The sequence below is a fragment of the Saccostrea echinata genome, unplaced genomic scaffold, assembly GCF_033153115.1.
Source record: "Saccostrea echinata isolate AGI-Se365-2 ecotype Australia unplaced genomic scaffold, CSIRO_AGI_Sech_v1 ptg000036l, whole genome shotgun sequence".
In the NCBI taxonomy this organism is placed as follows: Eukaryota; Metazoa; Mollusca; class Bivalvia; order Ostreida; family Ostreidae; genus Saccostrea; species Saccostrea echinata.
In genome coordinates this window covers 8,862,725-8,934,813 of record NW_026889785.1, presented here as the reverse complement: position 1 = coordinate 8,934,813, position 72,089 = coordinate 8,862,725, and the positions used below count along the sequence as shown (strand labels likewise).

The 72,089-nt window shown below is 35.1% G+C and overlaps 1 pseudogene; it reads left to right on the top strand.

Moving 5' to 3' along the window:
* Positions 1–44,634: 44,634 nt before the first annotated feature.
* LOC133199750 (uncharacterized) lies at positions 44,635–49,227 on the top strand (annotated as a pseudogene).
* Positions 49,228–72,089: the final 22,862 nt, after the last annotated feature.

The window sequence follows — 72,089 nt, the reverse complement described above, 5'->3', positions numbered from 1 at the left end:
ATTAACGTCTTTTTCAAGTAAAATATCCAAATATGAAACAGATGTGTCAGACTCTGTGGTATCTTTTATCTCAAGCTCACCAGGATATATCGTATCGACATAAGAATGAAAATAGCCATTGTTAATTGACAATACATCGTCGATATATCTAAATGTCGAGTTGAAGGCCACAGCAAGTGTTTTCTTCTTTTCACGTACAAGATTTTGGACAAATTCTGCAATAGATCATAATCCTCAGCCTCTCCATCAGTGTCCGAATTGTCATCGTTTATTAACGTTGTTGTACTGTCAATGTCATCTGAACCTGGTTGAAACGAATTCAAATTTAGCGTTCTGTTGATATTTTCCTCCTCGACACAACATGTGCTCATCATTTAATAGGTGTTATTTCGTAAGATTATGTCGATTTAAATGATTTATTTTGTCGAATGTTGCAGCGAAAAGGCATCACGCAAACTGTCAAATCCATGTTCAGAATACGCTTTTCACTGTGCATTTCTGAACATTGCTTGAACGGAGTTAACCAAGAAAATTTTAGCACGTTCCAGCAGACGATCAAAACAAACAAGGATCAAAGAAATGGAGAAAGAGTACTTAGCAGTAAGTATCACTATATTTATTTACATTCAATACATTGACTAACGTTTGTGGATACAATGTTTAGTTTTAGAGCAATAAAGTATCTATGCTTGTTTCTTTAATGTGTAAGGGCAATAACCCAAACAAAAGGTGAGGAATGGATCTCGGAAAAAACAGGAAATCATAAATAAATAATTCGTAAACTTTCGATTAAAATTTGGTCATTACGGTGCATGTGATATTTATTAAAAGGACTCTTAAGATGATCTCTTCGAAATTTCACAAGTGGGGCCTCTCCAGAATCTACCAGATTCTCCGCAAACTGTGCAAGCTGTTCCCGAATCACCCCCCATTACCCGCCACTGTCGAGATCCGCCCACAGGACAAAATTATGGCAATGTTGTCAGAAATATGTAAGAAATTTTTTATTAAATTATTGTTATTTTTTTTTCTTTACGCCATTTTCACAGTATTTGTGCTAATTGTGTTGCACTTGGACCAAAAAATAAAAAGTCAAACAGCACATTATTGACATGTTTTCTAGAAAGTACAATACCTATGCAAATGAGTCCCAAGTTTTTTTTTTATATAAGCATTCTTACGAAAAAAGTTATGCGAAGTCAAATTTTGGGCGAGACCTTGTGTTGTGGACACTACATTACACCTGTTACATCTAAAATAAAATATTAAAGAAATTAATTTATTCCAAACTTCTTGCGGGTTTCGATTATGTACCTAATTGCAGTGAACTAAAAGAAAAATCTTATGGTTCTCTTTGAAAACAAAAATTTTATTCACATTAATGACTTGCTAATTTTTTTGCCTAATTTATCTCCCTTCCTTAGGTTTATCTACCTTTACAATCACACATAAGACCTATATAATTATCATGTGAAAATTAAATTGAATACTTCTAAATTTCAAATACATTTGTCATAACACCCAGGATATCTTCGTTTGTATTTTGTCTAGCTTTGAAAATGCATAGCATTTTTGTTTCGGACACTACAAGTAACCATAAGAATAATCTTTTGTCATTTTTATAAAAATAATTGTTGATAAATGTTCATTTCTAGGCTGAATTATATACCACAGGATCAACTCTTGAAAATGTATCATATAAAAAGATGCAAAATATGGTTTATTGAAATGAAAATAACCACATAACAACGACCATTAATTATTTCTTGATGTATAATTGTTTTGCAGTTTTAAAAAATGATATTACTTATTTTAATACAATAAAAGAAGTTATAACAAATAGTTTTATAGATAAATTCAATGAATTAAAGAATTTACTGAGGCATCCATAATTTTTTTTTCAGTATTGAAATTGTTGCGGACTCTACAATATATTGAAATATTGCTATATGACACCATATTTGGTTTTAAAGGGGTAAACTGAAAATCTTAATCTCTAACTAGTTCTATATGTAAAAAGTAAATGGTGTTATATTATAGGGAAATAAAAAAGGCTAGTCAAAAATGGCTTTCCGGCCTGGAAAATAAAACCCATATATATACCAGTAAGTTTGAAGTGTTATCTTGTACAAAATTCACCATTTGTTATCTTAATCCAGTTAACTAATTGTATTATAAAAGGAGCAAAATATCGGAGAAATGTTTTACATTTCAAAAATATTTAATGAAATAAAAAGTGAAAATAATAAATGAATGTGGTATATAGTTATTATTGTAGTGTCCGCAACACAACTGTATTAATTAGAACTAGACTTATTAATTAACGATTAACATCTTGATATATTCTTTAGTTTCCACTTAGTTTTAAATACCACATGAAAATTAACTTTCAATATATAACATAAGACTGACAATTGAAAGATTTTGAATATTATATACAAACAAGTCGTTATGGGTGTTATTCAGAGTATGAAGTTATAGTTCCACTACGTTTTGTAACCTTGCATATTTGTATTGAATATTTGGACAATTATAGTGATGATCAATTGAAATCATGTTACATTTCTTTGAAGAAACTGTGAATTTAAAAAGCTGTTGCGCACTCTACAGCGTTGCGGACTCTACAAAACACAAAACAGAATTCCAAGCAACACTGAGCTAAAGTCTGATATTTTTTGGTAGATAGATTAGTAGCTGTACTGGCCTCTTACATGTAAAAGAAAAGACATATAATTCATAATGCATTCCAGAATAAGCACATGTTGCGGACACTAAAGAATTTTTGGACATTTTTATGCCAGTAAGAAGAAAATGGTCATTTTCTAAAGTTTCAAACAATCCACTCAAACTTTTCTTTATTGTTTCATTTATCATTCAACTTTAATTTTAAAATGAACCTTAAGTAAGAGTAATGCATTAACATTAATTTTTTTAAACTGCAAGTTCAAACAGTAGAATTATATTAAATTCCATAACGTATCTGCATTTTCACATATTAAAACATTATTTCGTTAATATTTTGTTGATTTACATACAGTAAATTGCATATAAAAGAGGGATAATTTCACAATGATTTGACATCTTTAACTAAGAGTTTCTATTGTAAATCTCCTGAAACAAAAACTGGAAAACAAAGCCATGTTGCAGAACGCAAAATATACCCCATATTTTAGGTAGTAAATTTTTAATATTTTTATTGTATAGAACATGGGAGTGATATCATTCAACTTGTTAGGGGTACCATTTTGTCATAATTTGTTCATAATTGTTAAGGGTTTAATCATATATTTTGATGCAGAGTGCATTATAACATAAGTGAGTATGAAAAAACACAAATACTGTGAAAATGGCGTTAGTTATCACATTTCTTTAATTCCACGGTAAAAAAAAAAAATCTTCCATTTTTTGGAAAGATTGTCTTAAGTAGCTCATAATGGTAACCTACATTCAATCAATCTATGTTGATGTTCCTGTGCTGTGTAGACAGTTTCCTACCACAGTTGGTGATAAAGGCCTTTCTGCCCAGGATATTAAAAGTAATCTCATCCAACATTAATTGTAAGCATTAAATTAATCGCATTATTTTTTAAAGAAAAAAGGTGAATCATTTTAAAATGAAAATAACATTATTTTCGAAAATAATTGATTATCAAAATCTATATCAAAGACATTTCAACCTTGAATAACAATAATGAAATGTCACATAGATGATTTGAAGAAAGTTAAAAGATAAAAATAAGAAGAGAGTAAAAGATTATGTGAAGAATAAGTGTGACATTAACATTCCGATAGTCACTTCTCTGCAAGTCACTTCATTCAAATTTTCTGCACCGACACACTCCGTTCACTTTTTATTTTTCATGTAACCTTCTTTTCACTTGTTTTCGTGCATAACTTTTTTTTCTGTGATTGTCTCATTCATGAGGCCATCCGACGGATCTTGAAAACCATTGGCCTTACAACAGCAATGTACATTATCTAAAATAGAGAAATCATGAATTATTGATATCATATGGGTTGTCATTTTGAATTTAAAAAAACTTGTTGACTTTCTTAAAAATATTAGTTGAGATTGACAAGTCTGCTCTATCAGCACTACAGAAGTCTCAAATTTACAACCAATATGATATAAGATTATTTTATCTTATAACCTTTCAATATAGACACCTTATCTTTATCCAATGTAGGCCTCAGGTCTCCCTTTTTTCCTAGAATGTCTTGGCCCCGTGATTGTACTATCTCCTCTGTTGTAAAGAGTCCTGGCATCAGTTTCATTGTCAATGTGTACGATGGTTTTGAAGACCTTTTGCTGAGCCTGCTTGCTGATGCCAGGATTCCTCTTGGTATTTTGACATTCCTGTTTTCTGGTAGCGTACTAAGCGGTAAATTATGATTTTAAAAGAGCTGATAAATGAATTTCTTTTATTTACTTTTTTAAATGAGTAAAACAGAAATTTCTGAAGAAAGAAACAAAATATAGAGGAAATAAACTAACATATAATATGTATGTAACTGCTAAATATAAGCAATGAAAAATGACATTAATGTTAAACCCACCTTTTCATGTTCCTTTGAATAATCAATATCTTGAACTTTCTTACGTGGAAAAATCCTTCGAGTTGGGGTCATGGAATTAGATGATGCATCATTGTTGTGTGCTTCACACGAGTTCGGCTGATGTGACTGCAGACTGTTGTCTTGTGTGCGTGACTGCTGATAAGTTGAAGGAGCTGGCGACTGTTGATAAGTTGATGGAGCTGGCGACTGTTGATAAGTTGAAGAAGCTCATGTTGCTGTACCAGTCTGTTTCCTGGGAGATTTTTTCCTTGGTGAAGACATTCACGGGGTTGTATTGCTGTACCCTGTTCTGCATCATAACAGGTTGGCTTTTTTTTTAATATTGTTTGGTGTTGGGAATGGAATTTGCTTCAATGAAATAAGCGGAGAAAAGTTGTAAGCAAATGATACAAAATTCTCATTTACATTGGTGTCAGAATCATCCATATTGTGATAGATTGGCTCCTGGGGTCCGGTTTCCTAGAAAAGTGAAATCATCATAGTATTCTTATTCTCAACATTACATTGAAACGAAGTACACGTATATGCTTGTTTGAATTATAAATATCACAGCGTACTACATAGACAAATTAAAAGATTAATAAGAAAAAAAAATTAAGTAAAAGGTGAAGCAGCTGGCTTTCATTTTACCCTCCATCAAAATATCACAGAAGGTTATATATCATTATAAAAAGAAAATCGAGTATAACGCAAAAAATGAAAATTCTAAAAATTAAAAATACCCGGATTGGTTGTTTTGTATTAGCACCAAACCGTTCCACTTTTTTTTTTCATATAACCGATTAAGAACTGGGTCCAACATAAAAGAAAACATCTGTAAAAATTTTGAATCTGTGAAAGTATCATTAAATTTTATTCAGTGGTATAAGAGGAGTTGTGGATAAGGGATGGGTGCCCCAAAGCGTAACAGACGGACGTACAGACAGAGGGACGGACGTACAGGCAGACATCGCGATCATTATATACTCTCCCACTTTTTAAGCGGGGGGGGGGGGGGGTATTGATTGTCTGTTGTTTAATGTCCCTCTCGAGAATTTTTCACTCATATGGAGACGCCACCACTTGCCGTAGGAGAGCTGCAACTTTTGTCCTATGCTCGGCACTTACGGCCATTGAGCAGTGAGGGATCTTTTTCGTGGTGCCAACACCTACTGCGACACGGGTCCTTGGTTTTATACGGTCTCATCCGAAGGACCGGTCTCCACGTCCTATAGTAGGATTCGAACCCGCGACGTAAGGATCAACTCCTTACCTCGCGACTGTAGAGCAGACGCTCTAACCACTGTGCCACGCGGGCGATAGCGGGGGAGGGGGGTTGTAAAAAAAAAATAATAGTCTTGTTTCCTGTTACCACCCTGAAAAAATAGGTAGGTAGGAAAATCATTTTATTTTTCATCTTACTGAGAATGTCTCCATAAATAGGCACTGTCGTCTCTCCGGGCTGCTCAGTGCCTGGAAATTCTCCCTGAACGAGATCAACTCTTACTCCATAAAACCGATCAGACAGAGTGCTGAGCAGCACATTCCTCCCAAAACCAAGGATATCGGTAAAATTTTGGATTTTCTTTTACATAAAATGGAAACACATACATAACAAATGTTTATGAAAACAGTGGATATAAAAAATTTTTGATTGACGACACTATTGAAGCAATCACTAATTATTAAAAAAGGGTGATTCGACTTAGTGCGGACCTCCCTGAAAACAGCTTGAAATCATTATTGTTGTACCAGGTAACTTTTTTATCCATTTAGATTTTGCTAAAATCAGGGAATATACATATGCTGTTTCATCAGAAAAATGTGATAATATTGCAAAATGTAATTGTTTAAAAAAAAAAGTATCCACATCTGAGTTGCACCACTTCTCATATATATACTGTTCACTGCTGTAAATTATTTTAGTGAGGAGAAAAAAATACGTAGAACATTTACTGGAACCCGCTTTGTATCTTTTTAATATTAAAAATATTAAACACCGATACATATTTTTGAAGAATTTCCTCCTTATAATTTTTTTTAAATGACAAGATGGCCTTGGATGGTAAAGTTTCAAAAGGAGTTTCCAAGTTCTTTCTGTTCCTTTTTAAAAAGTGTTCATCCTTTTTATTCTTCATAAATATAACAGACTTTTTTCAGCAAACTAGTTATGGTGTCTTTATGAATGGTATCGAGTTTTACGCAGTGTGCAGATTTAATCTGACGACATAGAGAAGAAAATTTACTTGGTTGTCATTCCTATCTGCTGACAACCTTATACGAGTATGAACCAAACCAAGATGTTAATAAATCTCATGTTCTTTTTGTCCATGAAAAATTAGAAATTATCCTGCACAATGAACACCCTCACATTTATCTGATAATCAGATTTCATTTTTCAATTTCCGCAAAAGGCTAACAGTTACAACAGAGGATAACTGGCACAGTTAATCCAATCCAAAATCTATGATAGGAAGAAATCATTGAACAATTAGAAATCATATTTATATGGTCATAGGCGGAAACCGGAGTGTAGTGCAAGAAAAACTTGCTACGAGGTGCATGTGAGCCCTAACATGATCTAACATATGTATTTCAGAATCCAATACAAAAGCTCCCTCGTCATGTTCCTGGTGACACAAAAAAAGTATTTCTAGCATTTAAAGAGACAACTTTAGGGGGACAAAATCATGTAGTAAAACTTGCCAAATTGACTTCCCAAAAATACGAAGAAGGAAAAGAAGTTGAAAATATACTGATTGTCGAGAATTTTTCACTCATATGGAGACGCCACCACTTGCCGGTGGAGGGCTACAAATTCTGACCTATGCTCGGCACTTACAGCCATTGAGGAGTGAGGGATCTTTTTCGAGTCAGCACCTACTGCGACAAGGGACCTCAATTTTTTACGGTCTTATCCGAAGGACCGGTCTCCAGGTCGAACCAGCGGCGTAAGGATCAACACCTTACTTTGCGACTCTAGAGCAGACGCTCTAACCACGGCGCAACGCGGGCGACAAATATATTGGATCTTGCTAATGTTTTATTAACATCGTAAGTTTGTTACTCCAGACGTTATACCCAATGCTTTCTGTTTTGATTACTCTGTAATATTATTGTTGTTAGAGTTCCAAGAAAAAAATAACAAGCAGAACGTATTATGTTCATCGCATTTATAATGTCAGTGTACATTTAACATTTACTAGAAAGAGCACGTTTATTAAATTGGGTATCCATCATCCCGAACCCAAAAAAAATATCTGGAATTTTACGAAGATTTTCCTAGTCGCCCGCGTGGCGCAGTGGTTAGAGCATCTCCTCTAGAGTCGCGGCATAAGGAGTTGATCCTTACGTAGCGGGTTCGAATCCCACTGTGGGACGTGGAGACCGGTCCTTCGGATGAGACCGTATAAACCGAGGTCCCGTGTCACAGTAGGTGTTGGCACGAAAAAGATCCCTCACTGCTCAATGGCCGTAAGTGCCGAGTATAGGACAAAATTTGCAGATCTCCACCGGCGAGTGGTGGCGTCTCCATGTGAGTGAAAAATTCACGAGAGGGACGTTAAACAACATACAAACAAAAAACGAAGATTTTCTAAACAATGCAAAGAACAGGCGGTATAAATTTGTAATTGATAATGCTGTTAAACGATACATCTTTGAAACTTAAAAAATGCCAACAAAAACAATGTGTATGCAGAATTCCACAATTAGTAAATATACCAATTACAAGCACGTAAAGGTACCGTACTTACAATGCAGCTGATTAGAAATTACCCTGCACTTATACAGAATCAGACTACCCTTTCCTAAGAGAAGACGTCTGGTGAAGTATAAACAGGTAGAAGATGGGATTTCATAAAGGACCTGAAGACGAAGACAACAGAAGTCGTGGGCCACACCTGCAGCTGCGTCACTTCTTCTTTGAAACCAGAGACGACGAATTCAGGAGATCTGGGAGAGATGTGTGAAGATGTATGCAGAAGGTCAGCTCCATCCTTCCTCTGAAAGGCCTTAAAAACTACAAAGATGGGAAAATGATGTACATCTACTGTTGAGGGTAAATAATCTATGAAATGATTCATTTAAAACATATAAAACTTGATGTATGAGAACATGAATGCCCCCAGTAATGAAATTTGAAAATAAATGAAAGTCCAAGGATACAATGTTTAACTACTATAGCCATTTGTGAACCCATCCTTCACCCGGGGTCACGAGGTACCCACGAATTCCATGGAGGTTGAGCCCAACGAAATGTATGATTTTATAGTAAATTTCATATGTTTTAGCGCAGTGGTTCGTGAAAAAATGTTGAAATATGCCATTAAAGTTCAATTATTCCGAATAACATGTATGTCCCTTTTGAAGCAGACGAGGCTTTTCATTCGAACTTGATTCCACTGAATCCAAAGATGTATGTAACAAGTTCGGTTGATATTGGCTTCGCCACTAGCATAAAAACCATACCACAGATATGTGAACAAGTGGGACAAACTGACAGACAGACAGACTCAGAGGAATCCTGTAGTCCCCTCCGGTTTCACCGGTAGGGGACTAAAAAACACAAATAGAAAACATTCTTTTGGTCCAAATTAATATTCAAATATTTTAAAACGAGTTATAAACTTCACCTGCACAGTAAATAGTTTCGATGAGGATTTCACAGTTCAAACCCTCCCTTTTACAATTAACGTCTTGTAACATTCATGGCCTTCAGGGAAAAGTGGTAAACCTCACGTGTTATCCTTCCGGTCCCTGTCCAGTGAACAACACATTGGAATGGAAAGCCTCTCCATGCAGTAAACGACTCTCCTCTTGCCACAATTGTGGTAATGGTCGACGAATTACCTGACTAATCCCTCCAGATTGGGTCTAAATTGACAGGTTATGTCTAGCAGACGTCTGGCAAGATGGATGTCAGGATATCTATGTTATTGTAGATAGGCCGTACACGGATGAGTCGGGCTGTGGTACCACACTCCTCCCCTCCATGTAGAACCAAGGATATTCATTGGCGAATTTAACCAACATCAGTAATTATATGTGCAATTTCCAACCCCCAAATATTGTACAAAACTACTTGAATGTAAACTCGTACACCAACATGGAAAAATACAATTACTAGCAAATCATGCGATTACTTTTCAACAAAGTACTGGTGAGAGACATAATCCCTTCAATCATACAAGTTGTAAGAAAAGAGTTACCATTTTACTCTTACATTAAAAATATACATGCCCTTGTACACTTGCAAGAAAAAAAGTTGCATTTCTTAGGTAAATATATGCACGTGTAGGAAATATACTAGTAGAGGGAAAAAAAACAAACAAACAAAACTAAGAACTGCTAGCGTTGTTATAGCGTTGTTATTGCATGTCTTCAGGATGATGCTGGCGTCAAGCATTTGTCCAGTTCGCCCAATAAAAAAAAAAGAATAAATTGTTAAGGCCAATAATAACGGTTTATCATTTCTCTTGACTAAGTTACATTTAGATTGAACCTTGCAGCAGTAAAAATAATTTTAAAAATCTGTCTAGCTGTATTTTATTTACAACAAAAACATAAATAAATGTCTGAAAAGCCCCCACCCCCCACCTCCTTTTCTACCAAAAACAAAAAATTAAAAAAAAAATCTATACCTCGGGAATGGGGGCAGGGTGGGGTTAATCACTTATGAATGAACCACTTCCTTTGATATTTATAAATAACGCTTCTTAACGTTTTACAAGGGATCCTTTTTTTTTTTTTTTTTTTTTTACAAATGCCTCTTACCAATTTATGTGGAGTAAGTGCTTTTACATGGTTCCTGGAAGGGGTGGAGTAAGTCCTGGTCATTGGTTACTGTACTATATTCATTTTTTAAATAAAATGAAAACCGTAGGAATAAGCCAATGACAGATTATTTATTTTCAACATTTTCAAGGACTAAGCCTTGGAAATTATGTTTACATTACACACCATAAGGTGTGCCATTCCATCAAGCTTACCAACCAACTCAAATTTAGCAACCAACATAAATTCAAGAAAGCACAAAATCAGATTATCCGAACAGGTCCAGCAGATTTTTACAACAGATTATTATTGATTAAATTTTTGGGGAAAAGCAGATCTATTATGTATAAACCCATGCATATTTGGATTGAAATATTCATCATCAATGTCTCTAAATTTTCAAGTTTTTAAGAATAATATTGCAAAGTAAAATGGATTTAGGCTTTTTCTGTCAACTTCTCTGAAAAAAAGGTCACAGGAAAACACATTTTGACTGTTACTGGAAAAGTGCGGAGTGTTGAATAGGGTCAAAAATGTACATTTTAGAACAAAGACTTACTCTACAAAAACAATAAAAGCGTTTTTACATGCCTGTAGCACAATTCTCTACGTACAAATCACTCAATATGGTAAGTGTGTAGGCTTTCAATATTTTGAATTGGCTACATTTTTATCAATAAATGACCTTCAAAAAACATTCCCATAGCATTTTCACATTATGCATCAAGCTAAAGGTGAGAATGTAATTTATTTACCAGTTTCAGTATAAAACAGGATACGCTTTCACAATATCCAAGTATAAATGCAATATAAACAAGCTAATTCAGAGAATCTGGGTCCCCTGCTTAAGGAAAAAAGAATAGCATTTACGGAACTAGAGGGGTGGTGGGGGGACGGGACACTTTAAGAGGAGCGGGCGGGACCATAGGAATTTTGATATAAAATTTCATTGCAAAAGCTTAAAAGCTTCTTCAGATATCGCTCAAAAATGAAAGTTTTACACACAAACAGAATGTATAAATTTTTGACATTGACATTTGACCTTTTGACCTCGAAATCAATAGGGGTCTTCTTTAGTTCATAGGGAGTTGTCATCAGACATTACAGAACACAGAAGTAACTCGGTACCACCAAATGTCTCTGTTCCTGTGCAGCAATCAGACATTACAGAACACAGGTTACCAATGATGGAGACAACACGGTATCCCAACTCATTAAACATTTTTTCTGAAACTGGACAATAAAGATTAATTGAACAGGAGCAGAGGATGACTAGCACAGTACATTCTTTTGGCAGAATACAGTATGTCAGAGAGAGAAGATGCACCTAGTCAGGTTGAAGACAATAATTTGCAACAACTCTTTACAACAGTTTCTGATGTTGTAGGAATGGTTAAAAATTATTGTAAAGATAAAAATATTGTGGACCAATTCGACATCTTGAAAATTTTTCAAAAACATATTGTCACAGGTAGAACACTAGATTCAGTGATTCCGAGACTATAGAGGGCGTGAGAAATTTAATAGTCGATAGACAGAACAATTTAAACACAGCAGTATAAGAAATTCAATCTTTAGAAGATTTGTCACCATGTTTGGAAATCCATTTTTATGGAGAGGTATAAAAATATATGCTACCTTTGTTTAGGTGACTTCAAGCATTTATAATTATAGTTTCATAACCAGTGCAGATCTTTTACTCAAGCCCTAGACAGGGCTAGAGGGGCTGAGTTATCTAAAACGATAGGTCATCAATCTACTCAGTTTAAAAACACGAAAATATACCGTTTTTGTATTTAAAGACATTTCTAGAAACAAAAATGAAGTTTATCTTCAAATCGTCTGTATATTCAAAATCTATATAAAGTGTTAAATGTCGGATTCTATTCTGTGACGAAGGAATGTGCACCTTTTCGAGAACAGTTTATTTTCAAAAGTCTTGCACCCCCGCCTTCTTAAGAATAAAATGGTCCTTCCCTAATAGACACATCGGCAAGACTTGCAGAGAAAGCAGATGCATATGCTATTTGCAAAAGACAGGAAAAGGGAGCGGGAAATGCCAAAGTGAAATAGTTACTTTTATTTATTTGTTTTCTTCAATTTATACTTTTTTTTTACTTAAGCAGAATCTGTTTCGCCCTATTATACATTGTGACAAATCACTTCCAAGTCAGCCAGTAAACATTGTAATTATACAAATACACATATATCACATGAAATAGCAATACAGTAACATGTATCCTAATTTCTGGACAAGGAAGGGGCAATGTAATCAATTGTCTTTCATACACTTTAAATTTTTTTTGGCCTTTCCGCTGCCCTGTAATTAACATAAGGTGTATTTAAGTTTTAATTACGAATCGTACTTTCTACATTCTTAATTTTTTTATATTCACCCTCGCATACTGTTTTCGTTTTTAGTAGTCGTTACAGCTACGGTAATTGCCATTGACAGGACTGGAACAAACTGTTTGACAGCATCTGCGATATCAGGCCATTTGAAATATTTCATGTTCTCATCTGTACATTTTCGGTGTACTTATTCTCTCTGTCCTTTGTGCAGCAATCCTTGGAAAAATACTTGATTTCAGCTAATACAAGATGTGTTTGTGAAACACTGATTCCCCCGTATGGCAACTTATAGCAAAGGTTAATCTTTCTCAAATGCAAATCAAATATGTTGATACTAAAAGTACGGTCTTGTCTCGAGGAATAAACCTGTAAAATATGAAAAGCCTAGCAGCAACCATTGAATAGATATGGAAAAGGTTAGAGTTTTTTTTCAAAAGTATGTCAAACATCAAGGTCAGGGTCAAAATTAATGGTGCCAAAGGAACCTTCTCCCAAGAATTACACAGGTGAAATACGAAAGCCGAAGCACAAATCGATCAAAAGTTATGGCAAAGGTTAAAGTTTTCCAAAAGTAGATCAAACTCCAAGGTGAAGGTCAAAGAGTCACAGCTATTGGTATCCAAAGAAAGGTCTTAACACAAGGATTACATATGTGAAGTATGAAAGCCCAAGCAACAACCGTTCAAAAGTTATGGCCAATGTTAAATTTTTCCAAAAGTACGTCAAACTCCAAGGTCAAAGGGTCAAAGTTGTTGGTATCCAAAGAAAGGTCTTAACACAAGGATTACATATGTGAAGTATGAAAACCCAAGCAACAACCGTTCAAAAGTTATGGCCAAGGTTAATTTTTTCCAAAAGTAGGTCAAACTCCAAGGTCAAAGGGTCAAAGTTGTTGGTATCCAAAGAAAGGTCTTGTCACAAGGATCACACATGTGAAGAATGAAAGCCCTAGCACCAACCGTTCAAAAGTTATGGCCAAGGTTAAAGTTTGGCAAAATTTTGCAAAAATGGGTCAAACGTCAAGGTCAAAGGGTCATATATGGTGGTACCCAAGGAAAGGGCTCGTCATACTGAACACTCATGTCAAATATGAAAGCCCTACCCTTGACAGCGCAATAGTTTTGGGCTAGGTTAAAGTTGACAACAGACAGACAAACAGACAGAAAGGATAAAAACAATATACCCCCGTATAAAAATGAAGCATGCCCTTGCGCCGAAGCTTTTTTTTTTTTGTTAATGTACTTTATAATCTTGTTTAGTAAAGAACAATGACGTCATAATGTGTACTGGCTATATCATTTCACGGGTACCAAGTATGTATTAGACAATATTTTTACAATATTTTGACATGCAGGAAGACTGTAAACCCGACATGGGCACTATAAAATAAGAAGAACATGATTCCGTGGACAGTTTCATTCATTAATTTTAATTGGCTAACCCTCCTTAACCCAAAATTAACGTGTATAAAGGTTATATTATATAATATAGGGAAAGTTGAGGGTCAGATTTCTTTGGAGGCCATTTTTCAACGTGTAGGGAGTCGTGGAATTACCGACCTGGAAGAGTACTTCATGGTCGAAAAATGACCCTACCTGTCGTAGACTTTTGACTTAAAATATTGCTTATGATTCATCATAAAACAAAATCTTATGATGGTCTAAAGATCAATGTTGGAACAGATGTTACAATAAACTAGTTAAATTCCTTATTGATTAAACAGAACTGAAATGAATTAACAGAAGCGATTAAAAAAAGGCAAACAAATCCTCAATTAAGTTTAGCTCTTCTATTTTTAAAATTCACATGCATTTCTTTTAACTATTTTGTTTATTGTTGAGATGAATGAGAAATGATGTTCATTTCTTTCAAATTACAGACCAAAACATTTCTAGGAAATCAGTGCCCATTTTATTTGTACAGTTTTGCGACATGGCAAGAGAAAATTAAATATGGGCAAGATAAAGGTTACAAGAACACTGGTGGAGATTAACAATCAATCATTAGAAACAAACAGCGACGTGAACACCATAATCAAAGGAAAGCTGGAAAGTTTTCTGACTCATGGAATTCGGAAGGGATCATGAAGTTCTCTATTGCATCATATCACCATCGAGGTTACGAAGCATAATCTTCATTATTTTACGAAATGCAGAACGCAGGGCTTGTAAAGAGAGGGACTTGTGCACAAAGGTGACGCTATGCTTTAATCTCGGACATTTATCGGTATTATGACAGGATTGACAGATATTTAGTGACAATACGCCAGGGATTTCTTTATAGATCAGAGTATTAACACTATCTGACTTGGAATACGATTTATACAAAGAAACAAAGGGCCTAGGATAGACCCTATACCATTTCGACGCATGCGCAAACGGGTTAGTCACACTCGATACACAAACGCAAATAGGATTAAAGGAATGCGAGTGCATCACAGTTTAACTAAACCAAAAACAAAAAACAAAAAAAAAACACATAAAATATATTGTGAAAAAGATGGAGCATAATATTGAATCTTCAGTGGCTTGGATTGTGGACACTATTTGTGAGACGAAGGACAACTTTCCCCGCACAATAATATATTATAACTCAATCAGAGATGCTGGACAGATTTACAATTTTCTTGTTACTGAATTGACTGATGTATACAATATTAATGAAATGATAGAAATGTTTCATTCAGAAACTTCAGAGGAAAAGAAAAAGACAATTGAAAATTTAACCAAGGAGAGTGCACTGCGGGTTGTTGTTGCCACTAGTGCATTAGAAATGGGAGTAAATTCTCATCTTGCCACAATGTTATTATATATCGGCCTCTCAAACGTTTGACAGATTTCATGCAGGAAATAGGGCGAGTTGGACGAAATGGGTAATGTTCATGTGCCATTTTATTGCATTATGGACTACAATTGAGAAATCTTGACCAGGATGTAAAAAAACTATCTAACATCAACAGAGTGCAGAAGAATTCAATTACTTAAAACATTTTTATCAGACAAGGAATTAAAAACTGTGCAGAATACAATCAAATTTCATTCCTATATATTTTTTAAAATATTATAGGATTACTTTCTTTATAGAACAAATGAACATATCGAGTATTACACTTAACACTTTTTTCCCAACATCAGAAGTATTATCTACATCCATCAATCTGTTCCGTATGGAAAATTACTTTAGGAGGATGCCTGCAGAAGGGAAAGAATTGACATTAGGAGGGGATGGGAAAGCAGACACACAAAGACATTCAGCAAAACATGGAAGTTATGCTCTGTTGGATTTAGACCTTATGCTTGTAATCAATGTGGAATTAATGCAAGTATGGGCATTATTTAGGACATAAAGCTGTGTAGTATAATTTCATGACAAATCTGAATAAAAGGATTTGCTGATTTTATTATTTTTAATCTCATAGAGTAATGAAGTGAAAAGCATTTATATGGAGAAAGAAGGGTTCGTCAGAAGTACAGAGTAGATCAAATCAAAAGTACTAAAAATGAAAGACATAGGAACGGGCCATCAGGTTCAAATTGTGAAATATGTGAGGAGGAGATGCCACAGACAGTTCATCATTTTGATGTATGGCATGTTGCAAAAGGTAGCTTGGTTAGTTTTAAAATTACAAGCATATTGGTAACTCTTAAGTATACATATATTTATAGATAAGATTTTTTTTTTACATACAATTTAATTTTCAGGGCTCAAAAAGAAACTCGCTGTCCTCAGTAAAGAGAAAGATTGTGAAAAATTGCAGCAGAGTATAAGGAGCATTTACAACCATCTTCAATGGGTTCCTGCTTCCACACCCGATGGAAATGGAAGATTGATGTTAGAGAAATGGGAGTCAGTCGCAAATCACATTCAAAACATCTATGAACGTGATGGTGAGATTTATAACAAGTGCCAACATGGTCCTCTGGAGGGTAGATTGGCTTAAAATCATCAAACTTTGTCAGTTGATGCATCTTGGGTCATAAAGTGTGTCAACTGAAAAGTTGGTCACCTTGATCTACTTTTGAAGATTTATGGCTATATTTATATATTTTAGGTTGTTACTGACCTAGAATCATTTACTTTTGTTAGTTGATGCATCCTGTGTCCTTGGAAAACGTCAACTGAAAAAGTAAGTCACCGTGACCAACTTTTTAAAGTTTATGGCTTTATAAAAAATATTTCTGGTACTTCTTTGCTTACAATCATCAACTTTGTTAGTTGATGCATGTTGAGTCCTCGAAGTGTGTCAAATGAAAAGTAGGTCACCTTTTCGAATTGAACGGCTGTATTTTTATACTCCCGGTACTAATTTGCTTAGAATTATCAAATTTTATTAGTTGATGCATCTTAGGTCTTCAGAAAACGTGAACTGAAATGTAGGTCACCATGACCTACTTTTGAAAGTTTATGGCTATATTTAAATATTTTCTGGTTCTTATTGGCTTAGAATCATTAAACTTTTGTGTTGATGCATATTTGGTCCTCGGAGTATGTAATTTTGCAAAGTAGGTCACCATGACCTTCTTTTGATTGATTGATTGTATGTTGTTTTACGTCCAATTCGAGAATTTTTCTCTCAAATAGAGACGTAACCATATACTGAAGAAGGGCTTCAAATTTTAACCTTTACTCAGCACTCATGGCTATTGAGCAGTGAGGGATCTTTATCGTGCCAGCGCCTGTCGTGACACGGGGCCTCGGTTTTTAAGGTCTCATCCGAAGGACCCGCAACTTTCACTTCAAAGTGCAAAGCACATGGCAAAGGAACAGTTGCTACCCATTTTTTATCGACTTAGGTCAGTCGCGGTCGAGATTCGAACTCACGACCTCCCGATCACGGAGCGAGCGCATTGGGAAGTGAGATACACTTATTTGGACTTAAGATTTATTAGAGGATTTCAGTCTGTGAACCATTCCACTGGTAAGAAATATGCATATTAGTATTACTGAGGTATTTGTATTGAAGTGGCAAATATGCGCATGTATGTAAAATATCATTTTCATAACTCCTTATATCAATTACTGCTGTTACATTTAAATAATTCAAGAATTGTTTTATTCAGAGAAATCAAAAGTTTCCTTGATGGTTCTTGTCGAATCCCTAAAAAATTTCTTGGGGAACACCCCCTATTGTCAAATAAAGTGCCCCGCCACAGCATGATACGCCCGTCAAATATTGTTCTATTATCATAAACAGTTTAGAGTGCAAGAAAATCGTGTCAACCTTGATTCAAAGATTTCCATGATTTTCTCATTCCTTATAATATTTGATGTTTATACATCTCCTGTAGTGTAGGCATTAATTATAACAAATATTACATCCTAGATTTCTTAACTGGTTGTGTTCGAGCATGACAAATGTTTATCTGCAGCCACCCCCCACCCCCCCATCTTTCATATTTGTTTGATATTTTCAAATAATTAAATAAAACTATCATATTAAACAATATCAGTCTCAACAATTTAATCTATACCAAATTAATTTTCAAAATAAAAGGCTGGCCATTTAGTGACATATGCTATAAACTGACAAGCAGTTCTACTGTTTTTTGTTTGTATGTTGTTTAACGTCCCTCTCGAGAATTTTTCACTCATATGGAGACGCCACCACTTGCCGGTAGAGAGCTGCAAATTTTGTCCTATACTCGGCACTTACGGCCATTGAGCAGTGAGGGATCTTCTTCGTGCCAGCACCTACTGCAACACGGGACCTCGGTTTATAAAGTCTCATCCGCAGGACCGGTCTCCACGTCCCACAGTGGGATTCGAACCCGCGACGTAAGGACCAACTCCTTACTCCGCGACTCTAGAGCAGACGCTCTTACCACTGCGCCACGCGGGCGACGAAAAGAAATATGTATGTTATTGAACCAACTTTCATGACAATTTTTCAAGGGTAGGCTTTTGGTGAAACGTATGAAAATAAATATTTTGTCAAACATTAATTGGACGTTAAATAATCCCAAATACTGTATACCGATTGGCTTCAAACTACAACGTTTAAAAAAATTAAATTACCAAAGTTACATTTTTTATTGAATTTTATTTATTTTTTTTTTTGTTGCAGTTTCCTCTGATTGGTCTGAAAAAAAGGATTTCTGGACTGGAATCAAAGTCATTACATTATCAATAGTTAAAAGGAATTATTTGTACATGTATATATAAATCTTAGATTTAAAAAATAGTAATAATAACTTTGAATTATAGTACTGTTTAAAATTAATTGTTTAAATTTAGATACTAGTGATTCAAAATTGATAACATTTTCAAAACGTCCATTTTTCGTTTAGTCCTCTTCACATTCACCACATTTTCAAATGATTTCTTGTGGAAGATAACTTCAAGTTGGTCCCTGGATACATTTAAAATTTCCTCCCCAACTTTTAGAAGATTGCTATAAAAAGCATTGTAAATGATAGAGTAAAAAAAAAGCTGAATAAAACCAAAAGAAGAAATGTTATCAATAGAAATTCAGTAGTCAATGAATGCATGTCAATTAATAGTTAAATAAAAGAAGAATGAGTAGATAATTGATTTTACTATATATTAGAAATAATTGTCTAAACAAAAGCCTCTTTAATTAATGAACAAAAGTTTGAAAGAGAAATTTATAAATAACATGAAAAAATAATTAATAATTATAGACCGTTCACGCTAGCTCGGTCGGTAGAGCGCTCGCTCCGTGATCGGGAGGTCGTGAGTTCGAATTTAGGCCGCGACAGACCTAAGTCGATAAGAAATGGGTAGCAACTGTTCCTTCGCCATGCGCTCGGCACTTTGAAGTGAAAGTTGCGGGTCCTTCGGATGAGACCTTAAAAACCGAGGCCCCGTGTCACGACAGACGTTGGCACGATAAAGATCCCTCACTGCTCAATGGACGTAAGTGCCGAGTAAAGGTCAAAATTTGAAGCCCTTCACCGGTATATGGTGACGTCTCTATATGAGTGAAAAATTCTCGAATGGGACGTAAACCAGCATACAATCAATCAATAATGATAATATTTAAAAAAAATATTACAATGTTCAAAAATACATGTATAAAAACTAAACAATAGCCCTTGTGTTTTATTAGAAAATGTAAATGATTAAGGAAAGCAATCGATAACTAAATCCACGGATATTTACCTTTAAAGGAAACCAGCTAACTTCTCCTTCGGAGTGCTCTTCTTCATATTCCACGTCCTTCACTTCCTGCAATTTTTAAAATCAATACTTTTATTTCAGATGAGATGGACGGACAGACAGACTGATCTCTATAGGGCGCCCGCAAAGCGGGGCCCTAACGAAGGGCCAAGCCCCCTCCCAAGGGAAGATAATCAAAAAAAGACCAAAAAAGGTTGGAGTCATTTTAAAATCTCCTCAAGAACCATTGGTTCAGTAAAGCTGAAACCTATGTGGAAGCTTCTTGAAGTAGTGTAGCTTCTAAATTTTCAAATCAGGACCCCTTGGGTTAGGGTGGGGCCACAATAGGGAATCAAAGTTTTACAATGACATGTTTAGGAAAAATCTTTAAAAATCTTCTTCTCAAGAATCACTTGACCAGTAAAGCTGGAATTTATGTGACAGCTCCCGGAAATATTGCAGATTCTAATTTTTTCAAATCAGGACCCCTGGGATAAGGATGGGGTCACAATAGGAATTCAAAGTTTTACATTCATACATTTAGGATTTGGGAAACATCTCCTCTAGAACCACTGAGCCAGTCAAGTTGAAACTTATGTGGAAGCTTTCTGAAATGGTGTAGATTCTGAATTGTTCAAATCATGGCCCCGTGATAAGGGTGGCCCCATTGATTGCAAAACACATCACCTTCATAACATATCTTGTACATTAAAATATAATGAAAAAATTAAACTTCTTCGGACCTACAACAGAGTGGAACAGCACACATAGAAAGTAAACAAAGTGAGTGTTGGTGACAAATCACAGAAAGAAAAAACAAACTGTGTTCGGACATATCGCAGAGTGTAGGAAAAAGAAAGCAGACCAAGCTGCCAACCGAAATCTCAGTACACAAAAATACTACAAGCACATGAAGTACAACAAAAACAAGAAGGATTTCAAGAGGTCATTTAATTGGAGTTACAAATCAAAGGGTCATTTCGGAAGGGAAAATGTGCACAATGTGGGTGTTACACCTGATGATGAGGAAGACCACACTGAGTATATCTTGTATCATATGGTGGAGACGGGAAAAAAAACACCATAATTTATGTCCTTAGACTTGAATGGAGTCGATCAGTCCGTGGAGCTAGTGAAACTGTGATTTGTGAAGAAGCATACAAGATTCTGTGTAAATCTGACCCTCCGTGAAACTTCAAACCTTCCTATAGGAGAAGCGGAAAAGCAGATCAGATGACTTTATCTTTATACAAAGAGGATTTGGTGACAGGCAGTGGAAAACCAGATGATGTGGTACTGAGTACATTCAATGAATTTGAAAAGACCCTCTGTCATTCACATTTAAGAGTAGAGATAAAGGGGGAAAGAGGAAGAAAAGTTCCCGTTTTGATTACGACATCCGTAAAGGAATGCACTAACGTCCTAGACTAGTACTAGAGAAAAAGCAAATGTAAACCAATCATTTCTATTCTTCAGAACTGGACATTGCACAGAGCCATATAGAGGAACTGATGTCATCGGAAGATTTACAAAGGAGGCTGGATTTGAAATTCCGAATACCACTAGCTCAGGAAACGAGTACATGTAGCAAGCAACACTAGCATAAATTTTAAACTTCTGTGAAACATCCCAAGATATTTTGGCTACATTAAAGAATCGAAGACAAAAGGGTTCTAAGAGAATTTTATACACTCCTTGAAAATGCACCACAGAAATGGTAAAACACTGGTGTCTAACTCTTGGAGACTAGTTAGGGTAAACTTAAATATGTTCAAAGATGCATTTCTTCAAAATGACTGTAAATCAGACCTGGACATTATTAAACAAGAAGAACATGGACATTTTCATTCCTCAGTTTTAATTGGCTGTCTGTGATCTGGATTTGAGTGCGAAACACTTAGTGGGAAGAGGTGTTCAAAACTTAAAAAAGTCAATTCGTGAACAGGTTTATATTTAAACACCAAAAACAATGGAAAAATAACGTGAAGCTGCCAAAAGTGGATCGTGGCATGTTCCTGACATCGTCCAGTTCCGTGAACGTTACAGGCAAATGTCAATGCTGCCATGTCACAGATGACACAATTTGTAATTGGACCTCGAAATCAGAGAGACAGGCGGACATCAAACAAAATGTGATCAGAAAAACTAGGCGAGCTAAAATCATTTACTCTCAAAATACTAGTATGACCTTCATTTTTCACATTTTCAGATAAAATTAGTCCAGTATCTTTCTGATCGGATGGTCGTGGGTTCGAACCCCGACTGCGACTGACGCAAGTCGATAAAAAAGGTATATGTTCCTTCGCCAAGCGCTCGGCACTTTGAAGTGAAAATTGCGGGTGAAACTTAAAAAAACCGAGGTCCTGTGTCGCGAAAGGCGTTGGCAAGATAAAGATCCCTCACTCCTCGATGACCTTGAGTGTCGAGTTAAGGCTTAAAATTTGATTAGCTTAAGTTTACACAGGACGAACAGCCACCTTTAATTCCTTAATGGTGGCTTAAAGGTGCTTGGAGACAGATTTGAAGTTAATATTTCCTCAAATTTTCTGTATAATTTCATGACTTATATGTTGCTATAGCAATTCATACCAAAGTATAATAAAAATATTATTTCATCTCGAAGTTATTAAACCTTCGAATTTCTGGACGCGTTGGATTGACACATCCTTGCGCTTTCACATTTTTAATTTATTCGTAATACTTAAGAAAACTGGCAATTTGTTGAGTATTACTGAAAAATATTAAAACTATAACCCAGAAAATTCAGAGTAGAAATGTTCGAAAGCAAAAACCACTCACAGTATTGCAAGTCCGTGCTCAGTGGGGTGTGCAGAGTTTAACAGTTGAACACACCCGGTGAATCGTAAACATTAACAATAACAGAGCTCGTGCCCTGTTTACAAAACAGTTTACGTTTCACGGGTGTGTTCAATTTGTTAAACTCTGTCCACATCACAGAGCACGCGCTGACAATACTGGTGAGTTGGTTGCTTTCGAACATTTCTACTCTGAATTTTCTGGATTATAGACGTATTATTTTTCATTCATACATAACAAAATCGCTTTTTTCTTAAATATTAAGGATAAAGTTAAAATTTGTGTATGTGCAAAGATGTGTTAATCAAACGCATCCCGGAATTCGTAGTTCCAATAATTTCCTAATAAAGTAAGTTTTTAACTATATTTTCGTGTGAAGTGCTATTGCAATATATAAGTCGTGATATTATACAGAAAATTTGAGAATATATTAAGTTCAAATCTGTGTCTAAGCACCTTTAAAGGTGGCTTAACTGTGGCTTATAGAAGTTAATTTCTTTAAGCCACCATTAAGCTGCAACTTAAAGGAATTAACTTCTATAAGCCACCTTAATGGTGGCTTAATGTCCAAACTTAATAGAACCACCTTTACTCATCCTTTTATCAAGTCTTTAAACTAACGTGTTAAGTATAAAGTTGTTTCAATATCATTTACGCAAAATCATATTCAAATCATAATTTTGTCTCGCTAATTCTAACATTTTTGTCAATGCGTATTAACTCGGGCACTGAGAACAGCTTCAGCAATCGCCTTAAAATTTTCGCTACCAAAAATCAGTTTGTTTAAATTATATTTGCTTTTAATATTTTTTATCAATAAACACGTAATATATATTGATTTTAAAAATAAACTCACGAACTTATCTTTCGTGTGTGGAGAGCTACGTTCCGCCGTTGAATTCTAAGGGAATATTGTAATATAGAGTCATTTTTGTCTGGAAAAAAAGATATATATCTCTAAATCTCTTAATTTTTCTTTGGGTCAAGAAATGTTTAAGATTTAAGAAAAAGTACACAGGTAAGATTATATTCATAATATTGCCAATCATTGAATGCCATCATGAAGAATTTGAATGAATTAATTCGTGGTAAAGTGCCATTATTTATTTTTTTTTCTGTTAAAATCATGCAGAAGCAAGACTTAATCAAAATACAGTGGGTCTTCAAAGATTGTTATTGCAAAATAAATTTTCAGAAGAACGGCCGATCAGATTAGAGATGACATCCGAGCAGATTTATACACATTAGGAAACAAAGTGAAATATAGTGTACAGTATATCGACTGGTTAGACAATAGACCTTAATTAGGTGACCCCACGAAAATTGACTGCAACTTACAAACGTACCACTGGAGCTAAAAAGTTTGAACCAGCTTGAGAGACAACACGTTGCTCTTCAAATCCCTTTCATATAACGCCTCTCACTTCCTAAACGTGGGCAAAAAGGTGTCAAAAGACAAGTTGTTAACGTTCCGTCCAACATCAATAGCATCACAACGACTCTTCCTAGAACTATAAATGAAGCTCAGATGATCAAAGTTGGCAAACGAAGGTCATTACAAGTACGAATTGGGTTAGACTAAAGAAAGTAATTCAAGCTGTTGAAATTATGGAAAAAAAACATAACCATTGGTATTCAAAAATAGCACTCCCTGACAGCTGGTTTGACCATAAAACCGACTCGGTGCAGTTGGACGCACAAGTAGATTCTTCGGATGAAGAAAACGACAACCGAAGTTCAGAAATGAAAGTCTATCCGTTGCATGCACATCCTGTAGAAACGTGTTCTCAACCAACTGATCTGGGACAAGAGTATTTAGACACGGAAAACACAGTATTTTGTGTTGCTTCTGGTGAAAATCAAACACCACAAAGTATCTTCCATGAGAAAGGGGCGGATGCAATGGCTTTTCCGAACCTTTACCCAGATGGCAAATTTGGATTCCTTGAAAATCGACCTATAAAATTGTCTCCTACAAAATACTCCAATGCTCGCTTATTTTTCGCCGACAAGAAGTTAAAAAACTCACTGAGGAACTTTGGGTAAAAGCTGCTACGGGTACTTATGTTAAATGGCAAGAAGTCCCATGCCCCTACTCTCATACATGGCATGGAAACCAAATCAAATCCAAAATAACAGCAACCACAGATAGTCTTCTGCTTCCAACACCAGTCAACCCAGAAAAATTAAGTGAATTTCTAGTTCATTACGAGAGATATCTTTCTTTCTTTTTTTGCACAGGGTTTTCAAGATTTTCGCCTGGGTTGTGTTGCAGACCCCAACATATCTGCAACATGTACTAAGTATGCAGTCAATATATATCTGCTATGCATTCAGTTTCATTGAATCTTATGCTATTATGGAACTAATACTTAATCAAAATTAATATTTTCAGGTACATATAAAGGCGTTTTGCGTGGAGACTCTGGGTACCCCTGTAAACACTACCTAATGACACCTTTCCTGCTCCATCAGCTCCATCTGAAGTTCATACAATATATGCCACAGCTAAAACTAGGGTTATTATTGAGCAATCTTTCGGTCTCCTTAAAGAAAGTTCTCCTGTCTTCACAGTGGATTTCGAACTACGCAACATTACATGGCGATTGATAAAAATATTACATACATTGATGCTCAGGATATGCTAATCTTGAGGATATCAATATAAATATTGGAGATCAGAGGGATGTAATATATATATATATATATATATTTGTCAGTCTTTCTTTGCTTAAGGAAGCTCACAAACTGAAGAGTTAAAATTGGTAGCTTTGTGTAGGTAGAGTGATCTGCCCTTCTATGTATATGAACAGTTTGTAATAGATGTTAGGCTGGACTGTTGTGGTCTTTAAGAACCCTCAGAAGTAAAGAGATGTTTGAAGTCGTCGACAAGGGTCGAAATGAGTGCTAATAAACAGATAGACAACTTCATTTTAGTAGCGGCTCCCCTACAATGGATAATATGGCCGTAGGAACGGGGGGTCAATAATTTTGGCAGTTAATACTTTCCGAAACCTACCAAAGTAAAGTAGAAAGTAGATCAACATGACCAGAAGCGGAAATAAAGAGTGAACTTGCTTCAATATTACATGGAGTTGAACGACCACCAGCACTTTATTGTGAAGGACCTACAGGAACAGTAGAAGATCTTCATATAGATAGGTACGAGGTGCTAGCATATACACTTTTACATGATCTAACAAATGTTATTCAGAATTAAATACAAGATCTCCCTCATCATGTTCCTGATGACACTATAAACAAGAATTTCTAGCATTCAGCGAGACAATTATAGGTAAAACAAGAAATGTTTGTGAAACACTTATCCCCCCCCCCTCTCAAATGGCCACAGCTCACTCAAAAATTGTTCGAACGCTCAAAAAAGGCTATGATTTACATATTCTAATCATTAATCCATTTCAGTATGTTCGATGTGGGCCTTTGTAGTTAGGATTACAAACCCTAAAAGAGGTGTTTTATACACCGCTTGAACATTTTAGCCACAAGTACAGTCTAAAACACCAAGCTCAGTTACTTGTATGTACCACAGCAAACTGCATCTGGCAAAGGCGGATCAAGGGCTCCCCCCCCCCCCCCCCCCGGTTTGAATTTTTTGTATCTAGAACATATATGTCCATTATGCTAAAATCATGGAAAAACATCTCTTATTGTAAGAATTCCTCAGCCCCGGACCCCCACCAGGGCTTTGCTCTAGACCCACTGGGGGGCTTCAATGCAGACCCCCTGGCTTCTACTGCCCGCCACCCCCCCCCCTCCCCCGTTTTGACATTCCTGAATCCGCCACTGTCTGGGAGGCACAGAAATAGGCTTTGTCACTATAAAACTTGGCCTTATTAGTGCTGAAGAGATTTTATTGAAGGAGATACTATAAAGTTTACATCATTGAAAAATGGACGGATAAAATGCACACATTTTCATCAATTTGCTTCAGAAATTGTCGAAGAATTGAAATATATCTACATGCAGTGGCAGCGAGAGGGCCTACGGTAATTATCCGTACAACTTACATTTTAGAATGATGGTGTCTGACCTTAAGAACATAGACATAAAGAGAGAAAGGATTGTCCAAGCAGACCCCATTTATAATAGTGGTCAGTGTTACCATGACGAGGACAAGAAACAAGTTAAGATTGTCATTTATAATAGTGGTCAGTGTTACCATGACAAGGACAATAAACAAGTTAAGATTGTCATTTATAATAGTGGTCAGTGTTACCATGACAAGGACAATAAACAAGTTAAGATTGTCATTTATAATAGTGGTCAGTGTTACCATGACGAGGACAAGAAACAAGTTAAGATTGTCATTTATAATAGTGGTCAGTGTTACCATGACGAGGACAAGAAACAAGTTAAGATTGTCATTTATAATAGTGGTCAGTGTTACCATGACAAGGACAAGAAACAAGTTAAGATTGTCATTTATAATAGTGGTCAGTGTTACCATGACAAGGACAAGAAACAAGTTAAGATTGTCATTTATAATAGTGGTCAGTGTTACCATGACGAGGACAAGAAACAAGTTAAGATTGTCATTTATAATAGTGGTCAGTGTTACCATGACGAGGACAAGAAACAAGTTAAGATTGTCATTTATAATAGTGGTCAGTGTTACCATGACAAGGACAAGAAACAAGTTAAGGTTGTCATTTATAATAGTGGTCAGTGTTACCATGACAAGGACAAGAAACAAGTTAAGATTGTCATTTATAATAGTGGTCAGTGTTACCATGACAAGGACAAGAAACAAGTTAAGATTGTCATTTATAATAGTGGTCAGTGTTACCATGACAAGGACAAGAAACAAGTTAAGATTGTCATTTATAATAGTGGTCAGTGTTACCATGACAAGGACAAGAAACAAGTTAAGATTGTCATTTATAATAGTGGTCAGTGTTACCATGACAAGGACAAGAAACAAGTTAAGATTGTCATTTATAATAGTGGTCAGTGTTACCATGACGAGGACAAGAAACAAGTTAAGATTGTCATTTATAATAGTGGTCAGTGTTACCATGACGAGGACAAGAAACAAGTTAAGATTGTCATTTATAATAGTGGTCAGTGTTACCATGACGAGGACAAGAAACAAGTTAAGATTGTCATTTATAATAGTGGTCAGTGTTACCATGACGAGGACAAGAAACAAGTTAAGATTGTCATTTATAATAGTGGTCAGTGTTACCATGACGAGGACAAGAAACAAGTTAAGATTGTCATTTATAATAGTGGTCAGTGTTACCATGACGAGGACAATAAACAAGTTAAGATTGTCATTTATAATAGTGGTCAGTGTTACCATGACAAGGACAATAAACAAGTTAAGGTTGTCATTTATAATAGTGGTCAGTGTTACCATGACAAGGACAAGAAACAAGTTAAGATTGTCATTTATAATAGTGGTCAGTGTTACCATGACAAGGACAAGAAACAAGTTAAGATTGTCATTTATAATAGTGGTCAGTGTTACCATGACAAGGACAAGAAACAAGTTAAGATTGTCATTTATAATAGTGGTCAGTGTTACCATGACAAGGACAAGAAACAAGTTAAGATTGTCATTTATAATAGTGGTCAGTGTTACCATGACAAGGACAAGAAACAAGTTAAGATTGTCATTTATAATAGTGGTCAGTGTTACCATGACAAGGACAAGAAACAAGTTAAGATTGTCATTTATAATAGTGGTCAGTGTTACCATGACAAGGACAAGAAACAAGTTAAGATTGTCATTTATAATAGTGGTCAGTGTTACCATGACAAGGACAAGAAACAAGTTAAGATTGTCATTTATAATAGTGGTCAGTGTTACCATGACAAGGACAAGAAACAAGTTAAGATTGTCATTTATAATAGTGGTCAGTGTTACCATGACAAGGACAAGAAACAAGTTAAGATTGTCATTTATAATAGTGGTCAGTGTTACCATGACAAGGACAATAAACAAGTTAAGATTGTCATTTATAATAGTGGTCAGTGTTACCATGACAAGGACAAGAAACAAGTTAAGATTGTCATTTATCTGGATAAGCGTCCATTGTCAATCCTGGAACTCAACACTGTTCTTGTTTTTACCTGAAGTCATGGCATTAGATGTGTTTGTAGTTTGCGCTATACAAAACAAAGTTAATCAATCATCTGACTTCGGCCTGAAACGTCAGGACGAAGTCATATTTCAATATACGTATTGGACATTCAAGGTTTACCATGAAATATATGGAGATAACGAACAGTATTCAAGCTCAAAAGTCCATTAATCAATACAAAATAGGAGCAGAGCAAACACGGACCTCCAAACATCAGAGGTGGAATCAGGTGCCATGGAGGAGTGAGCATCCCGTGCCGACCGGTCACACCCGCCGTGTGCTCCTTGTCATGATCGGGAAATAACGGAAAAATCCGTCGACAATTCAGTGTGTAAATAATGGCCTAACAATTAGTGTGAAAAACGTCAGTCAGCATTTGACTCAATGATAAATTGTATTTGCTGACAAGGTCATTGTATCGTCCATAGAACTTACGAAATGATGACTTTAAACGAGACAGATGATATTCTTGTTTCATCAACTTATTTGGCAATAATTTACCTCGTTTTAGAAATTGTACATACGTAGAGCATGCTCTTGCGTATCGAATCAACTGAGAGATATATACCCCGTATGCAGGTGATGAAGGTATATTGCTGCATAAGTAAGGGAAGTTGACGATTGAAAAGTTAAAGTCATCACGTTTAACATAAAGCTTGGTTGTTAGATTACCATTAACGTCTTTTTCAAGTAAAATATCCAAATATGAAACAGATGTGTCAGACTCTGTGGTATCTTTTATCTCAAGTTCACAAGGATATATCGTATCGACATAAGAATGAAAATAGCCATTGTTAATTGACAATACGTCGTCGCTATATCTAAATGTCGAGTTGAAGGCCACAGCAAGTGTTCATATTTCATATTTACTGATCGGGGAACATCAACCTGAATGCGTATCTTGTGACTGTGAAATATCTATAAACCATAAGCTTTTAGAATGTTCTGATTTTTCAATTGTTCGAAATAAACTTTTCAATGGTTTGCAAACAATGCATGCTTTTTTTTTTTTTTTTACAAATGTAAGTCATGGTGCAATTTTACAATACTTGAAGGAAACTGATTTTTACAATGAGATTTAAAATATATATTTTTATTAGCATTTTTGTAATTTCAAATTAAACAGTTTTTATTTTTTAAATCCTAAGTCCGTCGGACGGGGCGCTAAACTGTGCCCCATGTTAAGGATTGCAAACCCCTTGGCACGTTAAAGATCGTTTCTCTGGTTTTCGAAAAGAGTAAGCTAATTGGGGGCCGCCAGAGAAATCGATGAACTTTCAAAACTGTTCATACAGTATTTAAATTCATACCGCCGAAATATGGCCGAAATATTGCCGACTCGGCGTAAAACAACAATTATCAATCAACCAAACTAGTGATAAAATAAAATGCCAACCTTCTTAAGACTTGAGTTTGGAGTATTAAATGCCAAAAGTTGGTCACGGTGACCTTTTTGGTAAACATACCTCGAGACCTCAGAATGCAACAACTGGCAGCTATGGTGATTATTATTACTTGAAATGTTTAGATATTGCCTTGAAATTCCAAAAATCGGTCACAATTCACCTACTTGTTAGGTAGCACATTCTAATACATCAACTGACAAAGTCTGATGATTAACAGCCAGTTAATATCTGAAATATTAATATTTGGTCATAACGTTATTGAATAAGGTCACACTGACCTTTTCAGTTGAAACAATTTGAGGACGCAAGATGCATCAAATGACAACGTTTGGGGATTCTATGCCAATAAGTTGATTAAAAAAAGTTTAATAAAGAACTACACACGCTATTTCCCGATTGCCACCTACATTTTACATCCTTTTTATTTCTTTATTAATGGCATAAGTGCCATCAAAACTTGATTACAAAAGTTTCATTGGTAATCGATATACTGTTTAAAAAAACAGTTTCGAAAAAGGAAATTGCTCTCTTTTTTACAACTGTTTTTCATAAGGGGGTGGGGTGGTACAATAGGCTTGATAAATTAATCAGACAAGCTACAATAAATACTTTTTGTGAAAATGTCAGTGTTTAATAGGCTATATTTTTTAATGATTTGAATTTCTTCATTCTCTCCTTAACACGCTCAACATGAATCCTCAACATGGCAAAAGTTCTTTCTGTGCCTCTTTCCATGGCGTTAAGTTTGCCCTGTCCCCAAGAAATGGAGGAATAACTATAGCTGCACCTTTTGTTCAGCAGACAGTCCTTCATATTAAAACACTGATCCACCGTGACAAGATCTCCCTCATGTCATTTATTTAAAATCGCTTTTTTCAAAAATATCTTTGTCAAATATTGTACCTTAATAAAGGTCTGAACAGAAATGAAAGAAATGGCAACTGTGGACATTGATCAACGGTGAATCTTTATCGTGTCTACGCCTACCTCGGTTTTTTAGGTCTCATGTAAAGGACCCGCAACTTTTCACTTCAAGGTCCCGAGCGCATAGTGAAGGAGCATAGAAAAGGAACAGTTGCTACCTAATTTTAGCCGGGCTCATTGCTTGTAGAGCAATAGCCGGCTTTTGTTACGGTGTTCAACCGGAAATGCTGCTTCCTCACCGCCAAATTTGCGAGTAAGAATATAGTACGTATGCTCAATCCCCTTTGAGGCAATACAATCACTAAATTAAACAAAGTAATATGACATTCTCAAAAAAGAAAAATTATATGGTAACCATACTTTCTCCCCTCTTCTCCGATTAATTATTAATTTAAAATATGCGAAGGGTTTTTATCATGTCCCCCTGTCTGCGTCACATTCTATAAATAATTGAAGGTTGAGTTACTAGGCAAACACTAATGTAGGGAGCATGTGACCTGATGTACACTTTGAAGCAAAACTTCCCGCTGAGGACCCCTTTGACCTTAATCCTGCTGCATCAATGTTTATTTACTTCTGTAAGTGGTATACAAGACCCCGAAACGATACATGTGATAAATATTGTTTACGCTGTTAAGGACAGACGATACGTTCCTCAATAATATATAATTTTTTTCTAAGATTTTGTCACTGAAGTATTGCTACTTTAACATGTTTACTCACGAAAAATTGGGGTACCTTACCAGGCATTTGTGCAAGATACCAGAGGATGTTGTTTCTTATAAAATCCTTTTGGGAAAAAACTTAATTAGCCAATAACTCATTTTTGGGTGTTTCAGTTTTTTAAAGACAATTAGAAACCAGTTTAGAAATCAGAAGGTAATTAAAATTTTGAATATTTTCCACACAATACAAAGATATACAAAACAGATACTTGAGGAACGTATCGTCTGACCTTAAATTCTAGCTACATCTTATTTAGTTTTTAAAACATTTTTCAATTTACACTATTTTTTAAAGAGAGATATTATTTTTTTTCTGTGGAGTTTGGTATCGTAGTGACATTTATTTTGAGCACAATACAACGTCCGGCAGTACATAGCAAACTCAAATGAAAGAAAAATTGTAAATTTGTTAATTGTTAGTTTTCATGGGCTGTGTGAATTGCAGTGAATACTGTAAATATAACTAGAATCAATGATGCCATAGCTGTTTGGCAATGATTTAGTAGTTTGTATGAAATTTTCAGTAGGTGCTGACATAGGTGCTAGGTGGAGTGTAACTGTGTGCTGACATAGGTGCTAGGTGGAGTGTAACTGTGTGCTGACATAGGTGCTAGGTGGAGTGTAACTGTGTGCTGACATAGGTGCTAGGTGGAGTGTAACTGTGTGCTGACATAGGTACTAGGTGGAGTGTAACTGTGTGCTGACATAGGTACTAGGTGGAGTGTAACTGTGTGCTGACATAGGTACTAGGTGGAGTGTAACTGTGTGCTGACATAGGTACTAGGTGGAGTGTAACTGTGTGCTGACATAGGTACTAGGTGGAGTGTAACTGTGTGCTGACATAGGTACTAGGTGGAGTGTAACTGTGTGCTGACATAGGTACTAGGTGGAGTGTAACTGTGTGCTGACATAGGTACTAGGTGGAGTGTAACTGTGTGCTGACATAGGTACTAGGTGGAGTGTAACTGTGAGTGAACATTTCTCAGATGTAAAGGAAACAACTAAAAATAAATCTGGATAACTGATTAGTTGACTTAATTCAATCGGTCTTTGTTCACTACTATGTAAGTGAGCCCGGCTCTCTGTACTTCTGAGTACTTTGATTTATCGACTTAGGTCAGTCGCGAACTCATGACCTTCCGATCATGGAGCGAGCGCTCTACCGCCATGCGCTCGGCACTTAGAAGTGAAAGTTGCATGCCAGATGGTGGGATTCATAAAAGCGTATATTGACATCATAACGGGGGTATTACTAGTGAGCATTGGGCTCACAGATTTCTTGTTTTTTTCATGTGAGATGCTATGAAGCAATTCGGGCTTTTCATTTTGTATTATTGTTTTAAAGGAAGTTTTTCATCCAAAAAAAGATGTAACATTGTTAGTGCAGTTTTGAATAGGAATGACGAGAGTAAAAATTCAGTAAAAAAGAAGACAGGGATTGGGAACGAAATGATTATATCAGTGATTCCGATGATAGTACAGAACGGCTTTTGGATTTAAGTTGTGAATCGGGGAAATTATGAACATAATTACGAAGTAATCAAGGAGGGATCTAGCATGATAGTACCACACTCTAGACCAAGAGAAGATGAACAAAAAGAAGCATAGTTGTATATCCCATGTCAATTCTGTTTTGGTCCATACAAAAAAAAGGACTTGTAAAAGGATAAAAAGACTGAGATAAACATAATTACGAAGTAATCAAGGAGAGATGGAGAAATCTAGCATGATAGTACCAAAGTACAGACCAAGAGAAAATGAACAAAAAGAAGCTGATTACTTGAGCCGCCAGTATTTGGACAAATAACAAGGTATGTTAAGGCAGTTTTGTAAATATGTTCAGTATTTTTCTTTATTTATGGAGTTTTCCGGATAACAAGTGATTGTAGGACACTGAAAAAATTGTAGACAATTTTCTTGAAAAGGGGAACGTGTTTGACAATCACTTGTATATCAAGTTAGCTTTACGGTCCTTTGGTATCTTTACCCATTAATACCCATAGTTCTCAGCTTTTGCAAAATTTTCACTGGGATATTTCCGGGTGAGTTGCCGTGTAAGAGACACGTATTTAGAGGCCAGCTGAGTTTTGCTGCATGGGCAGTATATTTTGCAGTATGCAATACCTCAAACATAACAAAGGAACGGATAGCAGACCGTGGTACCGGTATGTATATTTTGTAGTTAGCGTAAATTTTGTAGTAGTAGCAATGCGAAAGCTCGCTAGGCGGCGCTGTCGGATGTAAATAATGTAATAGCGGAATTATAACCTCAGTATATACCGTTTAGATTACGCGTTTTTTCTCAATGAAAACACCAGAGGAGACCGAAGACGGTGGTTATTTTTGGTGGGAAATCCTTTCAACATGACGTATTCGCAAAAAAATTTCCTGGGCTTTGTCAGTAAGTAAACGTTAGATCTCACTTTAATTTTTATCGAAGTTTTTCTTAAACTGTAAAACAAAATACGCATAGCGATTGCATATTATTAAGATGTTTAATCACTGAACTAAACGTAGGTAAACAAGATTTTCATAGAAATAAGCGTGTTTATGTTGACAATGAGGATTGTTCATACACTGTATGAAATGTAAAGAACGATAACTCCAATATTTACTCTGAGTGAGTCAATCGATAATTTTGTATCAAGCCATAATTATAGAAATAAACTTTGTCAAATTGAAGTAAAAATACTAAAATGGACACTAAATTACAAAATATTTTAAAACTGTAGCTTTACTTATTAAATCTTAAAAGAATGAATTTAATATGATTTTTTTAACAGTGGAGGAATACTCACAGCGATTGTTTGAAACTGATTCGGAATCGGAGGTAATTGTTATTGTTAATCATTAACATAACGTTATGCTTGCTCTCTCTTTTTTTTTTTTTTTTTTTTTGGTTTTGTTTTTGTTTATTTATCTTTAACATAGCAACACCGAATAGATTGTGTCCTTGAAAATTTGGAAAGATTAAACTATAAAAATTATTAAGAATTATAAATACATTCATGCAGTCATTGTAAATAAAGAAGAGAAATATGTCCTTTTATTTTTTATTTAAATTATTTTTTTTTTATTTTGTAGGATTCTCTTGACCTAGACCTGACACAGGGTTCATCTTACTCTCAGTCTCAGGCTCCTGAGGAAACAGATTAAATGATTGCAGGTTTCAGTGCCATTTCTGTGAAGTGTTATGAGAATGTAGATTTTTTTAATCATTCATGAAAATGTCAACCATGGATACAAAGAGTTAAATAAAGACGCAGCAGCTAGAGATCAAAAGCTACAAGTGGTAATGCAAAGTATACCCATTGCTCCCTTTCTGAGGAGAAAATTCTTCAAAATCATATGGCAGTTTTGAATAGTTTTATTTTTTCAAACAACCAAAATGAATTTGAATTACCGTAACTATACTGGATATCGAAACTTCATTAATATTCTTAAAAAAATACAAAGCGGGCTCCAGTAAATGTAAATACACGTGATAAGGGTAAATTGCTGCAAAAGTAAGGGAAGCTGACGATTGAAAAATTAAAGTCATCACGTTTATCATAATGCTTTTTTGCTTGATTACCATTTACGTCTCGTTCTAGTAAAATATCCAAATATGAAAAAAGATGTTTCAGACTCATTTCAAGCTCACTGGGATATATCGTGTCGGCATATTTTTTTGTTTGTTAATTGTTTAACGTCCCTCTCGAGAATTTTTCACTCGTATGGAGACGCCACCACTTGCCGGTAGAGAGCTGCAAATTTTGACCTATACTCGGCACTTCGGGCCATTGAGCAGTGAGGGATCTTTTTCGTGCCAGCACCTACTGCGACACGGGACCTCGGTTTATACGGTCTTGTCCGAAGGATCAGTCTACACGTCCTACAGTGGGATTCGAACCCGCGACGTAAGGATCAACTCCTTACTCCGCGACTCTAGGGCGAACGCTTCAATTACTGCGCCACGCGGTCGACTGTCGGCATATGAATAAAAATAACTATTGTTAATTGATTACACATCGTCGATATATATAAATGTCGAGATGAAGGAGAAATGTACAAAATAAAGTAAAAAAATGATGAATCGTAGAAAACCTTAAGACCTAGTTCACTTAAAAAAAAATATAAAGATGACTTTCAAATTGCTGCAGGACATTGCAGGAAGAGGGGTTAAAGAAGATGACAAGAAAAGGAATTTCCCCAACTGCAACATACGCAGGTAGGTTAAGACCGCGGAACATTAACTGGCAAAATTGGAAATATACAGCTTACGTCTTTTCCATTTGTTACAGTCAAAACATTTAATGATAGACAGTGAAATGGGTGGGTACAATTCGGCACGGACGTCTGAGAAAACACTGGATTGAAATTCTAGTTTGAAATTCATTTTCAATCCACCTGAGCTGTTTTCAAACGCAGAGTGTGAATGTATGATCCAAAAGACAAATTTCAATTCCCAAATACATATTGTTTGAAATTCATATTTATCATTGTTTATGAGTTTTTAACCTATAATATTAAAGACACGTAAAAGTCATAGAGGACAGAAATTATTTTTTCAGGGAATGGCTATTTGATTCTATAAGGGGGGGGGGGGGGGTTAAAAATTGTTAAGTCAGATCATGTCTTCACATGACACAATATATTTATTTCAAGGATGACAAGAGGTATTTTCTTTAGTTTTTTCTTTGCTGAAAAATGTTTGACAATTAAAAACAGGGAGGGGTTGTCCAAACTGAAAAAAAACCCTTTGTTTTTTAATTCCAATATTGCCCCCCCCCCCCCCCTCCCAACACATGCATGCACATACCTAACAGAAATAAGATATTTGTCCCTTTATATTTCTTTAAGAAACACTGGACAGAAATTCTGATTTATATATTTAAACTTCAAAATATTTCGAAATTGAAATTATTTGTCTTCTAGGTCAATAAGTAAGACATTGCTTTCTAGCATAGCTGAGGTGGATTGAAAATAAATTTCAAACTAGAATTTCAATCCTATGTTTTCTCGGACGTCCGTATCGAATTGTACCCGCCCATTCCATTGTTTTGATTGTAACAGATGGAAATGACGTAAGCTGCATATTTCCAATTTTGCCAGTTAATGTTCCACGGTCTTAAGGCTTCCCGTAGAATATTACAGAGCACACTGTGCCTTCACATCTCTGAACTACCAAAATATGACGTCATAAAGGAAAATGACGTCAAGTCACTGCAAACTTGAGGTTTATGACGGGGAGAGTGTTAAGAACTTTACACTTTATTTCAAACTGCATGTAAAATGCTAGATAGCTATTGCAAAATTCACGGGTCGTTAAAGGTTTTTTAAGTCTTATATGTCCGAATATTTTAAAAGACGATATTTTCCACTGAAATCGGGCTATAAAGCATCGCCATATTCTGAAATAGTTTGGATATGAATAAATGTTTCTTAAATCTTTTATGTTTTATGCATATAAATGAAGCATATATATATTAGTAAAATATAATGTTTCAGTTGTAAAGCACCTGGAAATTGCTGAAAAAAATAAGCATTTTTGTCGGGTTTTTTTTTGTTTGTTTGTTTGTATGTTGTTTAACGTCCCTCTCGAGAATTTTTCACTCATATGGAGACGCCACCACTTGCCGGTGGAGAGCTGCAAATTTTGTCCTAATTAATTAATTGTATATTGTTTTACGTCCCATTCGAGAATTTTTCACTCATATAGAGACGTCACCATATACCGGTGAAGGGCTTCAAATTTTGACCTTTACTCGGCACTCAGGGCCATTGAGCAGTGAGGGATCTTTATCGTGCCAACGCCTGCCGTGACACGGGGCCTCGGTTTTTAAGGTCTCATCCGAAAGACCCGCAACTTTCACTCCAAAGTGCCGAGCGCATGGCGAAGGAACAGTTGCTACCTATTTTTTATCGACTTAGGTCTGTCGCGGCCGAGATTCGAACTCACGACCTCCCGATCACGGAGCGAGCGCTCTACCGACTGAGCTACAGTACCCGCATCGTTATTCTTTACAATTCTATCGTGTCCTATCGTGCGTTTATCCTATCGTATCGTGCGTGTATCCTGTCGTATCGTGCGTGTATCCTATCGTATCGTGTTTTCCGTTTATCAGGTTTTCCGTTTATCAGGTTTTGCGTTTATCGTGAAGATCGTTTATCAGGTTCTATCGTGTATCGTGTTTTGCGTTTAACGTGTGCATTCGGAAACCCTCGCTTTTTATCTTTACCTTGGAAAGAAACACCCGAGATATCTCGAGTTCATCTTTCGTTTTGTTAATTTATTTAGGATTAATCTAACTGTTGAACAGAAAGAGAAATTAATACTCTAACTCTGGTATATTTTTTTAAGAAAATAAATAAATAAATAAATAAATAAAAAAGATAAATAAATAAATAAATAAATAGATAAATAAATAAATAAACGTCAAGTACCGTGACCAAGCAGATAGCATAAATCGAAAGTCATTCTATTTTTGTACATGAAATAATCGATCTACTATTTGAGTTATTCGTTATTATTTTTTTTTTTAATTTGTCGATATGTAAGAAATATTTTTGTCAAAGATAGAAATATTAAAATCCCTTTACACAGTCAGGGTCAAAAAAGCGAGAACTTTATTAACATTGTTTTGATAATTATAGAAACATAAAACATGAGGTATGTGTGTAAAAAATAAATTATGAATAAAAAAATAGCAGCATCTTTATTAATTCTATCCTTTTTGTCAATAACGGAAACATAAATTTTGTCTATGCGCGCAAGTTTTGTTGTTCCTTTGTATCATTATTTTTATTCATTCGTTTCTCTGATGTATCTACAAGTTTAATAACAATTTATCATAAATGAACATGCTCCATTCAATTCATCATCTGATAAGTTATATTACAATATAGATGTTTGCCATTCATGTTTAACTACTGCATTTAGAAGATGTAAAAATTAAATGAATAAATAAACAAAACCACACAAATCTTTATTATACATCTTATCTACTTCGGCGCGGAAATGAAGTAATATATACGGTAACTTAGTGACAGATGGAAGCGCTCCCGTGACAAGAGAACTGACACCTACCTGCCTAATCAGTACACTGTCTTCTTGTCAAGTCAAGAACCCCTCCCCCCCTCCCTTTCCCCTACATGACCGGCCCGTGTGCATTCAACGTAGACATACCTGAAATCTAGCTCTCATCTGGTGTCAAGTATTTACCTTGAACCCTACTGGATTTCAATGAAATGCATCTACTTATTTTCTGGATATTGTTCATAATTTGTATGAACAACACTTAATTAACAATTAAAGATTTTATATTAAGAAAATTGGTAAATGTACACTTCCGTTACAGATTAAAAATTGAATATTTGAATCAAATAAAATATAGGCGAGGTCCGTTGATTTAGTTCATTTGCATATTTTTATATAATTTTTATAGGTTTACAGTCATAAACATGATTGGTGTGATCAAATTTAAAAAAAAAAACTGCGCTTGCGGTACTTCTCGATCTTAGGGTTTTCTGTGTTGTTTGTCGTTGTTACATGTAAAGGCGTCTCAAAGATACATAAAAAAAAAAAAGAAATCGCCCGGTTCTGCAGTGATACACAAGACTGGTAAATACTTTGTATTTAGTTTTATTCGTGTTCATCGATTGCATATAATACGTGACTATATTGAAGAAGTCAATATATATTTTTATTTATTTATTTATTTATTTATTTTTATTTATTTATTTTTATTATTATTTATTTATTTATTTTTTATTTTTTTTGCTTTTTGAATCGGATTTTTTTTTTCTTGGGGGGGGGGGGGGGTATGGACCCCCCTTCCCCGCTGACTGTGCCTCAAATGGGGTTAAGACTTTCATAATTTACAAAGTTTTGTCCAATTATGCCGATTGCGTCCTATATAAGATAAGTTTTGTAACAATTATTACAAAGTCTAATAGCAATAAATGACAATTATTCAATCCGAAAATCCACTTATCAAATTGTGGAAATTGATTTATTATTTATTTTTTGTGTGTATTCTAATATGTTGTAAACAAGTGTACGTAACCATTCAATGTTATTTATTTAAAACAAAGTTTAAGTACCCAATAAATATAATCACATACAATGTAAACTTAGTTTACACGTATCTATAGTAGATACAAATTCTGTTAATGTAAATGCTTATAACACAAGCACGCTAAGAAAGCAATATCGGTTCTTTGGGGGGGGGGGGGGAGGGCTAAAAAGAAATGTTTTGAAAAGCAAACAAAAATGGCTAAAGACATTATTATTGTCGATAGGCAATATTATATAAGCATTATATTACTACTGTATACTACACATGTTGGTACACTGTTACATTTTTTTTTCTTTCTACGACTTCATGCTCCCTTCTAGCTTAATCTTACAGGCCTATAACATTAAAAATACCAAAATAAATACAAAAGAATGGAAATGCGATATTTTTTCGGATAATAGATGATGACAGATCTAGTGACGTTTATTAATTTCATTAAATTAGATTTCTTTCGCCGGTCTCCTTCCTCATATATACATATACAATGTATGTACTTGTAATATGTAAATAATTTCTATGTGCATGGGATATGTGCGACATATATATTTATATATAGGAGAAATTAATTAATCACAGTCCAGTGCACGGTCTGTCTCAATACAACTAGCAATTTCAGCAATTTTAAAACGCAAAAAAATTAATTAATTTATATAAAATTTAAATTAAATTCGTAAAAACTTGTAGGAGAAAGCATTAACCATAAAATAATTATAACAATAATTTTTCAATCCCCCCCCCCCCCAAATTATAACTAGTATTTTTTTGGTAAGATTTTAATTATTAAATGTAAACTATTAAAAGCGATTTTGGATACTTCGCAGACTTCTAGCAAAAGATATTAAATCCAAATATTTAATTTTTTTTTTTTTTACATGTTTTTCCGTAAAAATAATCTATGTTTGTTATGAAGGTTTTATTTGTTAAAATAATGAATATATTTATAGCGTTTCGTGAATTTATTGCACTTGGATGTAAATCTTCGCTTGTCTACGGACTCAAAATTCAAATTTAACGATTTGAAGGAATTTCGACATTTGTATAGTTACACAAAAAATCGCCTAATTTCCATCATAGAGTGGAATTAATCTTAAAATAATTATAGTTTTAATTTGATGACGATCAATTTTATTGACAAAAAAAAAAAAAAGTATCTTTTACAAAGCATAATTACCTCAATGTTTTATCATGATAAATTTAAAATGTTTCATCATTTCGATTTGCGACTTTGTAAGTAATTAAAATTATCATACTACAGTATATCAAAAAGGAAACTTTTCGTCTTGTCAAAAAAACGTTTCGCATTTTGAAACATTCATCAGGTTTTGCGTTTATCCTATCGTGAAGATCGTTTATCAGGTCTATCGTGTTTTGCGTTTATCGTGTTTTGCGTTTATCCTATCGTGCGTGTATCCTATCGTATCGTGCGTTTATCCTATCGTATCGTGCGTGTATCCTATCGTATCGTGTATCCTGTAAAGAATAACGATGCGGGTACTGTACCGTGAACGGTAATTTTGTCCTATATTCGGCACTTACGGACATTGAGCAGTGAGGCATCTTTTTCGTGCCAGCACCTACTGCGACACGGGACCTCGGTTTATACGGTCTTATCCGAAGGACCGGTCTCCACGTCCCACAGTGGGATTCGAACCCGCGACGTAAGGATCAACTCCTTACTTCGCGACTCTAGAGCAGACGCTCTAACCACTGCGCCACGCGGGCGACTTTTTTTTGTATATAAAAATATGTTCCCCTCGTGAAACACAAAAAGCTTTGGTATGAATTTGTGAAATGACAGTCCATATTACCCGTAAAAAGGAATATTTGTTTCACCGGGGGGGGGGGGAGGGGAGGGGGAGATGATTTAAATACGTATTCCGTTTTCCGTTGATTTCTATAGTGAAAAACACGAGCTTTACCAAAATTTTAGAGTTATCTCTCGTTGTTTTCCCAAAGAAGTAATGTTTTATGAAAATCCATATAAATATCAATATAAATATTAAAAATCATGCGAATATCTTAACTTTTGAAAATTGACTTGGAGCTAGGCTGGAGAACAATACTATCATTCGCAGTTCTTTGTAGGTAAGTTGAATTTCTCAGGAAATATTTTATACCCAAGTAATACCAAGCACATTTCGGATACACAAAGAAACGATGAGTTTATTTATATAACAAAATGTTAATAATTATCGTGTTAATCAGCTGCGCCGAAGCGATTTATATGAAACACTTCAAAAAATTATAAATGACCGTCACGTGATCAATAAAGTCATGTGATATCATAACAAATATGTTAATATATATCCGAGGAAACCCTTTATAGAAATTGGAAGTGCTAAAGTTCAACACTTATAAATTAAAACTAAAATCGACCTCGCAATGACATATTATGTTTTGAGCGCATTTTAAAGCTTCGGGAAGCCTTAACATAGCTGCGTATGTATCAGTAGAATACTTAAAAGTCACTGCCTTCTTAACTAAGGAATTTCAAGCATACTCTGTTAAACATGTACAACTATATTTCAGTATTTGAATGTACTTAAATTGTCTTTTTTTAACATCAGGGCTACTAAGCCTTTATTGATGGACATAGCAATGCCAGTTTCTACTACGTTTGGAACCACAATTCCTGAAGATACTGCAGTTCCTGTCAATAACGGGGTTCTATCTACACTACCAGTATGTTCTACTCCATCATTAGCTCCCATTCCTGAAGGTATTGCAGCTCCTGTCAACAGTGGTTTACTTTCGACCCTGCATCTGAATAGTGACCGTTTAAGAGTTGCAGTTAACATATTCAGTTCAATTTCAGATTTTAAGCGTAATTTACCCTCTTTTGGTTTCCAAATTCTCTGTCTCTTACATTTTTCGTTATATGTTGGCAGATGAATTTTTACATGTTTAACATCTAACTCTCTTACATTTATCTTTTTAAACAATAAAATCCTTTCTTTGGTTGTTAGTATGGGAATTAATGTAGCAGAAGAAATGCATAACCCGCATAGGGGGGTTATGTAATTTTTTTTTCTGCAATAGCTGCAACGTTCATTCCCATTCTAATAAACATAGAAAGACACTTTATTGTTCATATTAATATCTGTACAAATAATCATTTAAAGAAGGATTTAGTAAATTAAATATTGTATTATTGATAATCTGTATCTTATAAATCTGAAAAGAAGGCATAAAACACAGACCCCTGGTAATTCCTGAGGTTAGATTCAGTGCCTAGAAGGAGCAAACAACCCCTGTAAATTGTTCGCACGTTACAGCCTGTTCAATATTTGGTTGAAGAATTAGGAGAACTAGAGCAACGTTCGTTGTTGGAGCAACAAGCAGGTTTTCTGTCAAATTCGGCAAAGAAAATGGACAAAAATGCAAATTATGTTAACAAAAAGAAGAGGAAGGTTCTGTAAAGCATTCGACTTAAAGATAATGAAATCAAAGCGTTTAACACAGAAAACCTAAAGAACTTCTAAAAGAAATTTTGTCTTTCAAGAAACACAGTCAAAAATTGCAATCTTGACATTGGAGGACAGTGTTATTTAATGAAACCTTCGGTAAAAATGCTCTGAATCACTTTTGCTTTCTGTTCAGTTAAATATGGAGATTGGAGAACCTTCATCCTGAAAGCAAAAAAGTATTAAAGAACTATAGCAACTCATGGCAAAGTAAAACGGAATAATTCCTTAATTGCTCCATCTTAATTAAGTTTTTAATTGATGAGATATTCAGGTGGATTATTTCATCCCTATTGGTGACCCGAGAACTTTTGCTAAGCTAAGATGATGGAGGGAAGAGCACCTCATATTCGAGTGTTTAAATTGAAATGGTTATTCATTGTTATAACATAACATTTTATTTTACTTGGTACTGGTTCATGTATATATGTGTAAGTTTTAGGTTGTGATCTATGTTCGATTTCGAGCCATTTTAAATATCTAGTCAATTATTGTTAATTTCATGTATGAAATGAGTGCGAGCTTATTCGAAATAACACCACTGACTTTATTGAACTGAAAGGACTTAGTGACTTTATGGATTTCATTCTTTTGGAATAGTGTATAAATCTCAGCCAAGAAAGGGGGATATAACATATATATGTTTACAAGAAACATTGACGCAAGCGTCAAAAAATCGGCCGCAAACCAAGTGTCTTTTCTGAGGCAAGAAACTGAAATGCGTGATCTGTTGTTAATATATCTGATATTAATATGTTAATATCGGTGACATAACACATTGCATGTGACATTGCAGGAGCGGATTTCATTTTTCAACAACCGAATCTTTCTCATACATAATTTGCCTTTCACGGAATATTTTACTTTAATAGTAAAACAAAACAAATATTTGGGACTCCTCTCTCTCTCTCTCTTAAGCAAACCCAAAGGAGAGTGTTGAAACCCCAACAACCCCCTTTAGATCCACCACTGCATTTCTTCTTTCAGTTTCTTTGTTGTGGTGTTGAGATGTGGCGGGAAAATGCTTGGCAAATTGTAAAACACGCTTTATCCTCGTTTGCTGGAGCAAAAATTTCGTAACAACCTGTATTTTGTCTTTTAAGAAGTCAAAACTTTTTTTTTTAAATTCCCATATGAAATGTTTATTTTACGCCATTTTAAAGCAAATATAATAAATCCTGTTTAAACTGGGAAAGTAATGTTGATTATATATATATATATATATATATATATATATATATCTGTCTTTGCTTTAGATAATGCCAAACACTTGTGCTGATAGGATTCTCCGCACTTCAAAATTCGTCAATCAGGATTCGATCAATATATTTATAAATGGTATCGGAAACACGTGGTGTTGTTTGATTACGTGTTTAGGAAGTATTTATAGTATCTAAGATTTGATTGGGTTTTAACGATTGATACGAGTTCAAATGAAATCGTGCGGAACAGGTAGTTTACCTGTGTCCAGGTATTAAGAATTAGAGGTTATTCGAGGTTTCGCTGCGCTTAGTGCAACAAGTAAAAAGTCGAATAGATGTCTCGGCAAAAAACAGATTTCTTGGCCCAATACCGGGAGGAAGATGAGTCTCTAGACGAAACTCTACTACAAGAAACCGCTGGTGAACAGAAAACCACTCGCAAGACGGCAAATTCTGCGGAGACCTCTGGACACTCTAGCCCCCGTGTAAGTGCGGACTTGCCCGATACCTTCAACCTGTTCAAGTCATACCTGGACAACAAACTAAATAGGAGGAACTCTCTACGGGTAACGACATCGAAAATTTAACAAAAATCATTAAAAAAGAGGTCTCTGTAAAATTCAACAGTGAAGGGAACAAAATTCAGTTTAACTTTAATACTGAATTTGAATAAACTTAAAAAGCGCATTTCAGATTCTTCCACTTTGAGCATCGTTAGAGAGCTCATTTCCAAGGTTACTAAGCGTAACAAGCTCATCAGGATTACCGATAAATCTCCGGCCGGATGGTCGACAGTCCGTGAGTATGAAAGTGATGATTTGGCGTCCGACTCTGAGGACGAAAAACGTCTACGTCAAGCTGAAAACCGAGCATTACGAGCTATCAAGGAAAAACGCCGTTTTCAGCCATACTCCAAGTCTGGTTCTGCAACAACTTCGCTACCTGATGGTAGGTCTGGTGGTTCTGGCCGTAATTTTCGTCCCTACAAGCGTAAGGAGGCCTCTCCATACGACGTGTGCTACAACTGCCATAAGCTCGGCCATTGGAAATCCGCATGCACTGCCCCAGCCAGAACCAACAACCCAAGCACAAGCTCGTCAACCCAGTGATTATGAGAATCAGTATGTATATTTCGTTGATGAATCTATTTTTACTGATCAGTTTGAATCATGTGTACAGCAAGTAAATTATTTTGAAAATTTACCTGATATTGGTAAAGGGGTGAAAGGCAGTTTACGCAAACATTTTGAGTTTTGGAAGTCCATAAGCACTAATGAGTTCATATTAGATACTATCAAAAATGGTTATGTTATTCCTTTTGTTACAGTACCACCACGCATGAGACTGAATAATAACAAATCTGCAATGAAAAATCAACAATTTGTTGATCAGTCTGTTTCAGGTCTTCTTGAGAGCGGCTGCGTACAAGAGGTTCCCTTTCAGCCACATGTGGTCAGTCCACTAAGTGTTGCAGAAAATAAAGGGTCTGGTAAAAAGAGACTTGTTCTGGATTTGAGTCAATTGAATTATTTTGTAGACAAAAGAAAAGTAAAGTTTGAAGACTGGCGTATTGCTTTGAATTTTTTCAATAAAGATTGTTTTGTGTTTAAATCTGATCTAAAGTCAGGCTATCACCACATAGATATTTGTAAAAGTCAGATTACTTTCCTTTCATTCAGTTGGAAAGATAAGTTTTATTGTTTCAATGTTTTACCTTTTGGTCTAACGTCTGCGCCTTATATTTTTACCAAGTGTCTAAGACCCATCGTGAAGTACTGGAGAAGCTGCGGAATTGACATTGTTTTGTATCTGGACGACGGTCTTGGTTTTGGTAAAGATTTACAAACGTGTGTTAAAGCATCAAATTTAGTTCAAGAGACTTTAGAAAAAGCAGGTTTGCTAATTAATATTGAAAAGTCTATTTTTCAGCCTGTCCAGTGTTTGGAGTGGTTAGGGTTGGTATGGGATACCAGTGTATTTTCTCTACGTATACCTGAAAGACGACTTTCTGATGCTCAGAACTCGATAGAATTTCTTATTGATAGATTTCCCAACTTTACAGCTCGAGATCTCGCAAAAGCGGCTGGGAAAGTTATTTCCATGTCACCAGTTGTTGGTAATGTAACAAGTTTGATGACCAGACACATTTATTTAGCTATAGACAGCAGAAGTCAATGGGATTGTTTAATCAGTTTTTTATTTCCAGAAGCAGTAAAATCAGAGTTGCAGTTCTGGAAGGAAAATCTTGATAAGTTGAATCAGAAACTGTTAGTTAAAGACTCGTTACCAATAACGCTTGTGTTTTCAGATGCCAGTGACGTTGCAGCCGGTGCATATACTGTAGAAGCTGACGAAAAGGTTTTTCATAAAACTTGGTCATTGAATGAATCTGTTATGAGCTCGACGTGGAGAGAACTTAAAGCTATACAGTTATCTTTAGAGTCATTTGCCAGTTCATTTATTGGAAAGAGTTTACTTTGGCATACTGACAATCAAAATTGTGTTAAAATTGTACAACGAGGTAGCACTAAATTACATTTACAAGATTTAGCTTTAGACATTTTTTCTAAATGTGTTGAAAATTCTATTTCGTTGAAAATTTGTTGGATACCTAGATACAAAAACACAAAAGCAGGTTATTTGTCTAATTTAGTCGATTATGAAGATTGGCAAACAACTCAAGAGTTTTTAAGTTTTGTTGACCAAATGTGGGGTCCTCATACTATTGATAGATTTGCAAGTGTGTATAACACAAAGTTAACGAGGTTTAACTCCCTTTTTTGGTACCAGGAGACTGAAGAAGTTGATGCTTTTACCCAAACCTGGTGTTTTGAAAATAATTGGTTAGTACCACCTATTTGCCTTGTGAGTAAAGCTATAAAACACGTAATAGCGTGTAAATGTGTGGGTACATTAATTGTTCCAAAATGGCCGTCTGCAGCATTTTGGACGTTACTGTTTGATGAAAATATGAAGTATAAACAGTGTGTAGTTGATGTTTTGGAATTTTCTCCATATCAGAATATTTTTATGCATGGCAAAAATTTGTACAGCCTGTTTGGCTCTGACAGCTTTAAATTCCAGAGTATTAGCTGTAAGACCTTGGGAGTCTGATAGACATGGCCTTAGAAGGCATGGTCTGTGTACATATTAATGTTTGAATTTATTTTGTGTTTATTATGACAAGGCCAAGTTTATGGCAAGGTCAAGTTTTATTATTAGATTGACATGGCCCTTAATTAGAATGCATTTCTTTTTAAGCTGGCACGGTCAGGAATGGAAAGACAAGGTCGTGCTTATCGACAAGGTCTACTGCGACAGGGCTTGGGTTTCCAAGCATGGTCGGTAATATGACTTTTATTTTAGTTTTGCAGATGTTTTCAAAACTGGAAATTGGATTTCGTTATGGAGGACCTCTCATCCCTCCTTACAATCGCTGGCAAAGAAACTTCTGGATTTAATCATGAATTCCAAGGCTGAAAACACCAAAAAACGTACGGATATGCTTTCAATAAATTTCGTAAGTGGTGTTTTACACATAATATTTCATATCTTCCTGCAACGGATTTCCATGTATCGTTATACTTAACAAGTCTCAGTAATACATGTAGCAGTGCAGGGACAATTGACGAGGCTTTTTATGCAATTAGCTGGGCGCATAAATTGGCGGGATTTCCTAATCCCTGTTCATCCGAACTTACTATTTCAGCCAGAGAGGGATGCCATAGAACTATCGGGAAACAGTTGATAAATAAAAAAGAACCTATTACCTCCAATATACTGAAACAATTGTGTGCTCTTTACGGAGGTGAATCGTGTTCTTTGTTAGATATTAGAATATGTTGTATGTGCTTATTAAGTTATGCTGGTTTTTTTAAGATTTTCAGAACTTGTTCATTTGAAGAGATCAGATATATGTTTTTATGATAATTATATGACTCTTACTATTCAGAAAAGCAAAACAGATCGTTATAAAGAGGGGAGCAATGTAGTTGTGTCATGTACGAATGAAATTACATGTCCTGTGAGAATGACCAGAAGATATCTCAGTCTAGCAAACATTAACGACCAATCTAATGAATATTTGTTTAGATCTATCACTTATTGTAAAAGTTCTAACACATACAAATTAAGAGGAGAAAAGTGCTTGTCATATACAAGGGCTAGAGAGATTCTTCTTGACGCGCTCGCATCATTGGGTTTAGATAGAACTAAGTTTGGTCTGCATAGTCTTCGCGCTGGCGGGGCTACTGCAGCGGCCAACCATGGTGTTTGTGATAGACTATTTAAAAAAACATGGCCGGTGGAAATCTGATACTGCTAAAGACGGATATGTGTCAGAAAATCTTAGACAGCAACTGTCAGTAACGAAAAATTTGGGTATATAAAGTGTGGGTTTTTGCTTCTGTCTTTATTGGTCGAGGTCTGTTGCACAGACGCAGGCGATGCCGTTCCTAAACATGTGTTGGAGTTTTGAATTTATAAATAATTTATGTTGAACTGGTGAATTAGAACATAAATATATTTATAAATGGTATCGGAAACACGTGGTGTTGTTTGATTACGTGTTTAGGAAGTATTTATAGTATCTAAGATTTGATTGGGTTTTAACGATTGATATGAGTTCAAATGAAATCGTGCGGAACAGGTAGTTTACCTGTGTCCAGGTATTAAGAATTAGAGGTTATTCGAGGTTTCGCTGCGCTTAGTGCAACAAGTCCCCGCTTACCCACCCTACTTTCTAATGTATATATCTGATATGATTTAATATTTTCGTTTTTTATTTTGTAGAATGTTGTTTCAAAGAAGAATATTCTAAAATATTGTAACATTTATGTGTAATTAATATCTGTTGCACAGACGCAGGCGATGCCGTTCCTAAACATGTGTTGGAGTTCTGAATTTATAAATAATTTGTTCGGTTGAACTGGTGAATTAGAACATAAGACAAAATATTTAACTAATTATTTATTCATTTTTTTTCAATTTTATAATTATTGTGCGTTTTTTGTTAAACATTTAGACACTCTTGATTAATATTCAATATGAATGTTTAATACTTTTATTTGTTTTAGCTCCGCAGAAACGCACAGCTCCTCAAAACTTTCATATCAAATCACCGACCGCCTCCTGGCGGCCGGTAATCAAGTACAAGTTAATGAAATAAGAATAATTTTATGTACGATCTGTTGATGTATGTTTGGTCTCGTTCTGCAATGAATTAAGAAAGCACTTAACACGTGTTTCTGCATTTCAATGACGCCTACACCCACAGTCTGATTATGAAACATGAATCACATAGTAAAAATAAATTTTTGGACATTTTTACCTTCGGCAAAACCACATTACAACCCCCTGTTTCTCAAGGATTTAGACTCTGGAGCAAAACGTCTTACGAGTTAGTGAAAGAACGACTTGACTTAAACGAGATGTAAGCAGTTTGTATCAAGACATACTCAATTTATTCGGATAACTAATATATAAGGGACACAGGACATTTCTCCACTTTATGCATCTAAACATATTTGGGTGCTCCGCTAAATCCACTGCATTTAATTGTGTACGGGCAGTATGATTACGCAAAACAGCTCATAATCAATATACGTTGAGGTAATTAGTGAAACTAGGGACAAAGAAATTTACGTGTATGTCTAATTTACCTTATTAGCATAAGCATGTCTTTATAGTTGTTTTTTCGAGAAGTTGTAAAACATGACAGGTTTTTATCATGCTTATGGGCAAGGATCAGCTATTTGTAAATAATAACGGCCGTCACAGTGAAAAAAATTGTGTCAATATTTTTACATTTTTACTAGTTAAAAGCATCTATATTTATACCTTCCTTCATGAATTTAAAAAGAAAAGATAGTTGCGTTATTATTTTTGAAGAAAATCGCATTCAAATGGGTGCTAGTCACTGCGCCCCAAAACCAGAACGCCCCATGCATGAGCGCCCCAAACATTTTTACCGGCGCCCAAGTACAAATATGAGCGCCCCAAACTTAATTCACGAGCGCCCCAAATCAGCATTTCGATCGCCCCAAGGCTCATTAACTAGTAAAGAAATAAATTATTGGCTTTTTTTTTTTTTTTTTTTACATTTTGATGTTAAAAATATATTGATATGAACAATTCATGAGCGCCCCAAATTATATCTATCATAAGTGCACCAGATTTTAAGTATAACGAACGCCCCAAGATTTATAAACTAGCATTATGAAATAATTATGAGATTATAATTGAGCGGGCTCCTTTATGTGGGATAACGGCGGTGCTCAGACTTTGAAACTATCGTTTTTAATTACACAAATATTTAAAAGTTGATAATATAAAAGAATATTACACAAGTGTTCTTTGAAGAAGGAAAGTCAAACAAAAGAATATTTTGTACAGTTGTATATAACTAAACATAAGTCAATTTCAACATAGATTCAAATGAAATATTCCAAAAATAAAATATAACTGATGAAGTACTTATATGTATAAAATTATCACATAACGAGAGCACCTACAGATACCTGTGTTAGATCGGACGATGTTGTTTGGGGCGCTCGAAATGCTAATTTTGGGCGCTCGTGGAATAAGTTTGGGGCGCTCATATTTGTACTTGGGCGCCGGTAAAAATGTTTGGGGCGCTCATGCATGGGGCGTTCTGGTTTTGGGGCGAAATGACAGTAACCCATTCAAATATAGGTGATCAAAAAGTGACGGGCGTTATGTTGACACAGATAATGCGAATTTTGAAGGTTTTTTCCCCCTTCTCGGAACGTTAAAAAAACCACCACATGCATGAATCTCACCACACTTTCACTTGGAATGAATTAGACAGCTCTTTATGACCTATATGTAAAATAAATAAGGCACAACTAATCGTGACGGAGGTGACGTCAAATTCTCCTGCTATAGCATTTTCATCGTTCTTACTTTCTACAAAGAAATCGTGTTTTCAGGTTTTTTTTCACTACATGAGGAAATAAAACTAGTTTTTCTTTTTAAAAAAAAGCAGAATAAGGTACATTACGTCTTCCTTTAACAATTTTTTATCCTGTAATAAACGGATGTTATATTTGACTTTGGACAAAAATGGATTTTACAAATTGATAAACTAAAAGTTTGCTCGTTACGGAGGTTACATTGACGATGATTTTTAAAGCATTTCGTAAGTTTTCACATAGAATACACATGATTTCATACATGCAATGAAGTTTGTGTGTCAAATACCTCCATCCAAACATTCTGCTGATATACTAATTAAAACTACTGAAAGTATTTTCATGAATTTCAAGCACCGTGACGGATGTTACATTATTATAACATCCGTTACGGTTTCTCATCATGGTAGTTACATTTTAACTTTCTACAGCTTTGGTAGTTTTATTTAGTAATTTTATTATTTGTTCTTCATTAACCCGTTAACATACAACTGAAGTTTACTGATAAAATTTTATCTTTAATAACATAATAAGAAAAAAAATGTTATTAGCACAGATTAACAATGGTCAAATCATAACAGGCAATCAGCCATGAAAATCAATAAGGAGCTGGTAGCATGGCATCTGAAAAGAAAATAAATGTTTTTTTATAACCAAAACAACGAAAAATATGTCCATAAAATTTCTATGTTAAATAATCGAATCATTGTGCTTCAGAAGTTAGGATTTGACATTGTTTTCTGTCAAACTGTCACATCCGTATATTTTATTTCAGTCAAAATATAACTGTCGAACTCTATGATTGAAATAGTTCTAGAAAAATGCTTAAACTTTTGTGTCAAACAATAACAATTATAGATTTCAACACATTGAAGAACATCGCTTGTCCATTTTATCAAGAAACATTATATAAATCTTATTTTGTAATTAGCGTGACGCCTGTTATCTACTAAGAAATATTGACCGACAATACAAACTCACCCACTTTGCCTCCAATTTTTGTATCACGGTCTCTTTTAATGACGTATACTGCAAATATGTGGTAAAACTAATAGAAAAAACCGAACTGATTCTATATTCCGCATTTGCAAGCCATTTTACGCCCTAGATTACGGACGTTACGAATTTGACCGACACCTGTGTACCTTTGATAAATTTGCGATAATTTAGTATTTGAATCGTTTACGCAGACATTATAGAAAAGCACCTGTTGAGTATACTTTTAAGTTAAACCTAACATAAAATATTCGTATATTTTCTATACAGTTACATAAATTTCAATGTTTAAAGTCAACCCATCATGTTGACCGACACCCATAACGTCCGTTATACAATTTCAAGGCTATTTTTCTCGGGCAAATGATAACCAATTGTAGTTATTTTTATCTTTAATTGTAAGGTAAACATCTATCTTTTAGAATAGTAATATAAAAAAAGTATTAATTAAAGAGTTTTTTTTCAAAATTGTACTTTTGACACATAAGTTGGAAAATCTCTTATAAGCATGCGCAGAAGTTGGACAATTTTACACAAATTCGGTAATATTAATTTTATTTCTTAAAGTAAAAAGATTAAATTGTTTATTCTTTCTCTTTTATATTACAAAAGTATAACTACAGCTTTCTGAATTGCCAAAAGAATATATTTATACCCCACGCAACAAGTTGCGTGAGGTATAATGTTTTTGACCCGTCCGTCAGTCAGTCAGTCAGTCAGTGTGTGTGTCAGTCAGTCAGTCCGTCAGTCCTGTTTTTTTGTCAGCGCAACTCCTCATAAACCGCTGCACAGAATTTCGTCAAACTTTGCAGATATTTAGGACACAATGTGTAGATGTGCATATTACCAGGAAATTCCGATTCCTTTAATTTTTCTCGGAATTTCGGCACTTTTCAACTTAGATTTTTGGCCATATCTTGAATATGGAGATGAACAGTTTGTCAGCGCAACTCCTCATAAACCAATGCACAGAATTTGGTCAAACTTTGCAGATATTTAGCACACAATGCATAGATGTGCATATTACCAGGAAATTCCGATTCCTTTATATTTTCTTGGAATTTCGGCACTTTTCAACTTAGATTTTTGGCCATATCTTCACTATAAAGATGAACAGTTTGTCAGCACAACTCCTCTTAAACCGCTGCACAGAATTTGGTCAAACTTTGCAGATATTTAGGACACAATGTGTAGATGTGCATATTACCAGGAAATTCCGATTCCATTATTTTTCTGGGAATTTCAGCACTTTTCAACTTAGATTTTTGGCCATATCTTGAATATAGAGATGAACAGTTTGTCAGCGTAACTCCTCTTAAACCGCTGCACAGAATTTGGTCAAACTTTGCAGATATTTAGTACACAGTGTGTAGATGTGCATATTACCAGGAAATTCCGATTCCGTATTTTTCTGGGAATTTCGGCACTTTTCAACTTAGGTTTTTGGCCATATCTTGAATATAGATGTGAACAGTTTGTCAGCACAACTCCTATTAAACCGCTGCATAGAATTTGGTCAAACTTTGCAGATATTTAGCACACAATGTATAGATGTGCATATTACCAGGAAATTCCGATTCCTTTATATTTTCTGGGAATTTCGGCACTTTTCAACTTAGATTTTTGGCCATATCTTGAATATAAAGATGAACAGTTTGTCTGCGCAACTCCTCTTAAACCCCTGCACAGAATTTGGTCAATCTCTGCAGATATTTAGTACACAGTATGTAGATGTGCATATTACCAGGAAATTCTGATTCCATTATTTTTTCTGGGAATTTCGGCACTTTTCAACTTAGGTTTTTGGCCATATCTTGAATATAGAGATGAACAGTTTGTCAGCACAACTCCTCTTAAACCGCTGCACAGAATTTGGACAAACTTTGCAGATATTTAGTACACAGTGTGTAGATGTGCATATTACCAGGAAATTCCGATTCCATTATTTTTGCCTTAAGAGTTTTGCCTTTTATTGAAGAAACTTTCCAGCTAGGTAATAAGAAACTCCACTGGAATCAGCTTTTTATAATGAAATTCTATGTGAAATATTTTATGACCTTAAAAGACCCCTATTGATTTTGAGATCAAAATATTAATGGTTTAACACAAACACACACTCACACACACACCATCTTCGATAGTTCTCCCCCCCCCCCCTTTCAAATTGGTGTGCTTTGCCTTCAATAATTTCATAAGTACAGTATATAAACAGATTCATATGAATGACTACATCATAATTTTGTTTCCATCAATTATTTAAACGTGTAAACTGTCATGTGTTGGACATGGACTTACACTCATTAACAAATCGAAATCACTGAGGAATTTAAATAACAGTTTGTCAGCATAATTCCGGCACTGAATTTCCTGAAACTTTGTAGGTATTTCAGAATAATGTATAGATTTGTATATAACCAAGAAATTTTGATTCCATTATTTATCTAGAAACTTCAGCCCAGTTAAATTTGTAACATACAAAGATTTGAATGTCCTTATATGCAAGAAGTTTTGATGTGATGATTTTTTGCAAGTAATGCCCCTTTTTTGAATTATACTGTGTATTTAAAATGCACTGTGCCATTCATTACGTGTTGCATTGTCGAGTTTTGGGGAAGCGTGGGGTATGTGAGCTTGCTCACTTTTTCTTTCATCTTCTTAATTTCAATTTCAAAAGTGACGGCCGTTAATATTTACAAATAGCTGATCCTTGCCCTTATACCTTCTTTAACGATGTCCTGTAATATTGAGCTTCACCTTGACACTGTAGGGCATGGAATTTGTCAATCATTATCTATAAAATAGGGCAAGAAACCTTACAATATATGTATAAATCAGTATTATACAAAATATGAAAAAAATTGAATGAAGATGTTTTTTTTTTCCACCTCAAGGTCCTTCTACCCCTTAAATCAGGCAATCTATTGACCCTTACTGCAAGTCGGCTGATACTTACGTAACCGGTTCTTGTAGAAATTAAAAAATGACTGCAAGATGGTATATAGGGTTGGATTCTTAATATTTATTCCGTGGAGATATATAGTTGATTTCAAGATGAATTAAATGTTTTAAATCAACCCTAAAATAACAATAACAACATATAAATACATAGACAACATATAAACAAGCACATTCACTTTACAACACAAAACGATCACAATTGAAACACGTAAAACATTCATTTAGGCCATTACTTTACACTTTATATAAACGCATTCAAAGGGCGACAACTCTCTGAAACTCTTACTGAATTAATTGACATAAATTAAATTTCTCTATACTGAAATATTTACTACTTTAAAAAATGAGTTTAACATACCAGTGTATGGAACTGAGTGATTTATCTCTTGATCAGGATGACTTTAAAGAATTATTACATGATGACCTAATGGATTAATAAATTATAAAATAATAATTCAAACCCAGCTCTTAATCCAAAGATCTACATGAATTAGATTAAAACATAACTTGCTCTTACTTTACAATATCAATCTTAACTTTAATAACTTTAGAACTTTCACTCTAGCACATTCATACTCATTTAGCAAGTTATATTAAAATACTTTATTATTTCATTCATTACCTTTAATTTTAGTTTATGATCATTTAATTAGTTTAAGAAAAGGATTTACTTACTATTTATGGATGTTTGATATACTCCAATATATATATATATATATATATCAAATTATAACAGACAACCAGATCTCTACATCCTTCTCAGACAAAAATCTCTGAATAGAATCATAAAACAAAGGTTTCCCGCCTGAATGGACAACTTTGACCAAACAATACCAACTGACCAATAGAATGTATGAAAACAGACAATACCCTTATTTATAAATGGACTAATCCTTATATCTACCTTAACCCATAGTCTTTGGGTTAAACCATTATTTAAATAGGGATGTTTATGATTTAAACATATAAATAAATAATAATATACACTGTATTAGTAATGCAGGCGCAGCGCTTGTATAGATGTATGTATGGATGAATGAATGAATGAAATTCCTGAAATAAAATATATAGCATTAATTAAAGTAAAGTAAAACCAAGTACAACTACCACACTTATGATGCATTATATGACTTAATGTATATTGTCACTGGCTTTGTAGCCTGTACTTCGCGTTATGTTTATTTTTGTTTTGAGACGACTTTCTGAATTAGAACTCTACTTTAGAATAGACCTTTGAAATATTTGTAAATTGTATTCGTAAAGAACAAGAGAAGAAAATAAGAATTTCTCCAACCCGAATAAGAATTTCCTCAACCCGAATACAGTCTAACTTAACCCAAATATAATTATATAACTTCAGGTAATAAAATTTAAGGGGATTAAACAGACGAACAAGGGACGATTCAAGTATATGATGAAAAGTGTACATGTAGCTGGCGAAACCAGTTGTCTCCATCACCGATCTATTATTTGGATACCTTTATATAAAAATGAAAAAGGAACTGCGTTATTGACCGAAAGATAAAAATGGGCGTATCCAAATACAAGATTGGTAATTTACATCGGGATCGAAATGAAATAAAGAAAACGTGAATAAACCATCTGTCACATTCCTCCCCTTTAAGACAAATATATATATATTTGACTATGAAAAATTGTGGAAAAAATATCGAATATCCCCCCCCCCCCCAATATCAAATACCTCCTTTCAAACCAATGCTATACGCTGCAAATGAATATAATACAAATGTAGAAAATACTTTATCATGGATGTACAATTATTCTGAATCGATTTACTTTATTGAGTTAATATAAACGTCCATCTCAGATGGGGGTGGCATATACTCTACAGGTCTTACGTCTACAGAAATCACGACAAATGCTACATTTTCATTGTACACTATAGCCACTGGGTTGTCGCGGGAAAACATTTCCTCGTTATGAGGAACACCACATTTTTTCACCGAATTTCTTCCTTTAACAGCCTCCTGTCGTTCTACATTTCTTCTCATGATTTAAATTTTAATAGGGATCCTTTCCGCGGGGTTGAAACTCTTTTGGGATCAACATGATCACTATTTATCACTCTTCTAAATCCTTATCGAAAGAGGCAGCTTGTATGAATCCAGCAAAGCTCTCTTTAATGTCTACATTCTGTAAGAAACTATTCATTTCGAATTATTTCTATGGAATCGTACATGGCAGATGAAATTACAAGTCATTTCATATTTTTATTAGCAACTAGTCATGCAGATGTCTGAAGATTGCTTTGTTACCATTTAACTGATAACTGAATTTAAGAGAAATGACTGAACAGCATACTTTTTACTTCAGTACCTCCAGAGGAGTTTAGAGACCTTCTGCCCTGGTACACGTCAACATGCACACATGTTATGACTGCTGAGGATCCCTCATGTACTGAAGTTTCAGCCAGTGTCCCCTACAATTTTATTTCCATGGAAGCATTACCATCACTTAGGGCGATGATTTTCCTTTGAGTGTCATTTGTGCGGGTGATGCTTGACACCTAAACATTGTTAAAAGAATTAGATATACTTCCTTACAGAATTGGTGTCCTTACTTCATAGCAAGTTCTAAGCAAATTTCTCATTATTAGGGAGGGTTTTAAAAATAAGGTCGTTTGCTTAGTGACATACTTTTGAATTAGGTGTGTCATAACGCCACAAATGTTCCCGCAGGCTGCCAGAATTCCAAATGCTATATTTAGTGTACATCCCTACAAAAGTTAGAGAGCGGAAACTAAGAATTTCTGATTATTTCTTAAGTTCAAGAGGAATACTTGTGTCAAAAATCATTGGACCGAGACCAAATTTAAACTTGACCTGTATTTTCTGGTAAAACACCTGCGTATGCAATTTCAACCTTATACATCCATCCTTTTTTCAGCTTCTTCTCTGGAACCACTGAACCAATTTCAACCAAATTTGGTATATAGCATCTATAGGAAAAGGGGAGTAAAACTTCTGAAATTCATGACCCCTTCCCCCATGGGGCCTGAGGGGTGGGGCTAAAACCATCAAAATTAATGCAATCTTTGAAAATTTTCTTCTTTACTCCAGGACATCAAGCAGTCAAACAGTTGGTATGATTGTAATAAGCATTGAGCCTTCCACCAAAATTGTGAAATTGATGGCCTCAGGGTCAGGGGCTTGGTGCGAGGGGGGCTCTGTTGAATATTTTGTGAAAATGCAATATTTCTTATAAAATCTTCTCCTCTGCTGCTGGGTATTAAGCAAACAAACAATATGCATAGTTATGATGAGGAAAGGTGCTTCTTCTAAAATTGTGAATATCATGGCCCCAGGGTCAGGGGTTCTGGTGCTAGGGCGGGGCTCTGTTGAATATTAATGTATAGTGAAATTGCATTTTTTCTTAAAATATCTTCTCCTCTGCTGCTGGGTAAACAAACAATATGCAAAGTTATGATGAAGAAAGGTATTCTAAAATTATGAATTTTATGGCCCCAGGGTCAGGGGGTTCCTGTGTTGGGGTGGGGCACTGTTGAACATTTAGGGAAATGCATTATTAAAAATCTTATTCTCTAATACAGGGCAAACATACTGAATGCACAGTATTGATTAGTAAGGTTGCCTCTTCCAATATTGTGAATTTCATGGCCCCTGGCTCAATGGTTCTGGTGTTAGGGCGGGGCTTTAATGATTGCATAGTAAAAATGCAATAATTATTTGACAATCTTCTCCTTTTCTCCTGGGTATGAAGCCGAGGAACTAAGAGTATAGTAATGATGAGTAAGGGTGCCTCTTCCAAAATTGTGAAATTCATGGCCCCAGGGTCAGGAGTTCTAGTGTTAGGGTAGGGTTCTGTTGAATGTATAGTGAAAATGCATTGATTCTTTAAAAATCTTCTTTGATCCGGGGTATTAAGACAAACAAGTTGTATACATAGTTAGGATGAGTAAGGGTGTTCTTTGAAAAAAATGTGAATTTCATGGCCCCTGGGTCAGGGGTTCTGGTGTTAGGGTGGGGCTTTAATGATTACATTGTAAAAAATGCAATAATTCTTTGAAAATATTCTCCGTTTCTCCTGGGTATTAAGCCGATGAACTAAGAGTATAGTAATGATAAGTTCGGGTGCCTCTTCCAAAATTGTGAATTTTATGTCCCCTGGGACAAGGTTCTAGAGTTAGGGCAGGGCTCTGGTGGTAGGACAGGGCTCAGGGCAAAGTTAATACACGATACTCAGGTGACCTATAAGGCCCGTGGGCCTCTTGTTTAAGTTCAAATGCGATTACTTAGTCAAAACACATCATATCCTGACCAAATTTAAACTTGACCTGTATTTTCTGGTAAAATACCTGCATATGCAATTTCAACCTCATACATACATCCATACATCCCTACAATAGTTTGTGAACGTTTCTTATTTATTTTTTTTATGTTTAAAGGGGACAACTCAGTAAAAACATCGGATCAGGACCAAATGCAAACTTAACCTGCGTATTCCTATGACTATCCATATGTCAGATTTGAGTTGAAATTGTGCAATTGTTGCCAAGATAATGAACAGAAAGTCAATGATGTTAGAATGGCGAAATATTTTATGATGGCAGCATAGAAATGGAAGTATACAAAAATCTATCACTATGCTGCAAGGAAAATATGTTTGAAAAATTTTGTTGTAAATTTATATATATGTCACTTAAAATTTAATGTCTATTCTGTTACTAGATTTTAAGGACGGAGCTTTAAAATTTCAAAGCTATAAATTAAAGTTGTAAGGAAATAAAACTACACATTATTTTTTTAACATTACGTAGAACGGGAAACATGTTATGAAGTAATCATTTCAATTAGGGTAACATGGACTTCATATCATACAAGAAAATTCAACTTCATATCATTTAAAGAAGACATCTTTAAATGAAGAATTGGAAGATGTTCTAAAAGAATTTTCAATTAACCCGAGTCTACTCTTTTTTTTTTTATATGTTTCTTCTTTCTTCTGTCAAATAAAGCTTACCGGTAGTCTTATAGAAATGGGATGATTTAAAAAAAAAAAGAATAGAACTCACACCTGAGACTTCTCCCTTTACTGAAATCCTTCGATTGTTGTCAAGTGAACCAATCCTTCCCAACTCTTCAATGACAGGTGGGTTTTTGAAGTCTTCTACCAAATTATCTGGCTTCCTTATGTGCATAACCTTTGATAATCCATTGTAGTGTTGATAAAGGACCTTCTCAATATATACCACAGATCGTTCACGGTAGCTCAGTCGGTAGAGCGCTCGCTCCGTGATCGGAAGTCGTAAGTTCGAACCTTGGCCGCGACTAACCACAGTCGATAAAAATGGGTAGCAACTGTTCTTCGCCATGCGCTCGGCACTTTGAAGTGAAAGTTGTGGATCCTTTGGATGGTACCTTAAAAACCGAGGCCCCTTGTCCCGATAGCACGTTAAAGATCCCTCACTGCTCAGTGGCCCCGAGTGCCTAGTAATGGTCAAAATTTGAAGCCCTTCACCGATATATGGTGACGTCTCTATATAAGTGAACAATTCTCGATCGGGACGTAAAACAACATACAATCAATAAGGCCAGTAAGGGATCTTTATCTTGCCAACGCCTGCCGTGACACGGGTCTAATCTGTAGGACCCACAACTATCACTTCAGGGTGCCGAGTGCATGGCGAAGGAACAGTTGCTACCTATTTTTATCGGCTTAAGAACCCTCTCTACACTGCACACTAAAGAGTTCTGAATCTGTGGTATTTTTCTGCAGTTAGAGTGATCTGCCCTTAGTTCTAAATTTCAATAAATAGAAATTTACAGTTCTCCATGGAAGTTAACAGCAGTGATTTCTGTTCACTGATACTTTTTTGTGTTTGAACATTTTTCCTGGGGTAAATGCCATGTACCATATATTGAAAATTAAATAGATAAGCTCATTATTTACACCTTTATTTAAAATATTTTTCTCAATGTCCAAAAACATTTTGCACTGGTGTAGAGAGGGTCCTTAAATTCAGTTGTGGTCGAGATTCAAACTCGGGACCTACCGATCATGGAGCGAGTGAGCTACCGTGACGGTGACTTTTGCATTCAACATAACTATAAACACAATTACGTACAACTCAAGAATTGTTGAATTCAAATTAATTTTTATGTGAACATTTACGTCTTCCCTGCAATGTTTTGGCGCCATTTTGAAACGAGACGTTTCGATCCCGATTTATACTGTGATTTTTAAATTGTATTATTGATTTTATGTTTTACGGTGTGATATAGAGTTAAAGGCAAGTCAAACGTGTAAGCATTATTTAAAAAAAAAATCTACTTGTAATTTATCCATATATTTCTTCAAATGGCCTGCGTCACCGCCGTGTTTCACTTTGTCTGGTGACAATTATATAAACACACATTAGACATCTGTCATGAAAGGTGTTAATTGCATTGAAGTGACTCGGGTAGTTTTGTGTGGCCGGATTAGATGATACAATTACCGTTAATTGTGAGCAGTTGGGACAAATATGATCGTTCGGAATACAGAATATACAGTATGCGGACTATACAATTTTTAATAAAACATTTGTTGAAGTGTATGGTACTAAAGTCAATGTTTTGCTCTGGGAGACCCGAAATAAGTGTCAGATCAAAAAGTACAATAGGAGGTCACAATGGCACTATGTAATAAAGAATATGTGAAAGTATCTTTAAATTTTATTCAGTGGTATAGGAAATAATATAGGAGGTGCACTGCCTATCAAAGATTCTTTGAAAGCCTCATTAAATTTCATTCGTGTGTATAAGAGGAGTTGCGGATAAGAGATGGGTACCCTATCCAATAATTTGCAAAACTTTCTTTTAGATTAAACGTACTTGGATTGCTAACAGGGTCATAGTCATCTTCATCATTGGCATCTTCTATCGTTGTTCTTCTATTGTTTTTATTGCAGTTGGAGCGTGGTACACATGTTGATTCATCCTGCTGGAATTTTCCTGTCTGATACTGATACATACAAGAATGCATATGCAGTGGATGTGTATTGCCTCATGTCTGTTGCAGTAATAAAACGTTTCATTCCCGCCATTTTGCACGTATTATTGACACAGATCCATCCAATTACAATGTGTTAATGAATGTTTTTAAACTAGGCAATATAAACTTATTGCTATTTACATTGATATCTGGAGTCTCCGAATCTCTAAATCAGCCTGAATTGTAATGGCCATCCAACAATCTTTCAAATCAAAAGAGACACAAGTTTGGCCACTTTCAAAGCATGTATTTATGCTATCTTAAATTCACATATCAATCTTTTTTCAATGTCATCTGACATTTTCTACTCTGGATGGATCGACCCAGACATTATTTAGAGCATCATTCAAATCATATAGAGTCATGCGACTTGCTTCTCCTCCCCTCCTTGCATTAAACAAGGTTAACCTGCATTCAACAGCATCTTATTTTCTTCTAAACTTTTTAAAACTGATTCTTCAGCAGTTGCGAAGAATGATGGTCATAAAAACTTTCAACACAGTCATAAATTTGCCCATTTCTTCTGCCTCACCATCTTGTCTTGTGAATAAAAAGTATGCCCTCATTACTTTGCATATATCTGTTACAAGGTATCGTAAATACACTTTTAGATCATTTTTGATAGCGTTTTCGTTATCTGTTGTCATGTTGTATATGGCAGACTGAATGTAGAGAATTATCTCTTTTGAACATTCCATTGCAGGATGAAAAGTTAGATTTGGATTTTTATAATACATGATTTTCTTGAACTCCAAAAACAAGTGGCCAAGTCTTCTTTGATTTGACATTAGAGACTTCCGTTTGTCTTCCTTTTTCTCAGTGCCAACAGAATTTTGGTGGCTTGGAAATTAAAAGCGCTTTATCCACTCAGCACTTTTGATTAGTTCTTCAACTTGCCAATTTGGAAATGACCCTAGAATATCCTTTCTATGGGAATCAGAAAAATCTTCATCATGTTTCAACAGTAAAACATTGAAGAAAGTGGGATTTTTCAGGCCTGAAGCACTTTTTTAATATCTTTTTTTATATCCTTTTTTATATCGGGAAATTCTCGTTTTACCTTTACACAGTAGCACACCACAGTAACTGTTAATGGACTTTTTTTTTCATGCAGAAGGTTTGGAAAATTCGGATTTAAAACGGATTTAAAAAACAATTCAGTGTTTACTTTGAAAAAACCTTCCTTTTAAAACGATTGGAATTCTCTGTCTCTCAATTCTTTTTGCAAGGATAAAGCATCTTTTAAACCCCAACAGTCAACAAAAAGGTAAGTCACTAAAGGTCGCACCCTCAAGGTCAACGAAGAGGTCACAGTCACTTTCTTATAAATGGTCACGCTTACACCGAGTGATATAAGACACGTATAAAAAGGATCTAAGAACAGAAGTCTACGAATGCATACAATTGTAGAGATTCATAGAAGAAAACGAATGTTCAGTTGCATGTACCTTTGAGTAAGTTTTCATGTTTAGGCCACCTTAAAAAATTGTTCGGTTGCCCTCTCCCGACCGATTGACTAAAATGCCCCGACAAAAACTTTTTTTTAACTCTAACTGGCACACTTTTGCTACAATTTACAGTAAAAACATGTTTTCAGTCAAATTTTATACCATTACTCCCTATGACCCCGCCTGCCCTTCTAAAAGCCCCCTTCTAGATTCGCACATATTCTTTTTTCCTTCAGCGGCGGACACAGATTCTCTGAATTAGCCTGTTTTTCTTAGTATCACATTTTTAGGTCACCTGAGTAACTCAGGTGACCTATTGCTATCTCTTTTCGTCCGTCGTTCGTAAACTTTTGAACATTTTCAGCTTCTTCTCTGGAACGAGCAAACCAATTTCAACCAATTTTGGCATAGAGCATCTATGGGTGAAGGGGAACAAAAAATGTGAAATTCTTTTCCCCTGCCCCCCTGGGGCCTGAGGGGTGGGGTCAAAACCATCAAAATTAATGTAATCTTAAAAATCTTCTTCTTTACTCCTGGACATCAAGCAGTCAAACTGTTGGCATGATTGTAATAAGCATTGAGCCCTCCACCAAAATTGTGAAATTCATGGCCCCAGATTCAGGGGTTCTGGTGCTAGGGCGGGGCTATATAGATCATATAGTGAAAGTGCATTATTTTTTTTGAAAATCTTCTCTACTCCTGGGTATTATTGAAACAAATTGAATACATAGTAATGATAAGCAAGAGTGACTACAAAAATTGTGAAATTCATAGTCCCAGGGTCAGGGGTTCTGGTGCAAGGGCGGGGCTATATAGATCATATAGTGAAAGTGCATTATTTCTTTGAAAATCTTCTTTTTCTACTCCAGGGTATTATTGAAACAAATGTATAGTTATGATAAGCAAGGATGCCTCTTCCAAAATTGTGAATTTCATGATCCCTGGGTTAGAGGTTCTGATGTTAGGGCGGGGCTCTATTTATTACAGAGTGAAAATGCATTAATGGTTTAAAAATCTTCTCTGCACCTGGGCATATCAGAGGCAAAAAAAGTAAAAGTTTTAATAAGGAAGGGTATTTTTACCAGATTTTTGAACATCAGGACCATTTGGTCAAGTGTTCTGGTCCAGGCGAGGTCTCTATTAATTTGTATTCTACTGAGAGGAGTTATTCCCCTTTGCCATTGACTTGTGATAATTAATCACTGTAAATAATGTACTTTAAAGGTTAATAGAATAAGAGAATTATTCAAGAATTTTTATTGTATAATACAAAAAGTACTTTCATAGTTTTAATGATCAGGTAGACTTGTAAATAATAGATAATTAAAAATGAGACAAAAATAACTTGTCTTATTAAATGTTCATCAAAGACCAAGAGAGGCCAATGTAAGAGATTTCAACAAGGAATTAAAAGAGTACAGAAGCACTGATAGTTTGTGTACATACTATCTGGTGAGAGTGATAAATGGGGAGCAGATCAGAACCTAATTTATCAATCTAATTAAAATTAGATGTTCCGAATCCGCTACCGCTTCTCAGACATCTAACAACATCCCATTTGGGGTCACGTCAGAGCGACCTTTCGATTATGAATAAACATAAACATTTTGGCCAATCAGATTCAACCTTCTGTATACGATTCTTAAATTAGTTCCACGGCTACATCTTTACATTTTTGATGCTCGGTAGACTGTTTTACTTTAGAATTAAAGTAATTTTGGTATAAATTGAAGGTATAGTCCGCCAATCTGGCATTCTTACCTGAATAATGCAAACGAAAATGCACAAACTACATGTATACATCACATTTATATATAGCACGGTCTTTACCATGCATATTTTGTTTACTACGAAACCCCTCGGGCGTTTAGGTGTAGGCAGTAAAAAAAAGAAACGCATCCGCATATAAGCCAAGATTTCAGAGACGGCGATTTCATTGGGTAATCGAAAGGTCGCTCTGACTTGACCCCTAATGGGATGTTGTTAGATGTTTGAGAAGCGGTAGCGGATTCGGAACATCTTATTTTAATTAGATTGCTAATTTATGAACTGTAAATGAATACTAGACTAATAATATTGTTGATCCTAATCACCCTATTTTTCTTGCTTTTGGGCAACAAAGCTTCACCTTTCAGTTCATCTTATACTCTATGGATCCTCTAAATTGAATTATACTCAGGTGACCGTTAAGGCCCTTGGGCCTCTTGTTCTTAATTGTTTGTGTTAGATTTCCTTCCAGTGTCTGAAATTCTTGTTAATTATCATTTGGCAAACCTCGACTGATTCCTTCACCTTCATCAAAGATTTGATGAGGTACGAATCGGCCGAGGTGTGCCGAGTGGTTATTTGTCTGTATGATTCATGTACAAAATACCGTTCACGGTAGCTCAGTCGGTAGAGCGCTCGCTCCGTGATCGGAAGGTCGTGAGTTCGAATCTCGGCCGCGACAGACCTAAGTCGATAAAAAATAGGTAGCAACTGTTCCTTCGCCATGCGCTCGGCACTTTGAAGTGAAAGTTGCGGGTCCTTCGGATGAGACCTTAAAAACCGAGGCCACGTGTCACGGCAGGCGTTGGCACGATAAAGATCCCTCACTGCTCAATGGCCCTGAGTGCCGAGTAAAGGTCAAAATTTGAAGCCCTTCACCGGTATATGGTGACGTCTCTATATGAGTGAAAAATTCTCGAATGGGACGTAAAACAATATACAATCAATCAATCATGTACAAAATTCTACTCTGTAAATGAGCCTGGCTCTCTTTACTTCTGAGTACTTTGATTAATATATTCGATCAGTGCATACTATCAGTGGTATAGGGAGGGACATTTCTGCTAATTTGAGGAGCCACCAAATTTGAGGAGCCTACTATAGATCAAGGAAGTGTATTATATCGGAACAACAAGATGAGGAAGTCAAAACTGGATATGAATAGGTCAATAAAACGAGAGTTTTAATCCTTTTAACAACTTAATCCGTTCATCAATATATAGAAATAAGATTTAGATATTAAAAACTTAAGAATTAAAACTCAATTATTTGTTTGAATATGCAATCTTTCCGTTCCTGATAACACCCCAACCACTATAAAAATTTCTAAAATACTGATTATCTTGCAATCAATATTACTACTAACTAGAACTTTCAAAAAATGTAAACTCTTAAAGTCATCATTCCATTACCTTCCATTCTACATATGAATCAAGAATCTGATCCATGCTAATTTTACTCAAAGGTTTGTCTAAGATCAAGGAAAATGTGATGCAAGTAAAATATGTGAGATTTCAACAAGAGTTTATGTTTCTAACAAATTCGCCTCAAGATGAGCAAACAAATATATGGAACAAAACAGAAAACAAAAATATACAGAACTGGTACACAAATAGTGACGAGTTAAAAAAAAGTAATGAATTGCATACCAGTAAAAATAAACTGCCAGATGTAATTAATCTTGATCTTTCCGACAGCCCGTCTTTTCAATTGGAGAAATGTACTCAATGCCATCAGGCCACCACTCTGGTTTAAGGGAAAGATAACCCCAAATGTCTCTCTTTCTACCATACTTCAATTCCACTACAAAGAGGTTTTGAAGTTAATAAAAAAAATTAAAACTAGTATAAAATACATATGAAATAAATATAAGATTCATACAACATTCACAAAAAATAACAAAATTATTTCTTTCAAAATGTTAATAATTCTTGTACATATATCTTCTTCACTTGCATGGTCCAGAGTTGTATGATGATGTTCTCCATTTCTGAATTTAAGAACATAAAAATCACTAACAATTTTGCACTTAAATTGTAACTCTCTGGTTAATCACTTTAATCTCCATCATATTATTTCAGATGTAATTATGGCAATTTTGCGTAAAACAGTTTAAATAATATTTATCATTGAACAAATTAATGCACTTAAATTATTGTGTGACCTTTTTGCACTATAAGAGTATCATATTTGGGGTTAAAAAATGTAAATAGGCAATAAAATATTTTCTTGTATCAAACTCTTTATGATTTAAGTGCTGATCGGTTGGAAGTATCGTGTTGTTTAAAATAATGAATGAAAAAGTTGGGGTGAATGATGTAAATTTTGAGATATTGGTCAAAATGTGCGCAAAAAATGGTGTAAATTTTATCTTGACTTCATTAATTTATCTGCATTTCTTGGAAAAGTCTGTTTAGTGAATGTGTAAAATTTGTTCTAAAAGTATAAATTAGGACCCATCTTTAATATTCTTATCATATAATAACGGAAAATATTCTCTATGTAAAAATATGTGGAGCTAAAGTACCAAGATATTAAATTTAACAAATGATGTGTAGATTTGAAGAATTTTCTTCAAAATATCCTTCCACCACAAGAAATAGTCCCTCATAAACCTGCTTTTTTATGAATTTGTGAACAGTTTTTTAATTAAATGTTGAATATTTGCATTGTTTAATTTAAATATGTTATGTAAATGGAATTATAATAATAGTTGTGAAGTTAAAGATTCTGACTGAACTTTAAAAAGCTGACGAGTTACTTACCTTTAAAACATTTTCTTCTGTTTTTATTCAATGAATACCATTCCTATATGGGAGAATATGCTTTTGTACAAGTAATATTTACTCTTTAATTGACTTCACAGGAGAACCAAAACCACTGCAAGCAGTGCTGATTGCACTCCTCACTTCTTCCGACCCTTCACTGCTATTAGCTTTGTTAGCATGTTGATGCAAATGTACAAGTTATTTTGAATGTGAAACAAATGCATTTACATAAAAACGAATATTTAAAAATAAAATAAAATAAGGTGGGCTATGGGCAGTTAATTTTTGTCAATCATTAAAAACTTGGGGGGGGGGGGTCGTATTTAATTTTTATCTAATATAAAAGTCATAATCACTTAACAGTGGCTTTTTATATCATGGCAGATTCTTACACCATATTTTTCATGAACAAAATGTTTAAAAATATATCTTTAAAACAGATACATGTATATAAGATCTGAATGATGTTTGGCCCAATCCTCACAGTGAAAAGATGGCAATGGAAACTTGGGGGATGAAAAACGGACAAACTAAACTTTTGAGCTTTCAGAAACCCGACTCTTTAACAGGAACTAGTCTTCACCTAGAAGAACGTCTCTATATGAGTGAAAAATTCTCGAATGGGACGTTAAACAACAGACAATCAATCTCCCAGAAGTAGCTATATATAGATGATTCCTGCACACTTATGCATTATAAATAGAACATTTGCATTATAAATAGAAAAGTTTATATTAAAAGTTTATGTAAATAGGAGAAGAATTAAATAGAAAGAGAAAATAGAGGTATATTTAATCATATACCCGTCTCCTCTTTTTATTTCTCCTCCAGGAAGGAATGTCCAAATGCTAAGGTATGGATACCATCATTCAAGATATATCTTTTGAGTAGTATTAGTGGCTATACACCGGAGGTAAACAATGGGTCTTTTGTTAGAATGACCTTGACCTTGACCGATTTTATATATCAGTGCATAAGTGGCAATGACCTTGAACGGCTTTATGTAACAAGACTCTCATATATACACCGGGGGTAAACAATGAGTCTTTTGTTAATAATAGACCATAACCAATCTTCTGCAACAGTGATTTCAAATATGCATGGGGATAAACAATAAAGGTATATATCCGTGACTCTGACCGACTTCATGCTACAGTACCCTCATAGGAAACAGACACAATGGAAGGGGGAAATCGAATGACGTCAATATATCGGTTTACATAAAAAAGTAGATATTTGAAAAAGAAATAATGGGGAAAATTCTAATAAAGAGAGTGACGTTAATGGGAAACAATTAGAGAGAAAATACAAAGGTATTCTTTTTAAACCAATGACCTACTTTTTAAGTTTTCAATAAAAGGAGATGAAATTCAAAATGATGATCATACCGTCGACGAGAAAGGAACTAAGTACATAAATCTCCTTGGAAAAAATGTCAACGATTAAATACGAAAAAATGATGGAAAGAGAAGATATTGGTGTTGGAAATTTCTTGAGGAAGGGTGCAGCTGTCAAAAAACTAATTGACAACTACATCGCAAACAATCTGATTTCTAACTCCTGCGACTACTGTAAAAACATTACGTACTGAGAAGTAAGCTCGTACACGAAAAACATTGTCTTGTGAGATTGGCTATGGAAGCCAAACTGGATGTCATGAAGATGCCTACATTTTGTCTTCGGGCACAGGACGTCGAATACGAAATTTGGAAGGAGAAACTCTTCAACGACTCCGAAGTCTTAGAAATAATCATGGCCGAGCGTATTCCCTACGATGTCATGGAGGAGGCTTATTACGAATCAGTTTGGGAAGATTACTACTACGGAAGAATGGAATATCTGTGGCCGGACGGAGTTTGGTGTAAAGAAGATCCATGTGCATTCGAATCAAAAGAACAATCATAAGAAAAAAAAAACATTTAATTTAATCATGTCTTATTTTGTTGTCTGTCATATCTTTTAACAATGGAAAGGTAAAAAAGAGAAACGAATCTATCTTATATATTTTGAATGCATGAAATTCGAATAAATGATGAGAAAACGTCTATTGTATCTTGTTAATATTTTATGGAGGGATATTCTTCAATTAAACAACCCAGTCTCCTGAGCGAGTCATATCCCTATCTTAAACGAAACGGTTTTGGGTCAGAAAGGAAGAAAAACATTTTGTTTAATCTTCCTCATGTTATTAGGGCCCCGCAAGGATTTGCGGGTGCCCTATAGTAATCACTCTGTCTGTCTGTCCGTCTGTCATTCTTCCGTCCACAAATTTTCTGTTTTTTTTCCAATAACTTTTTTTAAAGTTGACCACTTAAGTTCAAATTTGGTATGTTGGTTGAAGAGGCAGTAAGACATATTTTGATGCTAAGTTTGGTTCTGTATGTCATCCACTTTGGAGCTGTGGTGGTGGGGTAGATTCCTTAACTTTACATTAGAATGAATGCCAGGGCAAAGAGAGATAACTGCTGAGAATGTTCCTATCGTAAACTGTGAAAGCTGCAACTAGTCCCATGGGATTAATTAACTTTCCTCTTGAAGAAAATCCAAAGCATTATCTGTTTCTGTCAAATTGAGATTAATTATCACCTCTGTCTGCAAATGAAGTTTGTTTTGAAGTTAAGGTCAATTCTGAATGATTTACATTCTCTGAAATGTGAAACCCCAGTGGAAATAAATTGTTTAATTAAAAATTCAGGCTTTAAACATTAGCGAATGACACAAAACAATAAAATATTCATTATTTGCGATAAAACTTGTACATAAAACAGTGTTTATCTTCCGTATTAGCGATAAATCCATTATTTTTAAAATCGAAGCAAAAATTAAAACAAGTCGTCGGTTTGAAATTCAAATATATTCATTAATAACAAAATTACTTTAAAAAATACACTTCGTATGGTGGGCTTTGTTGCAATAATCCTGGTGTACACAGTGCATGCACTCCTGATTAACTGAATGCGGCTCCCAAGATAAGGTGCCTCGGGTTGATAAATAATTTCTTATGGCAGAGATGGCTTACCTCCGGACTTTGTCAGGCGCATCTATACAACAAGAGCAACCCGGTGTCAATCTCTACCTTGCTGCCCTCATGAACCCATACTAGTACCTTTTGCTATTCGCCCCCACTCTCCAAAGTACACCCCACCACTCCTCCATTATTAAGAGCTACTTTTAATCTCAGTGTTTCAAAAATATATCCCATGTTTGAATCTTTGGCTATAAACAACTACTTTTGTCTTGAAAATCACGTTACATTTCAAGAATGGGGTCTGTTTACGGAATAGAGTACCAATTAATTTGCCGTAGAACTCTATACAAACCTTATGTCCTCTCAGTACAAAACTTCATCTTTTTAACAAAGAAATGATGTGCACATCCGGGGATTAGGTTCCCTTTTTTTCTAAAGACAGTCTTTAATTACATATGTAGGTTACGTAACGATATGAAAGGTGTAGTGTCCATTTCAACTTGTACTCGCGAATATCCATTACATACATTTATTGGCGAGGAAACTGTGTATACACGCATGCAATGGAATGACATGCTTATATCTAAAAAGGTTTGTAATAATAAACAAATGATATAAATGAAAAGATATAGTATACAAAAATATGCATGAGCATTTAACAGTTACATCATATATAAAATATGCATGAGCATTTAACAGTTACATAATATATAAAGTATAGACCAAATGC